Here is a 72,089-nt window from a genome sequence, read left to right on the forward strand (position 1 = left end):
TCATTTTGTGTGTATGGGTATATTTTCTGCATGTATGTCTGTTCAGCTTGTCTGTACCTGGCGCCCATGGTATTCAGAAAAGATTGTCAAATATCCTGGTACTGTATTTACAGAAAGTTGTGAGCCACCATGTGGGTACTAGAAATTGAATTTGGGTCTTCTTCAAGAGCAACAAGTGCACTTAACTGCTGTATCCACCCAGCCCCTCCATCTTACTTTTTCAGACAGGGTCTCTCACTCTATGTGAAGCTCACCTCTTCAGTGTCCAAATGCTAACAAGAAGCAATCTGAAAGAGGAAGAGTTTATTTTATCCCACAGTTCAAGAGGATTCAATCCATTATGATAAAAAAAGACATCATGGCAGAAGTGTGAGGTGGTTTGTTATAATGCACCTACAAGCCAGACAATAAAACTTTAAATTCTGCTCACAGGGACTCAGTTCTTCTAACAAGTCTCTAGTTGTAGAACAATCAATAAAATCTCAGAGTCAGAAACTGCAGTCTAGATGTCTTTCAACAGAAGGGTGGATAAAGAAAATCTGGTACATTTACACAATGGAGTATTACTCAGCTGTTAAAAAAAATGGTACCAGGTAATTTGAGGGAAAAGGTTAGACCTAGAAAAAAAAAATCCCATCCCTCAAGAAAGAAAGATAAATATGGCATGAATTTGCTTTTATTTGGATATTATGTATTAAATAAATTATGAACAAAGTACAATCCATAGACTCTTGGAGGTTATGTATAGAGGAAATGAATGATTGGTGTGTAGGTCTCCTTTTGAGGGGGAAATAGAATGTATTTATGGGTGGACTGAAGAAGGGTCTTCAGGAGTTGGGGCATAAGGCTTAGGGGAAGAGAGGATGGGCTTGAACGGGAGAGACAGCTAGAATTGAGGGGCAATTGAGGAGTGGTATAGAAACATAGTGCAATAGAAAATTCTGAAAATATATGAAGGCAATTGCAATGAAGTTTCCAAATAATGAAGAAGAGGAACTCCTAATCGGCCATCTCTTGGTACCAAATAAAGATTTCTATAATGGGACTGAATCACATACAATTGCATTGTTGGACAAAGAGGTGTCATGGACATCTCCAAACAACTCAAGCTGTGGCCAAGTCCATAGGTTGCCATCCACAAAGGGACAGCAAGGTCCATTGTTGAAGACAACACCAACACAACTCATTGAATATGGAGAAGGAAAGCTTATACCTACCTAGAAACTTCACTCATAGTTTTTAGTATATTTGGTATGGGAAAGTAATCTACAGGCTACTAAAAGAAAACTTAAATACCAACTCAGCTACAAAACCCTTTGATCTATAATTTGCCTTACCTGAAAAATATGCCAGGGGAATGGTGGCACAAAGCTTGTGGGAATAACCAACTAATGTCTGATTTGACATAAGGCTGACTTTGTGAATTGGTAGTCGTACTCAAGAACTCGGGATTAGATGTCTCAGAGGCCTAGGGTAAAGCCAAAAACATGAAGTAAAATAAAAATAAAATGAGTAAAATAAAAATTAAATAAGGTAACTTAATGGTATTCTATCATCAAAAAGTCTTCTTGCTGCAACAGATAGGAACAAATATAGAGACAAGCAGTCACTCATTACTCAGAGTATGAGACCTTGGTAAAACCTTGGTACAATTCTAAATGTGATGTCTCCATCAAATTTCTCCATTTGGAGCTCAGGGTATGCCATGGAAGAGTGTAAGAGTCAGAAATGATGATGGATGACAGAACAAAGCCTCTAAATCTATTAAACAAAGCTCATATGACCTCACAGAGACTGAAGCACCAAGAACAGGGCCAGTACAGGTCTGCATGAGCTTTCTGCATACATGCTCTGGCTGTCAGATAAATTTTTCAGACTTCTGGATGTGTGAAAGAATGGCTATCTGTTTCTCATGACTATTTTGAGGTATTTTTTATTTCTCTTGGATGGATTATCCAACTTCGATGTGAGGTTTTCTTTTTTGTCATATTATATCTTCTTTTGTTATGTTTAGTTGTGTTTTCTTAGATGTGTGTTCTTTTCTAATGAAAGATAGAAAAACAATGGAGGTTGGAAGGAACTGGGAGAAAGCTGAGGGAAGGGTAACTATAATTTGGATATATATATTTAAAAAGGAAAAAGGAAAGTTACTCTGTACACTCAAAAGATCTACAGAATATTAAGTATATCAGGACTTGGAGTGCAGTTCAGTGTGTAAGAGCACTTGCTATATAAGTATGAGGTCCAGGGTTTTGATCCCAAGTACCCAAGTAAAAAGTGAATGTAATATTCATATAAAACAAGGTATATACAAAATTATTTGTGTCATAATTTCATTTATAGAAAGTATAAAATATCTTCTGTTGGTTGTGAATTAAGGTTGTGTAGAAGAAACTTTATCATATCAACAGCAAAAATAGATAATGTTTAATTGATCAAAATGCAAGTAGAAAGATAGACTGGGAACCACCCAAATTATCTAGACACAGTGGATTAATCTTTTGATTTTCAGTGTTTCTGTTTCAATTTGACACATTAAGTTTATGCTGCATGGGTAACAAAACAGAAACAGATATTGGGGTTCAAACTGAAGATCATAAAAAAACAAAGCAGCCAAGCCACTCAACAGTTTTTATCTCAACCAAGGCTTAAAGGGGGATCCTGTCTCCACAGATCCTCAGCGTGACTGCAAAGCTCTCCACCAAACCCTCAGTCTACTCTATATGAGACTGAACTGAGCTCTTGCCTTTATTCTCTCTAGTACTGAGTGATGGGACCAAAGTGCTCTGATTCTCTTTTAGACTGATTTCCTCCAAATAGCCAAGGGTAGCCTTGAACTCAAGAGATCCATCTGCCTCTGTCTTAGAATTTCTGGGATTAAAGATGTGGGGTCATCCCTGACTGTCCTCCATGGCTAACTCGTGGCTTAGGTGTTTGGCTAGTTATAGTGGCTTAGATTTTAACTAGGAGTGTGGTTAACTAGTGACTTATTTCTGCATTTTGATTTTCAGACAAGCTAATTTGTTAGATTACAGACAATAAATCACTATAAATTTATTCAGGAAAAAACAGATTGGTAAAGTTTTGCAAAATTTGATTTTATGTATATTAATTTCAAAGCACTCATCCTAATGCTGTACAATGCTTTGGCAACTAATTTTCTTAGTCTAACTAGTACCCATAGAATATTTTAAAATAGATACAGAAATACATTTGGTGACAACTGGTGTATGTGATCATTGGGAGGAGATATTAACAGGAAGGGGCTGGCGTCTAAGATTCTGTTTCTGTTTCACTCCGTGGTGTACAGCACCACAAAATGATCTCTATTTCAATTGCCAATAGTGCCAAAACTGAGAAAGTTAATTTATATGAATAAGAGTATGGAATAAAGGGTAGCTAAAACTTATCAGCCCTTTTTCATATAACCAGTAGAATTCTAACATATTTTATAAATCATTTCTTTGAATCCCACAGTGTGATAACTGTTTATTTTAAAATATTACTCTACAGTTTTTATAGACTAAAATTGAACCACCAATTTACAAATTCTACAGAAGAATTCTACACTGATATAAAACCAAATCAATTTTTAGAAATTTATTTTACAATTATATATAAATGTCAGATAATTCTATATTTTGCAGTTACAAAGTGGGAAATCTGTATTAAAATTTATATTGACCCGAAAACCTCCTTGTACAAAATTCTTGTACAACGTTGCTCATTGGTCTAATGTTTACTACTTTACAAATGGCAAGTCAGCATGTCCCTGGACATTCCTCTTTCAGAGTTGTGCAAAGTATAATGAGGAGAATGAGAAAAGGGACCAGTCAGAACTTTGCCCTGAGGATCAGGTACTCCTGTTGGGAAATGATATTGTCTCTAAGCATCCAACACTAGTTATAACACTGCATACAGACATAAGCTCAGCTACATCTACCCTCAAGAGCTCATTCAATGTAGGAAGAAATCCCATAACAAAGAGAATAATTTCCTGGATTTCTAATGAATTTCTAAGAAATCTTAGTCTTAAGATGCATATTCTTATTTAAATCAAGTGATGTTTTAGAGATTCATAGAGGATAATGATTTTCTTTTCTATTTGTTAAAATAAATTTCTGGTGAAGTTCTCAAATGCAGATTATGCTATTTCTACCTATACTATCCCTAGAGAAGCACAGGCATGTCTTACTGATGAGTGTAACCTACATCTATATTGTTAACTGCAGCCATCTCAAGATAGTAAAGAGAAAGACATCATGAGTTCTGGTAGCAGGGAAGGCTCCAGAAAACAAAGGTGAGCAGTAAGTAATCTTTGCCTTGACAAATCCCTATGGGTTACATAAATGTTACACTTTTCTGCCCTAATTCCTGGAAAAGTCTAAGAAAGCCAGGGGAAAGAATGTTCAGAGACATTGATGTTCTGCATGCATTTCCTCTGGATACATGGATACAAAATGGATCTGAGGACAGAGGAAATGGGCCTTTTGAAGGACAAACAAGAGCAGTAGTGTTATTTGTATGTCTTGCTGTGTGTTCACTAAAGCCCAAGTTAGTAAGCAGTAACTCCAGTTCTTCCTTATATGTTAATGTCATTTTCTATTCCTATTATTACAGATGCAACCAATGAAGCAAATGGCCACAGAGAGTAACTCTTCATCAGTGACTGAGTTCATTCTTATGGGATTAACAGTTCAACCAGAGCTCCAGTTGCCCCTCTTTGTCCTCTTCTTGTTCAACTACACAGCCACTGTGTTGGGAAACCTGAGCTTAATGAATCTCATTTGCCTAAATACACATCTTCACACTCCGATGTACTTTTTCATCTTTAATCTGTCCTGCATTGATTTTTGTTATTCATTTGTTTGTACCCCAAAAATGCTGATGAATTTTGTTTTAGAGAAGAACACCATCTCCTTTAGAGGATGCATGAGTCAGCTGTTTTTCTTCTGCTTTTTTGTCAACTCTGAGTGTTACGTGTTGACAGCCATGGCCTATGATCGCTATGTGGCCATCTGTCAGCCCCTCCAGTACACAACTGTCATGTCTCCTATGATGTGCTATCTGCTGATGTTTGGTTCTTACTTGATGGGTTTTGCTGGGGCCATGGTTCACACAGGGTTTATGATCAGGCTCAACTTTTGTGATTCTAACATCATCAACCACTACATGTGTGACATCTTCCCTCTCCTTCAGCTCTCCTGCAGCAGCACCTATGTCAATGAACTTGTGAGCTCTGCTGTGGTTGGAACAATTATCATTTTGTCTAGCCTCATTATCTTAGTCTCATATGCTATGATCCTTTTCAATATCATTCATATGTCATCAGGTAAGGGTTGGTCTAAAGCCTTGGGCACTTGTGGGTCTCATATCATAACTGTTAGTCTCTTCTATGGATCTGGGCTGCTTGCTTATGTCAAGCCATCATCAGCTAAGACTGTGGGGCAAGGGAAATTGTTCTCAGTGTTTTACACTCTTGTGGTCCCCATGCTGAATCCTCTCATTTACAGTCTCAGGAATAAAGATGTTAAAGTTGCTGTGAAGAAAACTATGAAGAGAATCATAAGATGAGTGAAGGGTGATGCTTCCTTAACCCTGCCTCCCTGCATTTCCTGTCCTTTTCTCTTCATTATCTTTCTCATTACATTTCTTCTCATCTCTCTAGAGTCTGGAGAAGATTTCTACTGTAATTCCTTATCCTGCCACTATGAGATGTTACTCTGGTGTCTATTCTCCCCAGTTGAGTTATTTTCAGCTTCATTACGGCTCTAAGATATTTGTTATTGCCTATTCAGATCAAGATCCTCTTATATCTTTCTGTTCCTAAAGATAACAATACCTGCCTTCTGTCCGTTATCTTCAAGAAAATTCATGGAATGTGTTCTTTATGTCCTACTTCATTCTTTCTTCCATTTCTGAAACAATTTTGGTTTTCTTTGCTTGCTTCCTGACACAACAGGGATTTTATTAACTAAATTAGATTAGATAAGAGAGGACAAATATGTAAATATAGCATAGTTGTCAAAATTTCAAGATTATTTGAGGTCTTTCAAAGATGTTTTCTTATTCTAGACTTCTAGGTTCACATCTATAATGAAATGTACTGTATTTAAATAACATGTGATTCTTACAAGTCTCTGATGATGTTGCCAGCCTTGGTCTCTAATACACTCCCACAGTACACAGACAATATGGTATTTTGTTTTGAATAAAACTGAAATTGTCACTGTCTATCTCTGTTATATGGATTGGTCTGTGACTGTTTTTAAAATGACAGACTCACTTTCAGCCTACACAACACAGGACTACTTATTCCCTCTGCTGTGTATATATGATGGATGCAGTTTTGTAAAGATAGTCTATTCACTTTCTCTAAAAACCAAACCAAAGCTGGGCTTAAGGTTTAGGAATAAAGTATATCCATGCTTTTTTTGTGGTTGATTCTCAGGGCCAAAAATAAATTGTACAGGTATATTGTTATTTTTATATGTATCTGTTAACCTGTATAAGGAAAGTGTTATGTGACTTTTTAAGGCAACATAACTTCTGAATTAGACTGGATTCACACCGATTGTGCATTTGATGAAGAAAAATAAGTAGAGATAATTGTGAAAAAAGAGACAACACTTTCTACAGAGTTGTTTCACAGTGATTTCAGAAGTTGGTATTATGTTAGGAAATAGACTCTGCTGTGATGCATATTATAGAGACAATGCAAAGTTTGGAGACCCAGTTAGAAAAATACACAGGTTCCTACAGAAACCTCACATTAAAGTGGCACAGCCACGAGAGACAGACTAATAAATGATTTCTTCTTTTATGGATAGTGATCATTTTCATAAGATGACAAGACTGAGGAGATTGAGTAAGTTTTTCTGATGAGTCATGTTTACTTAGTTAAATATATATTTAAGGAGACTTCTGTATGTCCCATATTCATTTGTGGCAGAAAAAAATGACTTAGCCAGAACACAGATAGACTAGTTAATTGTACTGCATGCCATTTTCCTTTGTGTGTGTCTACAGGATCTGAATCAGGTCAGAACAAGTGGTCCTCCATGTACTTTTTCTGGGGACACAGGATAAACTTCCAGTTATTCTAATTAGGGTACCAACAACAGACCCAAGAAACAACTGACCACATGTCAAACCTGGAGAAACAATGAGTTTGTTGGAGTTACTCACAGGGTCTGACAAGAATATGGGTACTCAGATGTAGCTGCATCACAGATAAGCCCTACCCATCATGCTAAATGACTCACTGAAGTCCCATCACCAAGAAGCACTTGGTTGTACCCAGTCTGCTTTTTTTCAGGAACCATTTACTTGTAACATTTAGTAATTGCAACTTACTAAATATCAGCAGCCTCACTCTTCTGAGGTAATAGTTTATAAAAGAGTGGTTATTTCCTACTTGGAGTAAAATAGACCTTTAGCTGTGCTTCTTTTACTTATGCAGATCATGATACTTGAAAATTTATAAAAGATTTGTTTGGATATACAGGCTGAAAAATTATCATATCAGTTAAATCTTTCAATCAATCTGTATAAATCTATTGGTATTATAGTTAAGCATTTTTATTTATTATAGCATTATATGATTATCAAATATGTTTAAAGTTTACTTCTCACAGTTATTCTATATTTTTGTATTATTTTCTTCTTTCTTTGCTGCATATGGATAATCAGATTTATGAAAAGTTGTTTGAAATCTACTCATCTACACATATTTCAGTACGCCTTCAATATTTCTTAAAGACCACAGTTTTGGGTGTGTAAAACCCAAACCTTAACTTAACCAAAGAGTAAGTGTTGAGTCATAAATTCAAGATACAAAGAGTCCTCCTTCTTTTCCAGTCATCAGCTTAGCCTGGTCAAGAACACGTCAGAACATAGCCTGGCTCAGTTTGCAAGAGAAAATAGATACTATTTATTTATTTATTTATTTATTTATTCATTCATTCATTCATTCATTCAGTTGATTGAAAAGCTCACCAACATCACTAGTGTAGATAGCCAGCTTGCTCCAAGGATACCATGTCTCTTCCTTGTGAGTGCTGCAGTCATAGGCAGATCAAGGTACCCACCTATGGACATTGTTATGTGGATTCTCAGGTTGATCTCCAGTCCTCAATCTGACATGGTAAGTGCTTTAGTGCTTTCTTCATTGAGATGTCATCTCAGAATAATAGGCTTACCTTAAAAATTTAATTGCATTTGTAGATGCAGAAACATGAAATGATTAATAGAGTAGAGGCTGTCAGAACAGATCTCCCCCTTTTATTGGATTAGTGACTACCCTAATTGTCATCATAGAACCTACATCCAGTAACTGATAGAAGCCGATGCAGTGACCCACAACCAAGCACTGAGCTGAGTTCCTGGATTTCAGTTGAACGGGGGGGGGGGGGATCATATGAGCAAGGGGAGGTTCAAGATGGTGATTGGGAAAACCACACAGTCAGCTGACCCAAGCTACCAAGAGCTTATGAACTCTGGATTGATAGTGGCACCAGGACCTATCCCGGGTGCATGAACTGGCTTTTTGGATCCCATTCCTTATGGTGGAATACCTTGCTAGGCATTGATACAGGGGGGAGGGGCTTGTTCCTGTCTCAACTTGATAGCCAGACTTTGTTGACTCCCTAAGGAAGGTCTTGTACTCTCTGGGGATTAGGCAGGGTTGGATAAAGTAGAGGAGGTGGGGGGCAGGAAAAGGAGAGGGAGGACTGGAGTTGGTATGTAAAATGAAACATATTTTTAAATAAAACAAAATACCACAAAAATCAACATAATAAGTCAATAGAGGTAAAATAATGTTAAAGCATATTTGACAATTACTGACAGGTTGTGGTACATAAGTGTTGGTTAAAAATTTGTATAGAATCTGCATATTTTTCTTATCTATGTATCTATTCTTGTATCACAGTTTCTTTATACTTATTTCTTGAATTTCTACACATATATATTGGAAAACTCTGTACTAAAAGCTGGTATTACTTATTAACTAATATTAAGTCACTTTTGGGATAAAAAGCTTAGTTACTTTGGATAACAAAGAGTAAGTACTGGGATAAAAAGCTTAGTTACTTTGGATAACAAAGAGTAAGTACTGTCAACATAAACAGCAATATCTCTGGGTTGAACTATCAAAGAAAACATGAAGAAGATTAACATATTGGAGCTCATGTAATAGTATCTGTTTACCCACCTCATTCACCGAATCACTCAAATGATATTAAATGTTGCTGGATTCTTTGATTGATGTTCACTCAGCATTGACTCATCTGTGAAAAGTTTGGGGTACTTCTCTCTAAAGTTGTCACCTCTTCTTTTTCAGGATTAGACATCAGCACAGAATTTCAAAACTATCACATGCTTCTAAGTTGAAGGAGTTGATCCCAGGGCAGTCAGATATGATGGCATAGTTGGAATTTCAAGCTAATTACCCTGGCAGATGGCGGCCTAGAAAGGGCCCTGGTGAGGTCAAAACTAAGGGGATCTGGCTTACAAGAAAGTCATGGCTTTGTCAGGAGCAAGAATGAAATATAATGGCACTCCTTGCTTCAGTATAACAGTGGAGGCAGAGTCCTTCCACAGCTTGACAGCAGTCATAGATAGAGGGGGACAAAACAAAGGCAGGTTGCTGGTGGAATCTGTTCTTCCAGTGGCTGAGCAGGTGCTCAGCATCAAGCACTGCCTCTGTGCTAGAGAAAGGCCAGGCTAAGAAATGAGTTTAGGGTAGATGTGCTACAGTGGAGTTGTAGTTGTAGATGAACTTCAGTGGAGTTCAACTACATGACTTTTTTCTTTTTTCTTTTTAACATGGCTCAACATCTGCTTACCCTAAGGGGTTCACCCAAAAGAGACAAATGAAGGAAAATATTCCACCCAACTACAACTTGATGAAACAATAGACTGATTTGGGTTACATAAAGATCATTGGAAAATCAGAGGCATCTATGTCACATTAAACCTACCCCAGCATGAACAGTGATTCACCAAAGTGGCTTCCTTAGTGTGCCTTGTCCAACTTGCAGGCAAGTCTTAAAAAAGAGTTTCTCTTCTTGAGAAACTATTTTTGACTTACATCCTCTTGTGAGGATATAAGAACTGTGAGTTCTGTGATCTCTGCTGAGTTTTAGGAAACTCTATCCCTTCTTGAGGAAAGAATGTTTCAATTCAGAAGAAATAGGTACAGAAAAATGGAAATATCCATCTTAGCATACAGATACAACATGCATGCTCTAAGTGTGACCTTGGTGATGATGAGGTCTTCTTTCCCGTCATTGAGAAAAAAACGCTTCTGTAGACTCACTGCCTGATACTAGTGGTCCCACCAGGTAACAGTTGAGCCAACGCTCTGTGAAACTTAACCTATTGCCATGACTGCACCCATTTTTGGATAACATCTGAATCTTCTAAGCTGGAGTAAAGGCAGAGTTTTTTTTTAAATTAACATATAATGAATTAAACCATTGCTCTATTTTCCCCTTTCTCCAGCTTCTCTCTGATTCCTAATTCTTTCTCAAATTTATGATCATTTTCATTTTACATACGAGTACTTTCTTTTTCTCTCTTTCTTTCTTTCTTTCTTTCTTTCTTTCTTTCTTTCTTTCTTTCTTTCTTTCTCTCTCTCTCTCTCTCTCTCTCTCTCTCTATATATATATATATATATATATATATATATATACATGTATATACATATGTGTATGTGTGTGTTGTATCCACACACATGTATATATCCTGCTGTATCTGTTTAATGTTGCTGGATTCTTTGATTGATGTTCACTCAGCATTGACTCATCTGTGAAAAGTTTGGGGTACTTCTCTCTATATATGAATGGTATTTAATAACCAGTTAGGCAGTTCATCCCTAGTGAAGACTAACTCTTTCACTGTCAACATTTCTTTGTCTCAGTGTGTGGCCTTCTGAGATTCCACCTCACTTTGTCATTAGTATGCCTATTTATGTGGGGTCTTTTTTTGGTTCAGGTCTTATTTAGGGATAAATATCATTGGAGTATAATGGGTGTGTCATTTCTAGAAAACACCATCTCCCAGGAGATTTACTGGTGTTCTCCATCTCCTCTGGCTTTTACACTCTTTCTGCCTCCTCTTCCATTGGGTTCCCTAAGTTCTGAGGGGAGGGATTTGATGGTGACATCCCATTTAGAGCTGAGTGTTCCAAGGTCTCTTACTTTCTTTGTTGAAGGTCTGACTGTGGATCTCTTTGTTCCCATCTGCTACAGCAGAAAGCTTCTCTGATAATGACTGAATAAGGCACTGATCTATGAGTATGGCAGAATAGCATAATAGAGTCATTTGTCATTTTTTGCTACTTTTCCCCAATAGTATTTGGGTTTTCTTATGTCTCTGACTATTTAGTCTCTGGTTCTTGATCAGCAAGCAGTGCTGGGTATAGGTTGCATCTTAGTGAATGGTCCTTATGTAAATCAGACAATAAGTTGGTTACTTCCATAAGCTTTGTGCCAATGCTGCCATAGCATATTTTGCAGGCAGGATAGCATTGCAGATCTAAGTTTTGTGGCAGGGTTGGTATATTTGTTTCTTTTTTGGGAGGCTTCAAAGTAACTCTGGTACCAAAAACTACTAGAACATATGAGCACAGGTTTTATATAAGCACCAGCTCGGCCACTCCATGTGCAATGAGTTGTTTGGTTGTTCTCTTCAGCAATGGGGTTTTGATGACAGTTGTGAAGAGCGACCAATTGTTTTGACAGTATCCTGGGTTGTTTGCGGATTTCCATTGGACCCCTTTGGCCAGTAACTCAATTTGATATAACCCTGACCCAGTACTTTTTCTGAGGAGAAAACTTCCTAAAAGGAACACCATTAGAGCAGGCACTAAGACCACTAGTAAGTAGGACCTTGTGAAACTGAAAAGCTCTGTAAGGCAAAGGAAAATCATTCAGATAAGGCAACAGCTCACAGGATGGAAAAATATTTTTACCAACCCTACATGTGACAGAGGGCTGATACCCAAAATATATAAAGAATTCAATAAATTAGATATCAAAATGTCAAATAATTCAATTGAAAGTGAAGCAAGAATGTGAGCAAGAATGTGCAATAAAGGGAACACTTATCCATTGCTGGTGGGAGTGCAAAATTATACAGCCACTACAGAAATCAGTATGGCGGTTTCTTACAAATTTAGCAATCAATCTACCACAAGATCCGGCTATATCACTCTTGGGCATATACCCAAAATATCCTATCACAAGGATGCTTGCTCATCTATGTTTATTGCTACTGTCTCCACAGCAGATGTCCCTCAACAGAAGAATGCATAAAGAAAATGTGGTACATTTATACAAAGGGATATTATTTGGCTGTTTTAAAAAATGGCATCATGAAATTTCCAGATGAATGGATGAAAATTAATCCTAGGTGAGGTAAACTAGCCCCAGAAAGACAAATATGGAATACATTCACTTATATGTGTGTATTAATCCTTGAGTAAATGGTAACCAAGATGCAATAAGCAGAGTGAAAAAGGTTATGTATACAATAAGGGACTGTCGGGGTACCACATGGATCTCCCTGGGAGGTGGAAATATTCTTTATAGGTGGGGAACAGAGGAGCTGCAACAAGATAATTAGGTGGATGGGGAAAGGGATGTGGGGAGAGACAACTAGAATTGAGGAACATTTGAGGGGTTGTGTGGAAACCTAGTGCAGTGGGAACTTCCTAAGATATATGACAGCAATCCTCATGAATTCTGCAATTGATAGGGGAGATGGAGTCCAAAATTGCCATTTCTTGTCAGCAAATAAAAGTTTCAGTACCTATTCTTTCAATATGAGAAAGTTTAGACTCTCTTGACTTGCAAATGCTAATGAAAATAGAGACAACTGTGATATCCCAGCACCAGTTTTTGAAATATTACCCCCATACAAACAAAGCCTTATGATGATACAAGGACCAAGTCCTTTTAAGTTTCTCACACAAGAATGGAAAACTTGGATTGTCATAAACAGAATATTTTTCAGCTATTAATAGGCATAGACAGTCATAAAAAATGTAAATCTTGGGGCTGGAGAGATGGCTCAAAGGTTAAGAGCACTGCTTTCCAGAAGTCTTGAGTTCAATTCCCAGCAACCACATGGTGGCTCACAACCATCTATAATGAGATTTGGTGTCTTCTTCTGGCATGCAGGCAGAATGGAGGCAGAATGTTGTACACATAATAAATCTTTTTTTTAAAGTAAATCATTTTTAAATAATAAAAAAGAATAAGCCATTCAGAGATGGGAAATACACATGAAGTCTGGATCCTGTATGGTGTTGTATTGACTTTATAATTTTTTTTGCTGATGAGCAAACAGTAGCTGATGAGAGACATTGGATTATGGAAACTGCTAAATTAAGCCAACCTATATACATTTTAAAAAAAGTCTTAACTTCAAAATGTATTATGTTGAGTGAAAAACTATATTTTAATTTCCAAAGGAAATGAGATGCTATAAATTCATTCTAGACTTATATGGATCAAGTTTGATCATGGAAGATCCCCTGAAATCCTGACTACAGACATAAAGAAATAAACCTAGAAGAACTACAAGACATGCAATTTATATTTTACCTGCTCAAACATAAAGCAAAAAGTCATTTTTGGCTGACTTGTATATAATGCATAGTCTATATTTTTATTAATGTAGATGTATATGCCACCTTAAAAAGTTTATGTATTTTCCAAGCAAGGGGACGAGCCACCAATAAAAATTGATGGCCCAGGTGATCCAATACCTAAAACAGCTTGAACGATCTTGGCTGAGATGGTACAGTCTCACAAAATACTCCAGTCAAGACCTAACAATTATCCTGATTTTCTCAAGGTTCCCCCAAAGATACCAGATAACAAACAATAGGAAGTAGTCTAGAGAATGATGCACACACCCCCTAGAGCTGGGAATTGAGTGGGTTTTGGTTTTTCAATGGATGATGAATGTTATTCATTGTGTAGGGTGATTGGTTATAAGTTGTATTGGACATTAGCATAAAGAAAGCTGAACAAAAATGTTAAATTAAAAATTCTCTTTTTAAAGGATAATAATTTAATTTTTCTTTATGTGTAGATTAATATTAAAACCCTCACTGGAATTTACTAGTAAATACCTTTGAACATTAATTCTAGTAATGTTTTCAGGCAAGTTTAAGTTATAAGTGTTTACATTAAAATATATTGAACATATCAATTTTTGGCTAGAAATGAATCAAGATACATAAACTTTCATAAGTATATATCTCCATGTATGAGTGGAAATTATGAAGTCATGTTTCCTTAAAATTTTTTCTATGTGCATAAATATTTGTCTGAACAATAGAAGATAATTAAACTGTAATGAAATAAAGCTTCATTCCAACTTTATATATTTTTAAAGTAGAAATGTCTAAGCACAAATTACCAGATTTCCTGCATCATATATGTATAACTCAGCACTGAGATGCCCATCAGTTGATGCCTGTATAAAGGTCATGAGACATCATATATTATGTAAGTTTAATTACTTAAGTCATAAACAGTATTGCAATTATTTTACTTGTGTGAAGATGGATGGAACTGGAAATCATCATGCTAAGCAAAATATGCCAATCATGTAAGATAGGTGTTATATGTTTTCTTTTGTATGTGAGATCTTCAGAGAAATATAAGGGGATATAGATGTGACATGGGTACTATTATGGTTGTAGAAGAGGAGAAGGAGTGGAAAGATGTGACATAGAAAGATTAGTATGAGCAGAATATGTTCTTAGTTTATTAGATGCCACCCTTACTTTGTGCAATTCATATATAATCAAGTTACTAAAAATGAGCACAACAAATAAAATTTGCTTCCACTATATACAGATTTTTACAATAACTAATTTACTCCATAGAGTCATGATTAGTGAAAAATTTAATGGTATAAATTATATTTACATCTTTTTAAATCTATGTCAGGGACTAGAAAGTCCCTGGTGAAAAGTTTATGTCTACTATGGCAAACTGGGATTAAACATAGACTTTGTTTTTTTTCCTTTCTAGTTGATCACCATGGAGTGTTCCTTAGGGGATACCTATTCCTGGATTTCTAATCAGGTCCAAAAAAATTATAAGCAGGCCACATTCTCTATTGACTTGTGGCTCTGGAGTGACATCTGTAGCTTTTCATTATTATGTTTGGGAAAAGGACTAGTTAAAAGTATTATTCACATTTCAGAGTGACTCCTGTAATCTTTAGATTGTGAGACCTGTTTTATGACCCTTTTGTCATGCAAGATTTTGTGATGACATCTGGCTACTTTTGTTACATTTGATGCCAATTCTACCTCCTGGATAATGGTGGTGTGACATATATAGAGGGCTTTTCAGAAAGGAGAAAAGGTGAGTTCATTCATTCTTTATTCATGCCTCCAATTCCTCTTGTGGGGAAAAAGGAGAATAATTATTACATTGGATAACAACAAAAACAACAACAAATCAGTAGTACACAGCTCAGAATCTACCATCTGCCTGCCTGTGTTTCTTGTTCATTATGTTGGCTTCCTCTTCCATCTGATGGCAAGACAGGCATCATAGGTACAGGTAACACGTGAAATAGATAACTACCTTAGTGTGTGTGGATATTTATTCCATTTTAAACAAAATACTAATGTACCATGTGCATAAATAGTTTATACAACACAAGAATACAATTTGGGCATTAAAAATCTTTATCACTAATGAAACCCATACCCACATTAATTTCTATTTTCTCTTTTGTACCTTTATATATTTTGAAAGCAAAAACTTCCTCCATACTGTATGAAGCTAGCATAGAGTAGAAGAAAATGTGAAGGAACATGGAAGAATATAATTAGTGGTAAATATTAAGATACAGTGGATATGCTTCTTACTTTCTACAAATTGCTAGCTTCATAGAACCTATAGTAAGCTCTATGGAAAGCTTCCAGACTGTGAGGATTGTCAGTTTATAAGGAGTATCTGCATGGTTGATGCCCTACAGGAATTCTCTTGGTTATCCCAGAAACACTAGGGTGTCTAATGGAACTAAGGAATGGGACTAGAAGGACCAAATGAAAGAGAATGAATTTTGTACAACACCTCCAACCACATAATTTTATTAATGGGTAGGTGTTCAGGACAGACTTTTTTCTCCATATGATGAGTCAAGGATGGAATATCATTGTAGTATTCACGACATGAAGATAAAACAGGCAAGAGTGACTCAAAGTTGCCACAACTGGAGAGTGTGATAATATATTCAGATGACAAAGGAGAACTTTTGTGAATTGTTCCAAACTCTGCTGATCCTGAAGTCTTAAAAACAGAGCTGGTTTGTCCACTGATAAAATTTTCTTCTGTCCTAGATTTTCAGTGATAAGCATGCTGGCTGAAAATGGCTCCTTGGTGACTGAATTTGTTCTTGCCGGGTTGACAGATCATCCAGAGCTCCAGCTGCCCCTCTTTTTTCTGTTTCTAATGATCTATATTGTCACAGTGGTGGGAAACTTTGGCTTGGTCACCCTGATTGGCCTCAATCCTCACCTGCACACCCCCATGTACTATTTTCTCTTCAACCTCTCCTTCATTGATCTCTGCTACTCTTCTGTCTTCAGTCCGAAAATGCTGATGAACTTCATCTGTGAGAAGAATACCATCTCTTATGTAGGTTGCATGACTCAGCTATTTCTCTTTCTCTTTTTTGTCATCTCTGAATGCTACATGTTGACCTCAATGGCCTATGATCGCTATGTGGCCATCTGTAATCCACTGCTATATAAGGTCACCATGTCCCCTCAGGTCTGTTCAGTGATATCTTTTGCTGCCTATGGGATGGGATTTGCTGGAGCCTCTGCCCACACAGGATGTATGCTCAGACTGACCTTCTGCAATGCCAATGTCATCAACCATTACTTATGCGACATTCTTCCCCTTCTCCAACTTTCTTGCACCAGCACCTATGTCAATGAGGTCGTAGTTCTCATAGTTGTGGGTATTAACATCACAGTCCCCAGCTTTACCATCCTCATTTCCTATGTTTTCATCCTTGCCAACATTCTCAACATCAAATCCACACAAGGAAGAGCAAAAGCCTTCAGTACCTGTAGCTCTCACATCATGGCCATTTCCCTTTTCTTTGGATCAGCTGCATTCATGTATCTTAAATATTCTTCTGGATCTATGGAACAAGGAAAAATATCTTCAGTTTTTTATACTAATATTGGGCCCATGCTTAACCCCCTGATTTACAGTTTGAGGAACAAGGATGTCAAGGTGGCATTAAGGAAATCATTGATTAAGTTTCAGAGGAAAGACAGATTTTAATTAGAAATAATAATTCTGTAAGAAATTGGAGGACTGAAATATTTTTTGGTATTGCTGGTTTGTCAATGTGACTTTACCTCAGTTATATGTGTAGTCTGGTAGACTTGTTTTTTACAGTATCTTATATGGATAATTTCATTTTTCATTCTGTAACTTTGGCACATCTAACAGGTACTATAAGAAATATATAATATTTTCATGAAGCAACAAATACACAGGTATTTTTCATTACTATTTAATTCTCTCTCCTAGACTATTGGCTATTTCTCACCTTGAAAAGCACAGAAAATTTTGTTACTAAACATTGAAACCTTTCACATCTAAAAGCAAAAATGACAAATAATGGGTGCTTTCTCGCTTTGTAGTAGAACTGTGGTGATCATTAAGTTTGGGAACCTGGGTAAAAGATGACAAGAGGGCTGGTGATGTGTATGGTTTCAATCGGTAATATTGCATTTGAATCCATTTCACCTCATTGAGACTCTGTTTAATCATTTTTATATTTTAAGGTAATAAATATTTTACATGTTCATGGTACAGAGAAGTTACAATTATGTCAGATGATGCATATTTTACTCAAATTAATCCCCACACAGTAGAGATCTACATAATAGCATTGTTACTAATAAATAAAATATATAGAATTTTTCAATTACAAATAAAATCAGAAAAACTCATTATTTGTGTACATGATTTCTAATTAATGTAGACTGTAAGAGAAATTAGGACACAGTCATTAACAAGTAAGCACAAAGACTGATGGATTATGTATCAGAAAAATTGTATATTTTCACTAGTAGCTTTAAATATATGTCATTTGAAGACACTCTTAATAAAAATAAAAATGATTTGTATTTTCTGGAATATTTTAAAATTTGAATGCATCTTATAAATATTTAAAATGTTTAAGTGTGTTTGAAGACTAGATGTCCACCTTGAGGTGTTACTATTGTCTTCCCTAGTTGTTCAAAACAAGCTACCTTCCATGTAGGGTAAGTCAGGCTAGATGGGATGGGAGCTTCTAGGGATTCTCCTGTGTCCACCTACCACACCGTGTACTAGGATTACAGATGCTTGAACACTAAGTCCAATTTTGTGTGGATTCTGAAGATATAACCTAGGCCATTAGGCTCAGGTGGCAAGCACTTTGACATACTAAGTCATCTCCCTGTCCCCAAACTTGAATACTTTTATTAATATGCTATATACTGAATATATCTTATTCTCTGAGTTTTGCCGTAAAATGTAATATAATCCTTAAAAGTTTATAAGACATAAGTTATCAAGTCAGTGAATAATTTAAAAAATACGTAATGACAATTGTAGTTGTCTTAAAGGGAGAATTGCAGAACATTTTATTCAGTAGAGTTAGCTGCATTTATTGGCGATTAGGTCTCAATAATCTAGCAACAGTATTTCAGATACAATAGTGGATTTGAAACTCTTTAGTCAACTTGCTATCAAACACTACTAAGAGCCTAGGGTTGTCTGGTGGTTATAGTACATGCCTTTAATTCCAGCACTGATGAGGCAGAGGCAGGAATACCTCAAGGTCAGCCTCGTCTACAGAGTAAGTTTCAGGACAGCCATGGCTACACAGAAAAGTCCTGTCTCTAAAAACCAAAATCAACCAACCTACCAAACAAAAAATCTGAGCAAACAACAGCAACATAATGAATCCAGGGTCTTATAATGTGGTTAAGTAGCTTCTAATGTTAGGTGTATAGTTTCAGCTATAGTTTTAGGTTTGTTTCTCTTCCACTTCATCCCTTGTGGGTGCTAAATAAACATTTAGTAATCAGTAGGTTGACTTCAGATGACTAATGTATTATCACCAGAGCTCTACTATTTTCAAATATTTTTCCTGCATTTAATTTTGAATATTTTATTGAATTTTCAATTTTATTCAAAATTTTATTCTTGTGTTTAATCTTCTAATCCCATTTAACTTCTTATGAATTTTTCAAGATGATGTTTATTAGAGTTGATTTAGAGTCATAGAAAAGTGTTGATGTAGTAGAAGAGAGGCAGACATATTCCACATGCATTTCCACTACTATTATCATGCATTAGTGTATACATTTGTGATAGTTAATGAAGCAGCATTAATATATTGGTATTAAATTAGATGCAATATTCAGTTATTTGTGTTTCTTATTTTGTTTTTGCTTAGTTAGTTAGTTAGTTAGTTTTGATGATAACTTTCTCTGCTGCCCATTCTAATCTGTACTTATGATCTTCCTCCCCAGTGCTGGATTACAGGCATACAAGCAGGCATACATTTCCACCACGTTTGGGATATTTTTGTTTGCTTTTACCTGTTTCCTTATCTGTTTCAGGCTCACAGGTAGAATACCACATTTAACTCACTTTGGTGGATTTTCATCAGGCTTCCTGTTGTTGTTGTTGGTTGGTTTGGGGCTCTCTTCTAGGTAGTCAGGCTGTGATTGAGCTCAGGTTTCTGAGTGCTGGCAGTACAGACCTATTTGTACCTGACTGTCATGATGTTCTTCTTTGTCAGTTTCTGAATTTTTCATATTAAGGATGAACTGGAAAGATTTGAGGAGTGCCCTGAACGCTGTGTTCTGTGAAATGCTACAATTTTGGTTGATGTTTTATTGGAGGAACAACATCTATTTTAATTAATTTTCAGTTAACATACAAAATGTATTTCACTGTAACATGTCACAGTATCTTGCTTATATTCACAATCATTCACTCTCCCCATCCACCATTCTCTACTCTCTCTGGTCCTTTTCCCCATCCTCTAAATATCTTCTTAAGTTTTCATTATATATATATATATATAGCATATATGCACATAGTTATAATTAATTATTGATTGTTGTATGAAAGATAATGTGACATTTTTAATTATTCTCCCTACTTCCCTGTTGTTACCTACTATTTATTTGTAAAGTCCTTTCTCTCCTGCACTATTTCCTTTTGTAGCTTCATGTTTTATTATACATAATATATTAAATATCATTATAACTAAATCAATAAAATGTTAATTATTTAATTAATATTTAGTATGATATATAATATTAAATGTAGTACATATTTAAAACATAGATTCTTTATATAAGAGGAAAAAATACAGCATTTTTTCTGATTCTGGCTTGGATTATTTAAAACACTTACCTGCAATTCCATTCATTCTTCTTTAGATAATGTAATTTAGTTTTTCTTTATGACTGAATAAAACACCACAGTATATATGTCACATTTTAATTTTTTATAAGTATGTATCTGAACAAGTTTTATTCATTTTTTGTTATTTAAAATTTTGAAGGTGTCATACAAGATAATGTGTTTTGTTATGATACTCTGATAAGTGTGCATAGTTGAATTTTGGTTTTCATCACTGCTCGTTACTGTCTCTGGACATGTCTCGCAAACCCACTGCTTTACTTCGTGTCCAAAGAGTCTCTCTACTTAGCTTTGCTTTTATTAATCTGCATTCTTCATATTGATTTTACTCCTCAGACTTGCGGCTTTTTCTTTTATTCTTTTCTTGGCAAATATTGATTATACATAGTGATAAGATTCACATATACATTTTCATTCATAAATGTAATAATTCTGTCACTTGCATTTCATGATCCTTCCTTTTTTCCCTCCAATTTTTCTTAGGTAGCTTACTTCTTCTTTCAAGTTATATGTATATATTATATTATCTATAATCTAAAACTGAGCATATACATGGATACGTTTCTTTCCAGGCTTTGCATATTTTGCTTGCTGTGATGATCTCCAGTATATTCACTGTCAATAGAACAACTTCATTCTACTTTATGGTTGAATACACACACACACACACACACACACACACAACACACACACACACATATATATATATATATATATATATATATATATAATTTATGATAAATCATCATATATGTGATCACCACCTATGATTTCATATATATGTGTATGTCATCATAACTTACAGATAAGAGATTGGATGTTCAATTTATTCTTACCATCCTGCATATATCTGACTGATTCCAGTCTTTGAGAATCCAGTAGTAGAAAACCCCTCCAGATTGAGTTTGATTACTTAGCACACACACAAAAACAGATGAAGTTTTTGAAGCAGCTTCTTCAAAATTTGACATCTGAAAGATGAATGCAACATTGTAGGACTCAGTGGAGCTCATGTTCTCCTGTCCTGATCACTTTGTAGATGTCTGCAGAGCCATCTTCACTTTTCTTACATCCTATATTTTCATTCCCAGACTCTTTCCTGGCCACACTTAGCTTTAAAGTACGTGGGCTGAGCAGACTCTTTTGCCTTCTTACAGTTCCCACTTCTTACACCCAAGTTGACTAATGTTCTGTATTGGGAGAGTTTACCAAGAGAACTGAAGTTTGGGGAAACAAATACAGGATTGGTATCTGTATAAATGAACCTTTCTTCATACTTTCAAAACAACACAGTAGGAGGAAAAGGGTCCCAAGAGCAGGTGAAAGATTCAGAGATACCTCCCACTCCCACTATTAGAAGTTCTACAACACCACCAAACTAGCAACCGTAACAGGAAATACTTTCCCAGACAAGGCTTTGCTCTGTAACCTACACTACCATGAGTCTTTTTGTCTTCTGTCTCAGCCTCCTGGGTACAGTGAAAATTAGACCTATGTTACCATCCCTCTCTATTACAATATTTTCTTTTTGGATTTTATACATGTAGAATATATTTACTCATTTTATACTGTCTTTATAAGAAAATAATAATGCATGACAGAATTTGTGTGGCAAAAACTGACATGAGAATAGATGAATGTTCTCAAGTTTATCTAATTGTTTCTAATTTGTGTTTATGTCAACTTCAAGGAAGTTTTTCTTCTCTAGAAATTGACTGCCTGTAATCTAGAATATACTTTTGAAAATGGATCTGTTCTTGTAAATCCCACTGCCTCCTAAATATTCATCCTTATGCTTGTAAGTTTGACTATGAATTTTGAAGTAAATGAAGATTATAAAGGAGAGTCCTGGGCCTGTATAAATACAAAGAAAAGGTGACCATGCAGTTCCTAGACCAAAATAAGACATAATAACACAAACCTTATACCTAAGGCTCAAGGATTGTCATGGAAGAGAGTCCAGAAAGATTTTTTTTATTTTTAATTTCATTTTTAATTATTCATATTTACATATCTATTCCCCCCCATTCCCTTACCCTCCCATCCTCCCATGTTCCCCACCCATCCCACCCCAACCCACCCCCTACTCCTCCCCAGGGATAGTGAGGCTCTCTACCAAGGACCTTCAAAGTCTGTCATATTGTTTTGGGGAAGGTCTAGACCCTCCTTGCTGTATCTTGGCTGCAGTAGTATCCCTCCTTAGGGATTGGGCTCCCAATGTCCATTTGTGCTCTAGTGTCTTCAAGAAAGGATAGGGATATTGTTCCCTTGTACTCTAGACTACATGGATACCACACAAACCCCACAGAGATTACGACAGCCAACATGTCAAAATGGATGAAGGAAATTTTAACAAGGTCTCACTTATAGATGAAGAGTGTTAGGCAGCCAATGGGGAACAACCTTTTTTTTTTCCAGGAATGAGACTCAAATCCTAAGAGTCAGCCCTAAATAAATACAAGTAAAGTCAACAGTAATTATTAGACAAAACAGGATTTATATAATATAATATAATATATAATATAATATATATATATATATATATATATATATATATATATACATATATTAGAAGAAAAGGTCTCAAACTTAAGAGGTGACAAGGGATGACAAGGGAGGATCTGGAAGTGACAGAGGGGAGTATAAAGGAGGTAAATAGATAGTATCTATGAACAAAGTACAAAATTCTCAAATAAAAATTTAAAAAATAACAGTGTTGAATTGTTATTACCTAACCTAAAGACTGTACTAGAATAGTCCCCATAGTGTATAATTTTTGAAATGATAAATATAAATTAAATAAATAGATTCACTAGATGATCAACTGGCATTTGATAAAGATCCATTATATTCAGTGCATATGTAAAAGTCTTTTAAAGGAACTAAGTTGTAAAAATTTGAAGTCCATATGTATCACCAGCAGCACACACATGATCAGACCTATACACTCCCCTTCTCACTTGAATTTTTGTGTCTTTCTGTCTTCAACACATTTCTTTCCCTCACTTTATTTTTTTTTTTTTTTGCATTTTTCAAGACAGGGTTTCACTGTATAGCTCTTGTAGACCAGGCTGGTCTCAAACTCACAGAGATCTGCCTGCCTCTGCCTCCCAAGAACAAGGATTAAAGGCATGCACCACCATGCCATGGATCTTCCTGTATCTACCTGACCATGCTTTGACTTCCTTGAAGTTTTATTTATGTATTTTTCCTTCAAACTATACTTTCCTGTCTATTTCTTCAAAGTTGAATGTATACATTAATCCTTATAACTTTACCTGGCTTTTCTCTATTAGAAACATCAACATTTATATAAATACCTAGAGAAATTATGTTGTCAGTATCTATACCTTTTGTGAGATGTGTGCTGAATGATCCTTACAGGTTTTAATTTTTTGTACATATTATTTCCTGGAACTACTTAGCAGTAAACCTAAAACTGCTATAGGAAAAAGTGTGGAATACAATTCAACTGATGGGCACTACAAGTGATTTTTTTTTAACTTGAGCTATGGTAATTGGGAAATAAGATCTCATGAAACTAACAAGGTTCTGTACAGCAAATAAAACTATCTAGTGAATAAGATAGCCAATATAATAGAAAAAAATTCTTTGCCAGTTATACATCTTGCAGATGATTAGTGACTAAAATATACAAAGAATTATGGAGTGAGCCTTAGATTCAAATTTAAAAAATGATTGGCTATTCCATTAACATCTGTGCTACTAGGCATTATACACAGAGAGAGCCCTTGGAACACACAGCTCTAAATGTGATGTCTCCATCAAATCTCTCCCCTCAGAGTGCACAGAAACCTAAGAAAGAGGAGACTGGAGAGGGGGAGATGGAGAGAATTGGGACCCTGGGAGAAAAAGGCCATCTGAAAACAATTGGGCAAAGCTCTTATGAACTCAGAGAGACTAAAATCGCAAGCATAGAGCTGAAATAGGTCAGCATCAGGTCCTCTGCATGTATGCTATAGCTTTCAGTTTAGTACTTCTAGGGGACTCCTGAATGTGTAAATGGGTGGGTCTCTGGTCCTTGTGCCTTCTCTTGGGATTTTCTAAATTTTCTGTTGACTCGTCTAACTTTAATATGATTGTTTTTGTTTGATATTATTATATTTTATTTTGTTATGTTTGGTTATTATATACTGGAATCCAGTTCTTTTCTAATGAGAGACAGAATCAAGGTACATCTCGATAGGAAAGGAGGTGAGGAGGAACTGGGAGGAGTAGAGAGAAAAGAAACTGCATTCAGATAAAAGGAAAAAAATATTAAAAAATAAAAACAAAACCTTGAGTCTTTCTTGAATTTAACATTTTTTAAATGCTATTAACATTAGACTGTGACTCATGCTCAAATTAACACAAAAATTTGTACTACTTATAGGCAGGTCACTGTTGTAGGTTATAGGGTTTGAGGGTGGGGGATGTTGACTTTTCTTCTCTGGTAGTGGTATGCAAAGTACCTTCCAGCATAAAGACACTACTCAGCAGGGGCTGAGCTTCTATTTGGGCAGTAGCTCAATATTCCCAGTTTCAAAGGCAGAATCAGGGGCGTACTTTCAACAATAGGGCCTTCCTGGCAGCTTGTGAAAAATAAGTAGTATCTTTCTTCTCATCTCTCCTCAAGGCAGACCAAGTTCTCCTCTCAAGGCTCAGGGATTTATGTGGAAGAGGAAGAAGAAAGATGGTAAGAGGCAGAGGTGGTGGATGAATCCAAGGAAAGAGTGCCTTCCAGACACAAGAGGGCTGATGTGCATCTGAATTTACAGAGACTGTAGCCTCAAGCACAAGAACAGGACTTGTTTAAGTTCAGACCACACAAAACCCCAGTACTGAGAAGGGAAAATGGATATAAAGTCCTACCCTGAACCAAGAAGCTATTTGCACCTGTGCCTTTTGGGACATGGAAAACCAGTTTTCTCCAAGGGGTTAACACTGGATATATCAACTGCATTCCAGGACAGGCCCCATTCCCAGGAGTAGCTGGCGAACACAAAACAAACTTCATGGTTTTTCTCTATGATTTTTGACTTGGTTTAGTACTTTTGGTCTTCTTGTTTTTGTTTTGATTTTCATTTCTTTGTGACTTGTTGAGAGAGACAGAGAGTAGAGTGGATGTGACAGGACCACGCCACCTCAAACCAACCTTCAGTAACATACTTTCTACAGTGAGCCTTTCCCTTTAAAGGTTCAATATTTCCAGGAAGGCTCTGCTTTTCTAAAGTGAAATGGAGAAGAAGGAGTGGATCTTGGAGAGAAAAGAGATGGGCAGGGGGGGGACTAAGAGGAGTGGAGAGAGGGGAAACTGTAGTCAGATGTATTGATAACAAAAAAATAAAAAGTAAAATGAAATTTAATAAAGGTCCCATAATTCCCTAAAAAGCACCACTGATTGGGACCAAGTGTTCAAATACATGAGCATATTTGAGACATTTTTCATTCAAACCACCAAAGTGGTGATTATATATATTTACACACACACACACACACACACACACACACACACACACACACACACACACACAAACAAACAAACTTCCAGGTAGTGCCAGCAGATACGATGACTCCTCTGTCAACATAGACTATGTTTTCTTTAATTTCCTATTTTCTGAAATGCCCTGTCTGATAAATTAAAATGGATATACAATGGTGTATTTCCAGGCAGCCAATTTCAGTGCTGTGAATAGGTATGTAAATACGGGGCAGCTAATTCTCCAGTGTTTTGCCAGAGAAAACGCTGGAGAAGCATAGGTCTTTTTAATTTTAATCAGGTCTCTAGGATTTACAAGGTCATAAAAATCTCTTGGGCCATACTGTTAGGTGGCTCTCTTGGCATTAGTAGATGCTATTTATCTCCCCAAGGTTAGCGAAGACCCTCTGGGCAAAACCTCTCCATCAGTTACGATCTGTAGCTAATGATTTCTCAGAACCTTGGAGAGCAAACAGTGTGTTCTGAATCTGGAAGCTCAGAATTCATTCCAACCTAAAAGATATGCTTTATGTTTTCCTGTATCATATACCCCTAAATCTACCAGATGATCAGAGCTATTGGAATTCCCTATCACTGCTGTGAAAGTGAAGTTAAGAAGGTCCATTCCTGAAGTCTCCATGCAAAAAGGTGATTTTTTGTTTTGTTTTGTTTTTAGAAACCTCCTCTAAGAGGGCCTAGGGGTCGAATGTGCCTTATGTTCTCATCTGAGACCACCATGGAGTCTGATGTAGGAGTTAGGCTACCCAGGGAGAAGTGAAGCAGGGTAGCTGAAGAAGTCTGACCCATATCCTCACAGAAATATATAATACACATTTAAATTTAATATTAAGTTATCAGGCTTGGAGGCAAGTGTTCTTACCGTCTTCCCAGCCCACTATGCGTCTTTATACATTCCCTAGTATTATAAGGGAATATATGGAGATGGAAATGGAAAAGGAAAAGTGCATAGAAGGGTGTGCTAGAGAGTAATTTTCCATTCTGGGTATTGATATTATTATAGTGTGTGTACTGGAAAAGCTAAGATAGTATCATATTCCCATTTCTTCTGCTTTCACAGGTATGACCTGAGGAGGAATGGCCTTAGGCAATGGTTCTATCACAGTGAAAGAGTTCATCCTGCTGGGCTTGACACAGCAGCCAGAGCTCCAGTTGCCCTTCTTCTTCCTCTTCTTGGCAATCTATGTGGTCTCCATGGTGGGGAACCTGGGCTTGATCGTTCTGATTGTTCTGAACCCTCATCTGCACACCCCCATGTACTACTTTCTCTTCAACCTTTCCTTCATTGATTTCTGCTACTCCTCTGTCATAACCCCCAAAATGCTGGTGAGTTTTCTGAAGCAGAACATCATCTCCCATGCTGAGTGCATGACTCAGCTCTTCTTCTTTGCCTTTTTTGTTATTGATGAATGCTGTATTTTAACAGCAATGGCCTATGACAGATATGTGGCCATATGTAAGCCACTGCTTTATAAGGTTACCATGTCCCATCAGGTTTGCTTCATGATGACAATGAGTGTTTACACAATGGGGTTAGTGGGTGCCATGGCCCACACTGTGTGTATGCTGAGACTCACCTTCTGTAACAGCAACATCATCAATCACTACATGTGTGACATACCCCCTCTCCTGAAGCTCTCCTGCACAAGTACTGCCATTAATGAGCTGGTGGTTTTTATTGTTGTGGGTGTCAATGTAATAGGACCTAGTTTGATCATCTTCACTTCTTATACTTTGATCATTTCCAACATTTCCCACATACGTTCCACAGAGGGCAGGTCCAAGGCTTTTAGTACCTGCAGCTCTCACATAATAGCTGTTTCTATTTTCTTTGGAGCCTCAGCATTCATGTATCTTAAACCTTCTCCTATTGGATCTGAGGGAGAAGATAAAGTGTCCACTGTTTTCTACACCATCGTGGGCCCAATGTTGAACCCTTTCATCTACAGTTTGAGGAACAAGGATGTCCACATTGCACTGAGTAAGACTTTGAAGAGGAGCATGCTTGTATAGATAGACACTGTTTGTCTTATAGATACAGATCTTACTTGCTGTAGGCAATGTATCAATCTATGGAGTGAATCCTAAGAAGTTGAAATGAAATTCCAATTATTTGATATCTATAAAATTAATTGTGCTAATTAGTTCACAGAACAAGGCATGTGAGGAAGAAGGTGAGGCATTCATTCTTTCAGAAATAGTAAAGGGAATACTTCAGTTGTTGATTCTCTAGCTTAGTTTTAGGTTTTCTAATTTTTACTTTCTGTTGTTGTCTCACTGTATGGCCTAGGGTTATCTCAAACTCATGCTTGTTTTTGTCTCAGCCTCCTGAATGCTAGAAATATAGGTAGGCATATGCAACTGTATATGGCTTATATAGATTTAAGTAGAAATTCTGCGTTAATCCAGAAATGACAAGATTGTGGAGTTTTCGTTGTTGCTTTTTTTTTAATACAAACATCTATGATCCTGTAGAGCTGTGATGGACACCCAGTGATTCAAAGGTCTTTCCTAATTTAGAAAACCTCTATTCAGTGTCCATCAAGCTTCTGTTGAGATAAATTTCTTTCTTTCTCCAATAGAAGAGGAGCAGTGTGAATGTCCCTGTCACTCTGATTTCTTTTCTCACTTTAAGTTCAAGGGAATTTGGAAAAGTGAGGTCAAATTTTCTTATTCTAATTCGTAAGGATAGGAAATGGAATAACAATTTTCAGTGGCCAAAATGAATGCAACCTAACTCTGTCTGCACATGTCTGACTTCAAGAACATAGTAGATACGTGGACAGGCTGTGTTTTCACTGACACAAAGTCTAGCTACACATTCTAACTCTGAAGTGAAAGCATGTTCTTATCATAAATTAAGTTTGTAATATTAATTAGTAGGTGAATCCTTGAATGGCATTATTTGTGTTTCAGAGTCTTTATGGAGGAGATGGTACGGAGAACACTTGTTGCTTTTTCAGAGTGAGTGATCAGGGTGGGCTTGGCTAAGGAGGTGGTTTGTGAGCTCTGTCAATGGAACAGAGGGAGACAGCCATAGAGAGGATGTTTCCAGCAAAATGGGGAGCTGGCACAAAGTCTGACAGACAATGAAAACATTGATACATATAGAAATAGAAAAGACATTAATTCAGCTTCCATATAGTGTGGAAAGACACAAATTTGGAGATTTGTTTGATCCATGAATATAAATTTAGAAATAAAGCTGATGTCGTAAGAGTCTGTAAGGGAATGGATGTGTGCTGCTAAAAGCAAATAAAATTTCCTGGGATTTTAACCACACAAAGGACTGTTTTATGTTATATTATTTACTATTTTGAAGTCTTATCTATGTTTATTTTCTATACACCCTCCAAATAGGTTAAGCATTTCATTGCTAGTTTGTAGTGAAGTTAATTACATAATCTACCTCTAATAATACCAAGTTGCCATTCTCTGCATTCTGAGTCAATTACTTCCCTAATATTTGACTCCAGATAAGTCACAGCTGTAGGATCTGAACTGCATGGTCAGGTGTGAAATTGAAAGCTTTTTTGATGTCATTATTTTACCCATGTGGTACTAATGTCCCAATGTGGAACGATAATTGAAATTGACCTGCTTTTGAATATAAATTCTATGAGCCTTGTGCTCTGTGTCCTCTTGGACTTAGTTTCTAAACAAAAAATTGCTGTACAATTTAAAATAAATAATGTGTCACATATTTACACAGCACTGTCTGTTTCGTCTTTTACAAGTTTTATTGTAGCGTTTCTCAGATGCAGATTTTTGCTGTGTAGCATCCCTGAAATGAGCAACTATCTCATACTCCATCACTTATCCCCATTGCTTTTGTCTTATTGAGAGGCCTGATATAACTGTCATTGGGCAAGCATTATCATAGCTACTGAAGTTGTCACTGTAATTGAGTCATAAAAATTGATGATAATAAATGGTGTTTATAAGTTCATTGCCATTGGAGATTCTTTGTGCATGTGTATGTGTATTATTTAGTGGATAATAATTAATAATCCACTAAATTTGGATTATTAATAAATAACTTAATTAAAAATTATTATGTGGGGTGAACAAAGACAACAGCCATGGTCATGCCAAAGTGGATGTGGAAGGGGAAAAGAACCCATGAGGGTTTTAATTCTATACAAAGAATTATAGGCAACTGAGGAAATCTGGGACACGGAAAGGTGGTCTTCCCCAGGGAAGAAAATACCAAGCAGTTGTCCAGTGCCAAATTGTCAACCCTGAAAATTTAAACGCAAATAGTATTGTAGAGACATAGAAGGTTAAGGAGTATATATGCATATACATATCTATGCAAGAAATAACAATTAGTGAAAAAAGAGGCCAGGATTTGAAGGAGATGGGGGTAATATAGAAGGGTTTGGAGGGAGGAAATAGAAGGGAGAAATGTTATAATTATATTATGAACTCAAAAAGATATCAGGGGCTGAAGCAATGGTTCATTAGTTAAGAGCTCTTGCTGCTTTTACAGAGGACCTGGATTGGTCAATTCACAACCATGTGTAAATCTAGTCCCAGTGGATGCTATGCAATCTTCTGTTCTTACTGTTTACCAGGCATATGTGTGTGTTATGCATACCTGTATTCAAGCAAAATATTCATACACATAAAATAAAGTCTTTAACAATTCAATTAAAATATAGCAATGACATTCAGAGTAGGACAGAAAAATAGCAGTGGTTGTAAATTTTCAAGTAATGTAGGAAATTTATTTTATTGGTAGGAAAAGTATTTATTTATTTAGATACTTGTTATAGAATAGCAATGAAGTTATTTTGGAGCTTTTAGAAAGCAAGATAAACACCAATGATGAAGTTCTGTCCTATTTTGTGACTGAGATACATGTGAAATGGTTATTTGCACTGATGGCTGCTAATGCAAGGATGGTCACTGTCTTTTGGGGACATAGTCATTGGTATGTTGCTTGTGCCCTGGTGGATAGCAGCATACCCATGTACTTATAGGTAGAACTAATTAGACATGGGGTTATTAATAACAATAAAAAAGAAGACATGAAGTTGGGAGGAGAATGGAGCAGGGTCACTGGGAACATTTAGAGAAAGGTAATACTGGCTGGATTGATCAATAAATGTCTTATGACTGTATATGAATGTATAAAACTTTCAAAGGAGAAAAATACTATTTTAAAAATAAAATAAAGAGTGGACAGCCTTGCCTTTTCCTAATTTCAATGGAATCACTTTCAGTTTTCTCCATTTAGTTTGATGTTGGATGTTGGCTGCTATATATTGCTGTTACTATATTTAGGTATGTTTCTTATATCCCTGATCTCTCCAAAAACTTTATTATGAAGGAGTGTTGGATTTTGTCAAAGGCTTTCATGATTCCTCATGGGAGGCCTCACCTTCTCTGAGGAGTGGATAGGGGTGGGGTGGACAGATGGTTGGAGGAGTGGGAAGACCGGAGGGAGAGGGAACTAGGATTGGTATGTAAAATAAGATTGTTTGAAAAATAAAAAAATAAAAAGATAAAATAAAATAGTGTCTTCTACATTCAAATTCATGTACCTGGTGGCTTTGTTTAATTCTTTGTTATATAGTAGTATCTATATGCTTACAATAATTTTTGGCTAACTCTACTAAATTAAATAGAAGTAGATACAATTTAAGTATATAGTTGGCAACTTTATTTTCTTTTAATAATACAAAATAGGATGTTATCTCATACATAAATGACATTGATGTTTCAAAAAATTAAGTGTTACTTTTGTTTTGCTTTATTAATCATGGCTAATATTAATGCAGACCCAGGTAGGCTAGTACTTTTTAGTAAATTGACATCAGCAAATAGACACAGGTTCTTTAATGTAGGGGTTATTTTAAAAGAAGGCTTATAGTGTAGGCTCTAATATAATTTATAAGTGGAGGAAGTATGAATTCAGACAAGTACATTCATGTACAGAGTTAAGGTCCTGGTGAGGATACAATGAAAGCCTAGTCATTGCTAAAGCACGTAGAGAAGAATTCAATAATGAAAACATGTGCACAATTGACCCATAAAGAAAACAATTCCAATGTGTTTCAGGCATCTAACCTGCTGTATTCTGATCTGGTGTTTTCAGTAGCAGCACTGAATTGTACACACACACACACACACACACACACACACACACACACACACACACAAACACCTTCACAGACACACTGAAAAAAACAAGACAGCTAAAACCAGAGCCAAAGTTCAAACTTTGGAAGAATTGGCTATTAAGTAGATAACTTCCATTCCTTTTAAAACCTGACAGTATTTTTTACAGGAGGGATGGATGGGATGGGGATTGGAAGCAACTGGCAAGAGTAGAGGGAAGGGAGACTTTGATTGGGATGTAAGAACAAAACAACAACAAAAATATACTGATCCTTGAACTTCCATTCACCTATAACACTATAATACTGAGCAAATCATAACTTCTATAAGTCTAAGACACCCCAGATGTAACACATGTACTAATAATATTTATTATAAGTATATGCCTTTTGAGATGCAAAGAAAATGAACGCACACTTGTCCTGTTCTAACAATCAAAGATCCCAAATCAAGAAGATTGCCTTCATTTGTGTTTCTCTCAAAAGTTTTTGGAGTTCTTAAGGGTGTACTTCTGCTTTCCCCCTTTACAGGCTATTGTAAATGTTGATTCCTTAAGTACCTGTTAAGGGGAACACATTTATTTTAGTTACAGTGAAGGGACCAGCTTCCCTTTGGGCAGCCGTAATGGCCGAACATGTGCTCTATGACCTTGTCTTTAGTCACTAGAGGTTAGGTGCCTGCCTCGTGATGAGGAACCAATCAGAAGTTAGCTGGTGGCACTATGCTTTACGACCCTGGGTGTACTTTACAGACAAGCACACAGCAATGACACAGAGCATAGCAACCACCCTGGGAAGCCCTATGGGCCATAACAACCAGCTGGCCAATCAACACAGGGCAAACCCTCCAAGGCTGGAGGCACACCAATAGTGAGCCTGTACGTACCCCTAAACACTCCCCTTATTCTGCCCTATAAGATCTCGGTCCTGTGGCTTCTCAGAGTCTTTACTAGCCATCAGCCATGGCGGGTGGGTGAAAGACCCGAGCTAACATGGGGGTTAGCTCGTTAAATTTAAAAAAAGCCTCATGCAGTTTGCATCAAGCTCTCGAATCCGCCTGGTGATTGGGTTGACCGCAGTCATGGCCTGGGACCCAGGATACCTCAGTTTTCCGGGGTCTAACAACACCAATCACATGAATTCATTGCTTTCTCTCGGTTTTCTTAATTAAGGTAAAGCTGGCTTAAAGATAGCTGCACATGATTAAAGTGGACATATTAAATGAGAGATTAGACCAATTGAGAGCATGTTAGTAGATGCCTGATTATGTGTCCTGGTTTGGGTGATGGTACATAAATGCAGACATAGGCTTGGATTACATAAATTATGCATACATTTTCAAACATATTCCTGTTAAGCTTCTGGAAGCAGTATAAGCTCTGTAGTATCATTACCATTGTTGTTCCAATGTAATTTTCTAGTTATGTTTTATCATGCAGCTTTTGAAGATGTCATTATTGAAGAAAGTTGGTGGAAAGATAAGAGGATGAATTTATGATCTCTTTTATACCTTCTTGTATGATTTTAACTTCTATGCTAAATAGCTATTGCCTTCTCCTAAGCCAAAGTGCATGTTTATATACACAAAATTTTGTTTTATTTCTTTAACTTGTGTGTGTATGGGTGAAGATGTGTGTTTATGTATATGGTTGTGTTCGTGTATGTATGCATATACATGTGTATGTGTGTATACATATGTATGTGTGTATTCGAGTATATGTGTACATATATATTTAAATGTATGTGTATATGCATACATGTGGGTTTATGTTTATGCATGCATGTGTGTATGTATATATGCATGTATATGCTTGTGTATAAAGTTTTATACATGAGTATATATGTTTATGTGTGTATGTATGCATACAAATATTTGTGTATGTATGTATGTAATGTGTGTGTGTGCAGGTATATAAGCACATGTATGTTTGTATATACATATGTGTTTTTATGTTTATGTATTTGTGTGTGTTTGTGTGTATGCATTTATGTGTGCATGTGTACATGTGTACAAGCATGTGTATATGTCTTTATATATATGTATACACACACACACATATATATATGGGTTATGTGTGCACAAATATATGTATGTGAATGCATGTATACATGTGTGTGTATATATTCCTGTATGTTTGTGTATATGTTTGTATATATGTGTATGGTTGTTAAGCACATGTGTTGCATGTGCTTACATGTGTGTATGTTTGTGTATATGTGTTTGTGGTTGTTTGTGTATTTATGTAAGGCTCACATGACACAGTGGAGATAAAATGATTACTTGCTGCATTGAGTTCTTTCCTTTCACCCAGTGAGTTCAGGTTATTGAATTCATGTTTCCAGATTCAGCAACAAATGTCCCTTTTTACTGAAATATCTTGCTGCTTCTATCTAGAAACCATAGCCTATATTCACGATCCTTTCCTAATATACCTGACAATCCTTTAAGATCAAAGATATATTGAGCTAGCAAAACCTATGATAATTAAATTTTTAAGAGTCAAATGACAGCCTATAGATTAGAAGATGTTTGACATTATTAATCCAATAAGGAACTACTATCAAGAGTATAAAAAACACTCAAAGATTATACACTAAGAATCCCTAAGTAACCAAATCAGTAAATAAGCAAATGATATGAACAGAAAGTTCACAAAAGATCATATACAAATAGTCAATAAAATCATGAAAAAAATAGTATTCTCAGGCATAAGGAAATAGAGTCGCAATGAATAAAAAAAAAAAGTGAACTTAGAAATGAACTAGAAATATCTCTGCAGAGGCTGTGTTCTCCAAAGTCAAAGTCACTTCTGTATGACCTAGATCATATTGTAAGACAATTCATAAAGCCATGATATGGAATCAGTCTCTATGCCAATCTGTGGATCAGAAGTGAGCTACATATGGCTGTAGATTCTTGTCACCTCAGTACTTTGTAGGATCAGGTGAGCAGATTGTGAGTTCAGTGCAAGATTGCACTAAATAACAAGTTTCAGGCCAGCCTCAGCTACACAGAGAGATGATGTCTCAAATATTGTGGTATTGCACAACAAAAGTTTTATTCAATTATAAAGTACAATAAAATGTCCTTTGTAAGAAAATGGATGGAATAAATGGTCAACATATTAAGTGAAATAAGTCACTTTCACAATGGGAAGTATCATATTTTTTCAGTTCAAATGGAGAATACAGACAGAGGGTACATGAAAGGGGGAACAATTAGGGGAAAATAGGGAGGGAGGTAAGGAAGTATGACTGAAGAGCTGAATGAGATGAAAGTACAATATATGTATATGTAAAAATGTCATACCAAGTCCACTACTTTGTACATTATTTATGTTTGTTATTAAATATAGCTAAATAAAAAATTTTGTGCCTATAAAATAATTGGTACTTAAGATACAAAAATTATATAAAAGATTATTAAATGTTGCTTTATTCATGAAGAGTGATAGAGTAGAATTATAATTAGTGAATATTGATGACAAGACTAGGTATAGATTTATGGATGACTTTAGAGATGCCATATTTGTGTACCCTGGGGATTGTTTAATCCCTGGGGAGTAGTTCACCTCTATTATCATGAACCGGGGTATAAACACAAACATCATTATTTCTTTTCTTCCTATTTGATCACCTTAGAGATGACATTAGGGACATGCATTTCTGGATTTCTAATGAGGTCTGAAAGACTGAAAAGCCGGAAGCAAATTCAGTGTGCTCTAGGATGTGGTGGCTCTGAGGTCTGGTATTTTACTTTTCGCCACATCCTCTTGGCAGATTCATGACTACAGATTTGAGCTGCATCTGATAGCGATTCCTGGACATCCTGGTTGTGAGGAATTCACAGATTAAGGAAAAGGAGATTCTTTAGCTGTGTCAGTTTAGCTGTGACAATTTCAAAGAAAGTTCTTCTTCCAGATTAGCAGAGGTGAGGCTCATGAAGAATCAGCACTGAGTTGTTTGAGAGGAAAGAGGGTAAGTTCCCCTCTCTCTATTTATCACACTCACACATACGGGTTAACAATAGGAGCTAACATATTCAACAACAAGAAATTGCAGCAGGGCTGCTATTCTACTGTCTAATTTTATCTCCTTTGAACATCACTTTATCCTTTCTCTAGTAGCATGGCAAGTTTAACAGCTGCAGGTGACACATAAGAATATAGCATCACCCAAGAAGGGAAGATTGTCTCTTTTATAAAATGTTGATGTATGCTACACACAGAGAAACATTTCACAAGAATACATTTTGAAAACTGAATTTTTTATTTACAAACACTGAGCACATGCTTTTTTAAAATATCTTTTTCTGTCATATATCTTTGGGAGCATGTTTATAACTGCATTCACTATTTGATTTAAGCTATTGTGGAAAGGAATGTGTAGGAACAGAATATGTGGTTGCATGTGACTAAGGTAACACAGATTTTCCCCATACATATAACCAATGACTGACAACTTAGATATTTGAAGCTCTTAAGAGATCTGGAAGCCCAATAGAGTAGTAACGGATTTTTTTTTTCTTTCTGGGAATCGGTAAAAGAGAAAGGCTAATCTACACCAATGTTCTCTTCCTGGTCACTTCTGGAGAATTAAGGTGTTTAGGAAGTTATTTAAGAAGGAATAGGAACTGGGAAGTGAAAGGTTAGTGAAATGACTTCAAAGATAATCTTATTAAGTTTGCCAGCAGGCTCTATCTTGCCATTCTGTCTCTTTGTCTTCTAGTAAGAAGAGAAATACTTCATGTAGATAAAAGTGATACTGATTCAAAAGGTGGAGGGGTGTGATAGTACATTTGGATGCTGCAAAACAAAAGAGAACTTCAATTATCCACTTCTTTTTGATTAATTAAAGCTTAGAAACAGAAGAGAAGGATGTCTGCCAATGATCTTTTTCCCTGTCTCTCCAGATTTGCAGTGATAAGCATGCTGGCTGGAAATGGCTCCTTGGTGACTGAGTTTGTTCTTGCTGGGTTGACAGATCTTCCAGAGCTCCAGCTGCCTCTCTTTTATCTGTTTCTAATGATCTACATTGTCACAGTGGTGGGAAACTTTGGGTTGGTCACCCTGATTAGCCTCAATCCTCACCTGCACACACCTATGTATTATTTCCTCTTCAACCTATCTTTCATTGATCTCTGCTACTCTTCTGTCTTCAGTCCGAAAATGCTGATGAACTTTGTCTCTGAGAAGAATACCATCTCTTATGTTGGGTGCATGACTCAGCTGTTTTTCTTTCTCTTTTTTGTCATCTCTGAATGCTACATGTTGACCTCAATGGCCTATGATCGATATTTGGCCATATGTAATCCATTGCTGTATAATGTTACCATGTCCCCTCAGGTCTGTTCTATGCTGTCTTTTGCTTCTTATGGGATGGCATTTGTTGGAGCCTCTGCCCACACAGGATGTATGCTCAGACTGACCTTCTGCAATGCCAATGTCATCAACCATTACTTGTGTGACATTCTGCCCCTCCTCCAACTTTCTTGCACCAGCACCTATGTCAATGATGTCGTAGTTCTCATAGTTGTGGGTATTAACATCACAGTCCCCAGCTTTACCATTCTCATTTCCTATGTTTTCATTCTCACCAACATTCTCAATATCAAATCCACACAAGGAAGATCAAAGGCTTTCAGTACCTGTAGCTCTCACGTCATGGCCATTTCTTTGTTTTTTGGATCAGGCGCATTCATGTACCTCAATCGTTCTGAATCTATGGAGCAGGGAAAAGTTTCTTCGGTTTTCTACACTAATGTGGTTCCCATGCTCAACCCTCTGATCTACAGCTTGAGGAACAAGGATGTCAAAATAGCATTGAAGAAAATTGTGGTTAAAGTTCATAGCAGATTCATTCCCTAATTAGAAATAAAATAATATAATAAAGAATTACAATTTAAAGAAACTTACATTTTTACTGTTGTTTTCATGAAGATATGTGTTTATACAATTGTGGTTTTTGCATGTATTGGTCTGGTATTTAAAATTATTATTGATAATCTTATGGCTTGGTTCCACAACAGTCACATTTAATACAGAGGCTATACCATTTCATTACTCCATTATTCCAATAATTTTCTCAACTCTTTTTTAGGATCTTATGCATGTGAGATAAGGAAGTACCAGTAGAAATGCCATGTCTTGCTTGGATAACATAGCAAACATTTACTAGTAGATGTAATAATAAAATATAATAAATAATTTAACTATGGATATAAACTACTGGGCTTATAGAATCTATCAGCTCCCCATCAAGGGAGGCAACTGTGAGAAACACAGCTGACTGTAAATCTGTAGCCAATTCTCCTTCACATCCACTCCAGTGCTCTCTTTGTTATGTATGAAAAACATCACAGTCCACACATTCTTACTCAAATGTATCAGTTCATTTTCTGGTATGTATTAAAGCTGACCTACATCTCCACACCGTGAACCTCTTCTAACAGAAAATGTTTCTTTGGAGACTTCCTACAGTCCTTCCACTATAATCCTGTGATCCTTTTCTAGCTTCAGTCTTTATTTTCCTCACCTAATCCTTCCACATGTCTTTCAGAGGTAAGTTTTTTCCCTCTGGTCTGAGGTTTTCCACAGTGATTCCACCCCACAATTGCTGTAGTAAATGGCTTGCAAATGTGATCACATTTTGGATCCTACTTCTAAGAAGAACTAAATGATAACATTTATATGAAAATTTCTAAAGTTGTTGTAATATGATAGTAACAACAGATTATTTTCATTGTAAAAATACACAAACCCATAGGATAGAAGACTCAAATACAGATTTTTCATGTAGGTATTGCATTTGTTTACAACAAATCAACATACTCATTTCATAGGAAAATATTTAAAATAATATCTTCTGAAATCAGAACTATTCACAATGAAAACAATGTACAAAAATTGATTCCTCTAAAATGTACCAAAATCATACACAAAAACTTAAACTATAAATATTTAGAAAATACATTTGGGCAAGGTAAGATTCATCTTTTAGAAAACATTAAACCCAGAAGGGAAAAAAGATAAACAAATAAAATCACTATATGTGAGTACTTTGTATCAGTAAAATATTTTAGGTATATCAGACTAGAAGAATATTCGCAGGGTAAGCACGAAATAAAAGTATATCCAGATTATATAAATGATAAGATTAGGTGTCAACAAATAAAGACCATTTAGTAAGTAGACAAATATCTTAAAATATATACTATGGAAGACATGCAAATGGCCAGTTCACACATATAAATGTGGTATTTTGGGAGACAGGGCAGTGTAGTATCCAGCTGTGTACCCACTGGTGAGCTCAATGGTGTGGTTTCCACGCAGGATGAATCCCTTAATCAATAGTTTGAGGAACAAACATGTTAAAGTTGCCCTGAGAAAATGCTGACCTGGGCAAAGATTTGTCTGAACACATGTGTCAGGTGCCTGTTGTTTGGGTACAGAGATAGTTTGTATTAAATTACAGTAAGTCATTAGTGACAGTTTACTCTATTGTTCTTAAACAATACTTATTGTAGTTTTAAATTTCCAACATCTCTAAGGTATGGAATTAGTAGAACTATTAGGGACATTTAAAATATAAAATACGGTATTTTGATATACATATTCATGATGTAATGAAAACTAGCTTTATGTCTTCGGCGTTACAATATAGGAAATATGAGTCTTGTAAACACTCTTCATGATCCTTCTGGAGTATGGCTGTTTTCTTCTTGACAATTTATACAATACTCTATGCCTATTTGAGAATAATTCTAAAGAAATTATTCTATTGTAATTATGAGCTTACATTTCTCCAGTAATGAAAATTCCTGTGAATGGCTGGAAAGCAACACTAGTGGGGCATTTGCTATTGTCAGTGCGGTTTCCCATTTTCTTTGTAATGTATTTGTACAGCATCATTCAGAACTGATGCTACTCCATTCTCCACACCTTCTATGTGTTTCCATTGCCACACATATGAAGATGTTTTCTTAAAATTATTTAAAAAATTTTTTAGATTATATTATTATTTTATCACTTCTCTTTCCTTTTCTTTTCTCTAAAACCTCCCATATACTGCTCCTTGGTCTCTTTCAAATTCATGGCCTCTTTTTGCCATTAATTGTTGTTACATATGTATAGACTAATTCCTAAATACATAATACAACATGCTTAATGTGTATAATTTTACTTGTATATATGTTTTCGATGCTGATCATGTGCTATTGGATGGCCAATTGTGTCATTTGCTGGGGAAAAATGTTTCTCCCATTCTTATTGATCTTTAGTTGCCTATTTATAATGTAATTAGGGATTATGCTGGTTTAGTAAAGTAATAGCTGCAGGTTCTCCTATTTGATCTATGACTTTACTACTTCAGGACAGTTGACTCAGTTTCTAGTACCAGGCATGATTTCTGTCCTGTTGAGTGGGTCTTAAATGAGTCTTAGAGAGATGTTGGTTACCACCAAGTTATGCATTCCACTACTGTATTCATAATATTATCTTTTCTCCTTTACCCATACAGCTTTCTTGGCAAGTGTTATTACAGAGCCATTGATCTGGTTTTAAGCTTCTTGTTTCTGCTACACTATCAATTCTGGGCCCTCATTGGGATTCCTCTTGGATATCCTGTTGTTGACCTGTGTTTTTGAAATTGTGTAGCTTTGGGTCTGCAGGACCAGCCCCTTCACTTGTTCCACTTGTCCCATCACAGATGGGGTGGATGTTGGGGAAGCCCAACTCATAATCTTATTTTGGGCCTGAGTAGTTGCAGGGTTTGTCAGCTTACCAGCTGACCCAGTCTTCACCACCAGAGTGAGCTCTCCAACATTGCACTGGCCATTTCACCCCTTGGAGCAATGACCAAGGGGTGGGGCCAGTTCCCTTGTTTTAATGCCCTCAGAGTTGGCTATTCCCACACCTGTTCCTTCAGGGCCAGTTCTGCTGTGTTGCCCAGGTGAGGTATAGGGGCCATTCTCTTGAGTGCTGCAGCTATTGAATCACAGGGACAGCTCTTCTGCTCTGATGATCTCAGGACCTGCTCTCTCACCTGCCTCAGATGGCAAGTGGGAAGGGAGGTATCTCTCCCTAACCCACACAATCACTATGGCAGATGACGAAGAGGCCAGATCACAAAGAGGCCAGATCACCCATGCTCACATTCTCAGGTCCAGTTCACCCATACTCCCATTAATAAGTTCAGTTCTATTATGCTGCCCAGGCAAGGTACAGGGCTCACTTTCCTGAGTGCTGCAGCCAGTAAGAGGGAGAGTCAGCTCTCTTGCCTACCACAAGTGGCAGGGCTAAGTGGAGAGGCCATCTTACCCTTGTCCTTAGTAACACATGGCAGATGAGGTGGTGAAGCCAGCTATTCTACTCTCAGAGCCCCCAGGGCCAGCTCACCTGAACCTCTACCAACAGGGTCAGCTGCTTAGGTGAGGAGCAGGGTCCACTTTCCAGAGTGCTGCTGATGGTAAAGGGGAGGGTCAGCTCCCTAGTCCAACATAGGTGATAAGAGGTGAGGAATAATGGGGTGAGCATCTCTCCCCTGCCCACCCTGCTGCATGACACATGAGTACTAGGGACAGCTCTCCCACAGTCAAGGCTGTCTCTCCCACACCTCCATCAACAAGGCCAGCTCTATTTTGCTGCCCAGGTCAGGTGCAGGTCCTGCTGCCCATGTCGCTGCAGGTGAGGGATAGGAGGAACTCTCATGCTTTTATTACCTCAGGGTCAGCTCTTCCACCTGCCTCAGGCATAGACAGGTGGGAGAGAGGAGATGCCAATGCTGCCATATAGCAGATGAGGAGTGGGAGCAAATCTTCTGTACTCATGTTCTTGGGCCTGGCTTGCCTGTGCCACTGTCAACAGGGTCAGCTCTGCTGTGCTGCCCAGATAAGGTTCTGGGCCCACTCTCCTGAGTATTGCAGCTGGTAAAGAAGAGGGTCAGCTTCCTTGCCAGCTGAAGGGTCAGGGCAAGGGGGTAGGGCATCTTTCCCTCACCCCCATCACCACACTGAAGACAAGGGAGTTGGTACCAGCTATGCCCCTCTCACGCCCTAAGGGCTGGTTCACCAAGCCCCTATCTACAGGGTCATCCCTACTGTGCTTCCCCGGTGAGGTGCAGGAACCATTCTCCAGAGTGCTGCATCTGGTGACAGGTTGGGTCAGGTCCACAACCTGCTGCAGATGTCAAAGGGTAAGAGGAGGAGACTATCTTTCCTGTAACCATGCCACCATATGGCAGATGAGAGGGGCACGACCAGCTTTCCCATTCTCACCCTCAATGCCAGCTCACCCATGACCTCATGAACAGTGTCATCTCTATTGTGTTGACCAGATGAGGGGTGGGTGTAGGACCCTCTTTCCTGAGTGTTTCGGCAGGTGAGTGGCAGGACCAATTCTCCCTAGAGTTGCACCCAGTAAGGGGTGTGATCAACTTTGTACAGCCCTACCCTCTAGGCCTTCATGGTATCAGGAGCCATGAACATGGACACAGATTGTGGCTGCATCAGTGTCATTAACTCACACATGGGCATTGACAGCAGCCCATGCCCAGACATCAGTCCTGGGTAGCAATTAAGTCACTCATCCCACACTCCTTACCACTTTCACTTCTTCAGAAATGCCTGTGTACTGGAAATGAACCTCTCTCTCTCTCTCTCTCTCTCTCTCTCCTCTCTCTCTCTCTCTCTCTCTCTCTCTCTCTCTCTCTCTCTCTCACTCTCTCTCTCTCTCTGTCCCATACCACACCACACCATTTGTTCACCATAATAACACCTGTCTGTCCATCCCCTTATGGAGCCAGGCTGGCCCCTGTTTTCTCCTTGGAGCCTGAGGTGATTTGCCCAAGGTCTATGTGGGTCTTTTAGTCCCACTCATGCAATCATAGCCTACTCTTAGAGTATAGAATAGCACACAGAATCCCCTGAATTTGGAGTTATAACCATCTGTGTGTAACTTGACTTGGGTACCAGAAACCAAACCCTGGTTCTCTACAAGAGCTGTAAGTGCTCTCTCTGCCTCTCCATTTTTGCTCATTTTATTCAACACAGTATGTGTTGTTCTAGATGGGGCTACTAAGCAAGAAAAGTAAAGGAATTATACCAAATTAGAAAGTATGAAGTATTAAGATATTTCTTTACAGGGAATATGGTATTACATAGAAATTCTTAATGATTTATCAAAAGTGCATGTAATTAGAAAGGAAATTCCATAAAATGAGTCAATGCTAAAAAAAATGAATTCCCATGTATTAACAATGAACAATTTAAAAGGAAATTAATAAAATAACTCTAGATACCATAATATTTAAAAGAATAAAATACTGGGGCCAGAGAGATAACTTTCAGTAAGTGGTTGGTTTCCAAGAATGAGGACCTGAGAAGGTACACTCTAAAGATTGCTAACTCCATGCCATGGCTTGGTTCTTGAAGTGAATAAAGAACTCCAAAACTGAGGAAATTCCTATCTGTGTTTCTTGGATATGGATTCTTTGTGATGTGACCTGATGTAACAGCTTCCCTACCATGATGGGATATACCTTCAGGCAACGAACCCAAATAAACCATTTCTTAACCTGCTTTTGTTAGGCATTTATCACAGCAACAAGAAAGTAACCAGCACAGTATTTAAAAGTGAAAAAAATTTTTTCTTCAGAATGACAGTATTTAAAAAATGAAAAAAATAAGATTCATTGGCTAAGTAGGGTAATCAAGTACAAATTTCTAGTAGGCATTTGTACGTAACAATTTCTCAAGCTATGTAAGTCATTAAAAAAGCACCCATTGTTTTTTATGAGACACACCACTGAAGGTGATGTGCTACAGTACTCTACACCTACCAGACACAGAATTTGGTAAGCTAAGAGTACTGTCTGTGTGGAATTCTCACTTAACTGCAGAAAGGAACATAATTAACAGATTCTCTATAGAGCCTCAGTTTACTGGGGAGATGAGATTCTGTCTTTCTATGTCCACTGGGGGATGACTTGCCACAGAGTGAAGAGAAAATACAAGACTAATTTTCAATCCCTCAAGATCCAAAGACAGATTATCATTCAGAGTGTAACACAATCCCCAAGTTCCTTATTCTAACTAAATGCTATTCTCTGGGGAAAAGGCAGGCACAATGATGCTACATGTTTATAAGTAAATGTGTTCTGCACGTAAACTCCCATGAAATGTTCAGAGCCTTGTCAACTGTCAGTGTGAGGATATTATTGCAGATCATTTTTTCTTCTTCCAGTAAAGACTCAAAGTATTAGTCTCAAGTAATTTCTAAAATTCAGAAATTATTTCAGGCATTAATTCTTGACTGTTATCTTTTTAGAATGATAAGATATGAACCCTCGGAATCTGAAATATTTCTATCAGATAAACAGGGATAAATAGGCACTTAAGAGATCTTTAAGGTTTGGACTGGAACTCCTAACAATGGAAATGGGTGTGTTTCTGACTCTTTTGCCTGCTCTTGGGATTCTTTTCCTCCTTTTGGGATATCTTGTCTAGACTCAGTATGAGAGCTTTTGTCTTGTCTTTATTGTACACTGTTTTGTCATCTTTAGTTTTTGTCTCTGGGAAGCCTGCTCCTTTCTGAAGGGAAACAGAAGGGGAGTGGATCAGGTGAAAAGGGAGATGTTGGGGAGCTGATAGGAGTGGAAGAGGGAGGGGAGCTGTGGTTGGGATGGACTGTATAAGAATAAGAGAGAGAGAGAGAGAGAGAGAGAGAGAGAGAGAGAGAGAGTCCAGGCATAGTAACAGATTTACTAATATAGGATGGTTTTTAACAATGCTATTTCTTCCCTATCCTATACAACTTGAGACTAGGAGAAAGTAGCAAAGAAAGCATTCGGGGGGGGATCAGAGATCAGAGAGTGTTAAGAGATATTGATGGTTATTGGAATTGCAGCATCTCTATTATGGTTCTTACGCATGACCAGGACTTAATTCTTCAGTATTCATGATTCTGTGACATTAGTAGCTGATACATCAATCTTGTTCTTATAGTTTTATCCATATATTATATATATATATATATATATATATATATATATATATATCCTTCATGCCATAGAAAGGGACAAACTGTAGCAGCAGAAGCCAGCTTTGGCTTGCCAAGGCATCTACTTCAGACTTCATTGATGTAAAGAGTACTCTAGTAAAGAACAAATTAGGTGGGAGAAGGTTGAATCATTCTCATTGACTTTTCTTCTTCATCCCTTGCAGGTATTTTCTTATCCAAAAATAATACTAAAATTTTGTACTGCTGGCCCATGGACTGTAAGATAATTTGCTTCTGACCGTAACATCTAATTAGCCTGAACCTTTCAATGTATACATAGTTGGGGCCAGGAAAGCATTCCAAGAATATATCACAGGTGGGAAGGATCTGTAACTAGTGGATCATCCTCTAATGCAACTCTTTTTCTTGAGTCCACAAACTGCCTTAGAGAACAATGGACACAGTAAATGTCTCTTTGGTGACTGAATTCATTCTGGTAGGATTAACAGAGCAGCCTGATCTCCAAATGCCCTTGTTCTTTGTCTTTCTTGCAATGTATGTGGTCACTACATTGGGAAATTTGGGTTTGATGATTCTAGTTTTGCTGAATTCACATCTTCACACACCTATGTACTTTTTCCTCTTTAATTTATCCTTTATAGACTTTTGTTATTCTTCTGTATTCACTCCAAAAATGTTGATGAACTTCATATTAAGGAAGAATATCATTTCCTATATGCAATGTATGACTCAGCTCTATTTCTTCTGTTTTTTTTGTTGTTTCTGAATGCTATGTACTGACTTCAATGGCCTATGATCGCTATGTGGCTATCTGTAATCCACTTTTGTATAATGTTGTCATGTCCCATGAAGTGTGTTTAAGTCTAATGCTTGGTTCATATTTGATGGCGTTTTCTGATGCTGTAGCTCACACTGCATGCATGCTGAGGTTGACCTTCTGTGATGCAAACACCATCAACCACTATTTCTGTGACATCCTCCCATTGCTCCAGCTTTCCTGCACCAGCACCTATGTTAATAAGCTTGTAGCTTATGTTGTAGTCATCATCAACATCATTATTCCCACTCCTACCATTTTTATCTCCTATGGTTTCATCCTTTCCAGCATCTTCCGCATCAGTTCCTCTAAGGGCAGGTCCAAAGCCTTCAGCACTTGCAGCTCCCACATCATTGCCGTTTCTCTGTTTTTTGGTTCGGGTGCACTTGTGTATTTCAAACCCTCCTCTGCTGTGTCTATGGATGGGGCAAAAATCTCTTCTGTTTTTTATACTAATGTAGTTCCTATGATGAATCCCTTAATCTACAGCTTGAGAAATAAAGATGTTAAAGTTGCCCTGAGAAAAACCTTGACAAGGTGGAAGGTTTGACTGGATACAGGTATCTTTATGCCTATACATTTGGGTACATTTAGTCTGTATTTAGTCAACAAATTGATTGACAGCTCTATGTTTCACTTTTTCTTTTAAGAAAATGCTATAGTTCTTAATTTATTTTTGATTTATTGAACTGAAAGAAAATATTACCAGACAAACTTAAGATTCATCATGATGTGTATGTATGTGTATATAATCATTAAACCAATTTTATGACTTTTTCATCATGAGACTAAAATTAATGAATGGAAACCACAGAGGTGAACTCTTTCTTGGTCTTAAGTAATTAAAGGATGCTTCTCCATTTCTGTGACAAAATTCTGGACAAGTGCAACTTGGATCAGGGGAATGGTTATTTTGGTTTACAGCTTACAGTCTATCACTAAGGGAAGGGTAAACAAGAATATGGAGATGGAACTGTAGAGGAGAACTGCTTCTCACTGTCTTGTTTTTAGAGGTTTGCTTTACTTACTTCTTCCCAGGAGTATTACTCCCTACAGTGGGCTGGACCCTGTCTTGTAAATCATGTAGCAAAAAATTGCCTCTCAATCTACATTCACAAGCAAATCTGATGAAAGCAATCTCTCAATTGAGGTTCTTTCTTCCCAGGTGACTTAGTGTGTGTCAAGTTGGCAAAAAATTAATCAACATATAAGAATTACTTGACTACAGACTCTACTCACCCATCCATGTACTATATCAGGGATTCTTAAACTTTTTCCTTTTGCAATAGCATTTTAACTGAAGAACATTTTGCAAAACCATAGACATGCTGGTATATAAGACATATAATAAAAAGAATTGCAATGGAATTACTGATAACTTAAATAAATTTATTTTACTACAATTTGTGTTTGGGTTGAGAGAGAGAGACAGAGGGGTGTGTGTGTGTGTGTGTGTGTGTGTGTGTGTGTGTGTGTGTGTATGTGTATCTGTGCCACAAAGTACATATGGAGATCTGAGGAAGGCTTCGATGTCAGTCTTCCTTTTCTGTCTTGTTTTGGGGATACAGTTTCTTGTTGTTCACAGATAGGTTTCCCATATTCAGTTCCAAAAGTTCACCTCTCCTTGCACATTAGAAACATTGATTTGACAGATTTGAGCTACACACCAAGTTTTATATGGAGCCTGGTGATCTGAACTCAGGTCCCTATATTTAAGCAGTCATTAGCTCAGCCCTGAAGCTGTTTTATCAAAAACCTATCAATTTCTCAGTTTTAAAAGGGCAAATTCATATGTTTATAAAGAAGGTGTGCTTATTTTTATTCACATAATGAATTATATATTGAATAAATTGTCAGAGGCTGTCTTGGCAGGGCTGCAGTCAGAGCCAGCCAAGTAGCCCGAGGTTCGTACCTGAGAGGGGGTGTGTGGATAAAGGAAAGACTAGCTAAAGGGGTTAAGAATACAGACAGAGACACAGAATAACTGTCAGGAGGGCCATTTAATCTGTACTGAATGTTCACCTAGTATATTCTTTCAACCTAAAGTGGGGACAGAATGGCTGAAGACTTCTATTATAATGTATAAGGAGCAAAGAGACTTACTTCCCTTAATCCTCCAGGTATTTGGTAGTCATACCTGCCATCTGGCCTTCAGGGTGGAGAGTAAACACACCTGGGCCAAAGTTCATTGTTATTTAGATAAGAGACATCCACTACCAAGGCCAAAGCATCCTGTAGCCACCAAGCTATAGACTTAAGGACATGATGACACTTAAAAACTCCATGACCATTAGTCAAAATGAAATGGACTACTTTTCATGTGTCCTGACAGTGAATGATGAATATTTCAGGACAAGGCCATTTTCAACACTTCAGAGTTTATAAATATTGTCTTTTATAATTACCTCTTAGTTTATATTACCCAACTTTGCCAAAGTTTGTTTAAGGAAGCTTCAGAAATTATTCAAAATTCTGCCCCATATCCAAGCTAATATTAAATTTTTTTGCATAAGCATGTATTTGGAATGGTTGCTCTTGGATTTTCAGTATCTATTAAAATTTGAAATGCAATTTTGTTGCAGATTTCACTGAATTGGTGTGATTTCCATTTCTACACTATTAAAACTATTAATCCATGAAACTGGAATACTTTACATCATTTGGTATCTTCATTTATTTTTCCATGCCTTAAATTTCTCATCACGCTGTTGTCCTGCACATACTGCAAAATGTTAAAAGTGAAATTTATGCTGGCTTATTTGCATCTAGATATGAAAATCCTGACCAACAGAAACATAATACATTGCATAAAGGTGCAAAGTGAGATATTTGTCTTAGTTTTTAAGGAGTCTGACATACCTGTCAAATGGGCAAATAAAGGGGATATTTTTCTCACCAGTGCAGGAGAGAATAGATGCACCATATCATGCTTTCAAAGACACAAAATAAGAAACTTCATGAACAATGGGAAAATGCAATTGTAGTGTGGATTTGAAGATCATTTGCAGAATGTTTTTCTATTATTTTTCAAAAAGAAAAACCATAGTATATTGCCTTTATTATGTTTAGGTATGTTCCTTTCATACCTGATCTCTCTCTCTCTAAGACCTTTATCATGAAGGGGTGTTGGATTTTGTCGAAGACTTTTTCAGCATCTAGTGAGATGATCATGTGTTTTTTCTTTTCAGTTTGTTTATATGGTGGATTACAATGACAGATTTTTATATGTTGAACCATCCCTGAATCTCTGGAATGAAGCCTATTTGATCATGGTGGATGATTTTTCTGATGTGTTCCTGGATTCTATTTGTCTGTATTTTATTGAGGACTTTTGCATCACTGTTCATGAGGGAGTTTGGGCTGTAGCTGTCTTTGTGAGGTTTGGGTACCAAGGTGATGGGAGCCTCATAAAAATCGTTTGGCAATTACCCTTCTGCCAATTTGAGAAGTATTGCTAATAGCTTTTCTTTGAAGTTCTGGTAGAATTCTTTACAGTTGTATATTAAGGTATGTAGCAGAACTGTACTGATAAAAGCCTGAAGAGATTTTACCTTTATCCACTGACATGGCAGCTGATGGTTTGAGGCACATAAATGCACCTGATCCAAAAAAAGAGAAACAGCAATTACATGGGAACTGCAGGTGTGGAAAGCCTTGGACCTACCCTCATCAGAGGTAATGTGGAAAATATTGGAGAGGGTGAAACCATAAAATAAGATGGTGATGCTGGGCACAATGATGTTGATTCCCATAACAACAAAAACTTCCAGCTCATTGACATAGGTGCTCCTACTGAAGAGCAGAAGCAAAGGGAGTATGTCACAGAAGTAATGATTTATGGTGGGTTTCCTACTACACCATGTAAGAAAGATAAGGTTTGGTGGACTCCTGAGTAAAGTGGGAGCATGGGTGATGGGGGAGTTGGTAGGAGAAAAAGGAGGGCAGAACGGAGGGGGGAGGAGAACATAAGGGATCAGGAAAGTGAGTTGGGGGATGAACAGAGGAGAGTAAGGAAAGAGATATTTCAATAAAGGGAGCCATTATAGGCTTAACGAGAAATTATAGAGAAATCTGGCACTAGGGAAGTGTCCAGAGATCCAGAACTATGACCCCTACTAAGAATCTAAGCAAAAGTTGAGAGGCTACCTTAAATGCCCTTCCCCTATAATGAGATTGATGACTACCTTTTATGCCATCCTAGAGTCTTCGTCCAGTAGCTGATGGAAGCAGAAGTAGAGATTAATAGCTAAATACTGAGCCAAACTCCTAGAATCCATTTGTAGAGAGAGAGAAGTGATGAGCAATGGGGCTAAGACCATGTTGGAGAAACCCACAGAAACAGTTGACCTGAGCAAGTGGGAGCTCATGGACCCCAGTCTGACAGCTGGGGAACCAGCATATGACTGAACCAGGGCCCCTGAACATTGGTGTTAGTTGGGGGGCCTGTGCAGTCTATGGCACCTCTGGCAGTGGAACCAGTATTTATTCCTAGTGCACGAATGGGCTTTGGGAGCCCAATCCCTATTGAGGCATATTCTCTCAGCCTAGAAACATAGGGGAGGGCCTATGTCCTGCCCAAAATGAGGTGACAGACTTTGGTGATCCCCCATGGGAGGCCTCACCCTCCCTGAGGAGTGGATGTTGGTGGTATGGGTGAGTTAGGGGTGGGATGGGAGAAAGAGGGAACTAGGATTGGTATGTAGAATAAGATTGTTTCTAATTTCAGTAAAATTAATTAAAAAATAAAGCAGATGATGTTGCAATATGAAAAATATACATGTATATTCTTAATGGAAATGAATGAAAACAGCCAAGGATTTTGTTAACAGTATTCTTAAGTAGTATTTATGTCCCATAGGATGTGAAATTATGGAAATGGTAAAGTTCTGTTGTAACTTTGTGCATCTGTACAACAGATTCTGTTTATGCAGATTTGTCAATGTGAATAAAGTTCTAACTAAAGTTGATTCTCTTGAAACCCTTTAAAGCGAATGGGCCTTTGTAATTTATACTGACAAAATCTGATTGTATTTATTATACATAACAAAGAAATCAAAGTAAAAAATGTATCATTATCACATTCATTCTTTAAGTTAATGTGCAAGACTATGGAACCAAGGAAGATTTTACAGAATTTTTCAGTTTAATTTGGGCAGACACATGCTCGTTGAGAATGGTGGAAGGTGTTGACTGAGAATTCTGTGGAGTCCATCAAACTTTATCATTCTTACATGGTGTAGTAGGAGACCCACTAATATTAACGAGTCCCCAAAGGTGACTATACTGGCTTAGCTTTATTTGAAATGTTGAGTGTTTTGATATTCATGGAACAAATGAATGTTGACTCTGATGTTCATCAGACATTAATAAACTGACATAATAATATCTTCATGTCCACCTGTCTGTCTGTTTATTTTTTGTTTATGTATCTGGCTATCAATCCATCTTTCTATCTATATTGAGTGAAATGTCTGGGATTGCCAGTTAGTGAGAAAAATTCATAAGCTTCTATGTTTTAATGTTAGGTTTCTTAAAGTTTCTTTCTTTCTTTGAGACAGGGTTTCTCTGTGTAACAGTTCTGGCTGTCCCTACTTTGTTGGCTTTGAACTCACAGACATCTACATGCCTCTGCCTCCCAAGCGCTGGTATTAAAGATGCTTACCACTAATGCCTAGCTGGTTTCATGAAATTTATGATGGTGTTATCTTGACTGGACAACAAAATTTTATTTTTCTTTAAACATTAAAATAAGTTATGGAGATTAAAATAAATACTGAGATTCCTAAGTATTAAAAAGGAATTCATTCACTTCAAATTGAACAAATCAATTTAAGTTAAGAAATTATTAATGTTTCTACATGGAATAGCTGTAAAGCTTCTTAAGACTCTAGAAGAGTCTTATGCAGGATTTCAAATGAGTGCAAGAGTCACCTTTGAAGGTTAGTGGTGTACAATCTATAAACAGCAGCATTCACTGGGGTGCAGTTATGGTAGGGCCAGAAGGAACTTTTATTTTATTTTTTAAAGATAATGCTTTTAAAGTAGTAACACAATTTTCTGAGAATATCTAAATAAACCACAAACTGTCAAGTGTTTGTTTAAAATGCTTCATCTAAATGGTGTATACCACAGGGGGACATATATAGATACTCTTTAGAATGAGTGTAGTTCAATGTATTTTGAATCCACTCAAATTTAATCGTCTCATTGGATGAACTGAAATGGAACCGTCCAGCAAATATCCAGGATGCAAGCTTTATCCAAAAGATAAATGAGAATATGATAAGTAGTTTGTCAAGGAAGTATAGAATGATTTATAATAAGCAAGTGATCTCTCAATCTGTTTCATCATTGTGTATGATTTACTTCCCAGAAAAAAGACCACTTTTAAGTGTAACAGTTTTATTTTTTCTTCATAGACAAAATAAAATGTTCTTCAGCTTAGAACATACAAACTCTTGTGGATCTTGATTAATTGATTTATATGCTTTTTAAAATTGTGTGAGTTATATGAATTTAAAATACATACTGCTTGCATTTTTTTTCCTGGTGTGTAATGTTTGTCTACAGTCATCCTGATAGAATACACAGATTTTTATAAATCTTTACTTTTTCAAATATTGACAGGCTTATTTTTGAATACTTGACATATTTTACATTAGATAAAAATTCTTAAAGTTTTTATATATGAATATTACATGTAAATCTGTTAAATATACAACTTCAAATCAAAATTATTAATCTTTAATGTTGGCACTATATACAACATGTGACATAGAAGATTTTCATATACAACCTGTGACTCATTGAGAATATTTCCTCCATACCTGCTTATCAGACCATTTTTCATCTCTGTATTTATTAGATCTCTTTGTTGCCCTACATTCCTGTCATATGTATTTATATAATTGTATGTATCCACATAAAATATTACAGCAGAGGAGAGATAACATGGTATTTGTCTTCTTGAGACTGGATTAATTCACACTTGTATAATTTATATTATATCATATAATTAACAACATATTAATAAAATATATATTATTTACATATTGATCAATATTATTAATACACGAACAATATATTATATAATTTATGTTTATATTATAATATTAGTTCTATACAATTAATATAATAAGGAAAAAAAGGCAAGGAGAAAAGTCATTAATTTGAGAGGGAGTTCAAGGATGAGCATGGGAGTACTTGGAGAAGGGGACGGGAACTGGGTGCTTGATGCAGTTATATTTTATTTTATTTTCCTAAAATATTCTAGAGTTTTAAAAATAGCATTCCATATTTCCCTTTTGTGCTTCCAATCTTTCCCTTGAACAATTTTTTGCTCTCTGTAAAATTCAGGACCCCTATATCTTTAATCATTACATATATCCATATATTTCCCTAAAGAAGTAAATACAACCTCTCAGTTCATATAATGTCACTTCTTTGTAAAAGAGTTCATAGCGGTCACCTGATATTGATATTGGATTACTAATTGGAGTAGGTTTCTCTGTGAAAAAAAAGCCAATTTGTTCCAATCCCAGCATTAATTTGTTTTCAGTTTTTCATGGGTTGAGGCCCCATGAGCTTTTTTGTCCTTCCATGTTAATGTGACTCGTGGTGTAAATCTTTTTCAGAAATATATTTATAAAAATGGCATCTATGATGTTTCTAGAAGTTCAGCACTGGAGGTTCCTTGCTACAATACTCTACAACTTTCACACCCATAATTTAATAAGGAGCAGGGCCTGTGGGTAATTCTCACTTAACTGCAGGAAGCAGGAGAGGAAGAACCCAAACTCAGATTTTCCATCAGATCTCAAGATAATTGGAGAGGCAAGAGTCTATCTCTCAATCTACACTGGGGGCTGTACATTCTCTAGGGTCAATGGAAAGGATGAGTGTAATTGTGGGTCCCTCAGGAAATTAGGATCCTGATCCAGGGTTTAATAAAATACTCTCAGATCCTACTTTTATTTAAATGCTCTCCTCTAAGAAAGAGCCTGGACATTCTTCTACCATGCTTATAAGCCCACACACCTTGCAGTTAAAGGGCCTTTACTCTGCTTCCAGAAGACTCAAAGTCTTAATAAAAAATAATGTTCTGCAATTCAGAAACTGGTCCAGGAAAGTTAAGTAAGCAAGCTCTCATGTTTGGACGGAAAATTGTGAGTTCCTGAATTTCAGGTATATTAACACCTTCTTTTTAAATGAGCATTTGTTTTTATTTTACTGATAAGAGATAATTTTCATATAATATATTCTGATTACAGTTTCCTCACCTTCAACTCATCTGATGTCCTTCCTGACTCTCCTCCCATTCAATTGAATTCCCTTTCTATCTCTTACTATATAATGGTCTTTAGAAATTTCTTTCCTGTGCTGTTCAAAATGAGACCCAAGTGAAACAAGCAGAAGAATCTGTTCAGAGGGATCAGAGAGAGGTGTTGGTGACCACTGGAGTTGCAGCATCTTTGTTAGGATTCTCCTATATGGTTAGGTTTCAAGTCTTCCAGATTCATGACTCTGTGACGTGGGTGGGGTGCAGAAAATTTTCTTGCAATGCCTCTTTCTTTTTCTTTAATTTTATATTAGGCACATGATTTTCATTCATACCACAGCAAAGGTAAATCTGTAGCAGCAGCCAGCACTGCACTGTCCAGGCATCCCCTTCCAATTTTGTTGTAGAGAGGGCTCTAGTGAAGGAAAACAGGAAATGGGAGAGTACTGAACCCTTTTCAGTGTATTCTTCTCCTTTATCTTGTAATATTTTTTCAGTAATCATAATGGAATTTGTTATGCATTTCTTTCTGATTCAAGATAATATGTTTGAGAATGTACTAGTTGATTCTATATGCATAATTGTGGCATTTCCAGTATACATATCATAGATGGGAAGGACCCATGACTAGTGTGGATCATTATTTCATGAAGCTCTCTTTTCTGTGTCCACAGGTTCCCTTAGAGAAGAATGGACTCAGAAAATGTCTCATTGGTGACTGAATTCATCCTGGTAGGATTAACAGACCAGCCTGATCTCCAGATACCCTTGTTCTTTGTGTTTCTAGCAATGTATCTGGTCACTGCATTGGGAAATTTGTGTTTGATCATTCTGACTTTGCTGAATTCTCACCTCCACACGCCTATGTACTTTTTTCTCTTTAACTTGTCCTTTATAGACCTCTGCTATTCTTCTGTATTCACTCCCCAAATGCTGATGAACTTTGTGTTAAGGAAAAATGTAATACCTTACACTGAATGTATGACCCAAGTCTACTTCTTTTGTTTTTTTGTTATTTCTGATTGTTATGTGTTGACTTCAATGGCCTATGATCGCTATGTGGCCATTTGTAATCCATTGTTGTATAATGTTGTTATGTCTCCTAAATTATGTTTGATCCTTATGCTTGGTTCCTACTTTATTGCATTTTCTGATGCTATGGCTCACACTGTATGCATGCTGAGACTGACCTTCTGTGATGCCAATGTCATCAACCACTACTTCTGTGATATTCCTGCTTTGCTCCAGCTCTCCTGTACGAGCACCTATGCCAACAAGCTTGTAATTTTTATTGTTGGGTGCATCAACATCATTGTGCCTACTTCAACTATTTTCATCTCCTATGGTTTCATCCTTTCCAGCATATTCCACATCAGTTCCTCTGAGGGCAGGTCCAAAGCCTTCAGTACCTGCAGCCCCCACATCATTGCTGTTTTTCTGTTCTTTGGTGCAAGTGCACTTGCATATTTCAAACCCTCCTCAGCTGGGTCTAGGAATGAAGGAAAAATCTTTTCTGTCTTTTATACCAACGTGGTTCCCATGATGAATCCCTTAATCTACAGTTTGAGGAACAAAGATATTAAAGTTGCCCTTAGGAAAACACTGAGCGTTAGGAACTTTTGACTGGATGGGGTTGTCTTTATGCCTCTTATTTTTGCACAGAGTTTCAGTTGGTGGGCTATATTTCATTAGGATACTTCTGTCTTTTTCCCCTTCAAAATATTCTACTTTTTATTTTGCTTTTTGTCCAGTTTCAACAAACAGAAACTATTGGTGTAATCCTGAAACCTTATCTGTTTTTTCTTTCTCCATAAAAGGAAGTCTGAGTCATTTAGATTTGGTTTCAATATTTCCAGAGTTTCCCATTTCTTTTTTTGTCATTTTTACCATTTTCCATGCTCTGTATTATTTAAAAATAGTCACTGAAACAACTTTCCCTTTCCCCATTCATTAAAAATGTACTTTGTCCCCCTCTAACAATCTAAAAGAGGTCTTCATCAAATGGTCAAGTGAATTAATACTAGGATGGCAGTTTCAACTGTGTGTGGTTTCTCGTTTTGAATGTATTCCTTTGAATGTGTAATTCAAACATCTGATTCTGTTTTTTCTTTACATCTTCCACTGAAAAACAGCAACAACTTATCCCTTTCAACTGCCAATGTAACAGGTATGACTCATTGGTAACTAATAGCTCAATGAAAATTCTAGAATATCTTAATTTTTCTATGTTTCAAGCAAACTATTAACTCATGTGTTCTTTTAAACATTTTTATTTTGGAAATATGAGCATGAGAATATATTTCATCCTTGGAACTGGATTATGGCTTGTCTGTGGGGATACCTGTATGTAGGGTTGCAGCAGTATTCACTTTATTTTGAATTATTCCTTTGGTTAGAAGAGTCCAGAGTCCAGGGTTGGTTTCTTTTTTGTTTTTTTGTTTTTTTTCAGTAGGTAGTTAAGTTCATCTACAAATTGGAAAATGAAATATTTTTAATGATTCAAGTGTCTAGAATTCACGAAAAGCAGACCTGGGACAGAAAATGTGCCTACAAAGTTGTTAAACTAGGAGCCAAGAAGACAGACAGAGCTTTTCCCTGAAAAGACTCACCGAGACATTCTGACAATCATATTACCATCTGAATCCTAACTTTCTTCTGTAGAACATTGCAAATATTTCTTTGCTTTATTAATTTCACATTATTCTTCACACCCACAATGACTTTGGGTTAATAGTGTTTATAATAATGAAGATTGCTTTGTTGGGAAATGAAGACAGGCTACATATTTGTGTTCAATTTTGGGAGGACAGCCAAGTCAAGGAATAAAGAGCAGAGTGGTCATTGAGACACTAATAGGAAGAAGGCTTCAGACAGTGCAGGGTAGAAAATTGAAGCTTCTTTTTAAGGCTTCTTTTACCTATTCTGTAAGAGCCTGGAAATATGAGGACTAAAACATCTTTCTTGATAGGTTAAAAAGCTTGAGTTAATTGACAATAAAGAAAACTTTAACCCAATGGAAGATTTGGAGACAAGTTAATTGTCTCCCATCATAGTTGAATTTCATATGGGTTTCCCATATGGAATTTCACTGCAAAATGAACAAAATATTTCCAAAATGGACTGTGTTTATATAATCAAGGTATCCTGAACAAAAATATTCCACATAATTATATTCTACATAAACCATGAAGATCTGGATTTTCTCTTCTGTGAATCAATGTGAGTAGATAAAATGTTTATAGTCAAGAGTCATTTTAAAATAGTCACATGAAACATTAAAAGTTGCAATAACTGTGGCAAGCCTCTTCATTCCATAGAGAGGCTGTCCTCCACAGTGTGTGGAGAGACAGTGGAGCCCTGTGCATCATGTTCTCTCTCTTTTTACTTTTTTCAAATCTCTCTTAGTGAGGGAAATTAACACATTTTCACATATGAATGTAACAGCAATTATGAACAGAAGTAAAACATAACCATCAGAGAGGGCAACCCTTTGAAGTCAATACAGGACACACCCAGACACCAAGTTCTCAGCATAAAGGAGGGACAAGTTGGACTTGGACTTGGAAGGGGAGAGGTGCTGCCTCTGGATCTGCACACTGCAAGAGCAAATAGAAGCAGAAACAGAAGGTTTAGTTGTTTGTTTGTTTGTTTTACAGTAGTGGGTCTTTAAAGAGAAAATGGAGGAATTTGTGCTAGGGTAAGTTGGGAAGTCCTAATTGGATAGGTTAGCCAAATAATGGATTTTGATTGTTGGACCTTAGTGTTTTGTCTCCAGAATCAGTGGCCTGATAAGGGAATGGACCTCGGGAGATAATTTTAGGAATCCAATATAATGACTTTAGTAAGGCAGAACTAAAGGAGGAAAGGGATAAAAAACCTGTCTGCACCATGTTTGCCAAGCTTCAGCATGATAAAGAGCCCTTCAATATCTATGGCCCAGATGCCTGTGGCATTGGGATGAGACGATTGCAAAGATGACTGTGTTCACTTCTGCTACAGAATAGACATTTGCTAATTTTTATTGCAGTGAACATTCTCAGGACTGGTCCAGACAGTACAGACATGATGCTAATAATGATTATGCTTTTTCTCCTTTTCCTTTGTCCTCACATGGGCAATATTTAGATAATGAGGCCTCCCTTAGGTCCTCCAACTATGAAGGAAGCCAGCAATTTATTTTCACATAAGATAAAATATTGATGAATAGAATAATCATCTATGTATTCATGCTAGATTGAAGCAGGCACTTAGTTGATCAAGGCCAGCACTGATAATTTTGCAAAACCTCCCTTGATAAAAAAGCTGAGGAGTTATGAGTGCTTGTTTAGTATGTGTTAATAATGGGAGTAAAACCCAAGTAGCACAAACAACAACAGTAACAACAACAAAATTATCTTACTGTCTGAATGTTGTCCAGTTGTGAATGTCTGTGTTTGTTCCTATCTATGGCAGGAGGAAGCTTCACTGGTGAAGGCTGAGTAAGACACTCATCTATAAGTATTACACAATGTAAATTAGAAGACAAGGAATTAGAAACAGTACATTTGCAGAGGTGAGGCATATAGCGAGCATGGACAGAAGAATATAAGTGAAATGATTGAAGAGAGAGGGAATGCTAAGACAGAGGGGATGAAGCATGTAGTTGATAGATGAAGATAGAGAAACTATGAAATAGGTAAGGCTTGATCAAAATAAACTGCATGAAGCATCTGTTTAGTTTAAGGAGGAACCATACTGAAGCCATTTTGGATAGAACTTCCATTTTGTATAAGGGCCAAATAACGTTCAAGTTCTCAAGGCATCCCCAGACCTCCCTGGGTAACTAACATCACTGACATCTTGGTTGGCAAGTTGAGACATGAATGCTGGGCAAGTCACCTAACCACAGTTGGGCAAGGCCACCAATTAAAACAAGATAAGTACACCACAGGCAAAGGTTCCTAGGAAAGTCCCTAATATTTGAATTCTGATTGGTGAAAAATGTAACTTTAACTTGGCACAGACATTTGTGATTTTCAGGCTTAAAAGCTCTGTAACAATCTGTCTTGGGTAGCAGTTCAGCTCCCGAGTCTGTTTTGCTCTCCTGATCAATCAGTAGCGGCTTGATTACACTGAATATTTGTTTTCTGCGTTGATTTTGTATGTGAGTTGTGTTGGACTTACCCAGACCCTATAACATTTAGGAACCAATGATCTTGCTCTCTAACTAAAAAAATATAATAAGAGAAAATAGAACAATGATATAAACATACAGGAATGGAAATACTGGGAGATTAGGGTATAAAAAATAGAAATTGAGCATGAAAGAAAAGAGATATAAAGATGTTTTAACTAAGAGTATGTATGTATGAAGAAGCCTTATGCAATATCACTAGTTTGTAAGCTAATTGAAAATAAAATTTTGAGCAACAGCAATATAAATTGTTTAGGGAATCCATGAGAGACCCCACTGGTCAACAACTCAAAAAGAGGTAACACATACCTAGTACTGGGATTGTGTTTGATTGTCTATGGTGTCTCAGTGGGGCATGATTCCCCAATTAAAGTCCCCATAGTGACTTCTATGTATGTAGATCTTTATGCTCTGTGAAGTTTCTGCAGTAGTAGGTTTCCATGTACTCAGTCTATAAGTCCTCATGTTAGTCATCCCTTCCCCCACACCCATTCTTCCATTGTTCTCTTATTCCAGCATGACTTAGTCCTTTATTTCCACCATTTATATTTCCTCCTTTGCCAAGGTCTTACCACAGCTCAGGTTCAGGTTCTGAGACACAGAAAGGGAGTTGGTGGAAGAGGAATTGTACTGCCACCAAATAAGTTTCACAGAAGTGGCTGGCTCCAAATAACTTGAGTCATCTTTATTTATACTTTAAAACAATTGTGAGTTAACAGCATTAATCTCTGGCAAAAACAAATATGTTTTACCCCACAACTTTTTACAGCAAAAATCCTTTAAGATAAAAACAAAGCTTAACATTGTGCTAGCTTGGCTAAATATCCAGGCAAGCACATCCTGTCCTTACAAAGCTAAAAGGTGATAAACATAGGCACACTTTCCCAAGAACAACAATATTGTTCAAAACTTAACAAAGCATATTTATAGAAACAAGTTATTTGTCGTAGGTTGCCTAGGTCCTGCATGCATAAGCCTCCCTATAACAAACCTAACAAGCCTCAGTTCCCAGGGAATTTTAGGGGAAAATCTTTGAGAAAAAAAAATGGGGTTTCCCAGAATAATCACATCTGTAATATGCATGACTAACAAGATGACACTAAAAACTGCCCAAGGAATCATCAGCATTATGGGAAAGAAGAGAGTGTGTAGTCAGCATCATTCAGAACTGTCCTGAAGTCCACTGGTTCTTGCTGATTGAGAGACTATCTCCACAGGCCTTGCCTCATGAAGACCCACTGGACAAGTGCTCATGTCTTCTGAAACGAGGCTGCACAGCTGCCAAAACTCTTTAATATCACCAGTTTTCTATGCCCCCAATCTTAAAGCCAATCCCATGGACCCTGACTAGTTTTCTGACATTTATATGCATTCTGACTTAAATGCATACACATCTGAAGACTGAAATATAACATTATTTTATGGAAGATAATATAAGTTGTTTGTTTGTTTCTGTGATACTCCATTCAGAATGACTATTTCTGGCTTCATTAATTTATTCATAATTACATTTTTTACACTGAATAAGATTCATTTGTGTGTATGTTTATTATCAATTTATCAGCTGATAGAGAGCTGTTGCGCTTGATTTTCATCTGGAATCTGATAATAAATTTTGATTGTTGAAGAAGTTTATTTTGCCTGAGAACATACTTGATCCATAGGAAATGGAGGAGTGAAGCTGGTAGTGACCTAAAAGCCTCATCCCCACTGGCCAGATTTCATAGTGCAGGATGGTTCTAAGCATAATCTAGGAAAGAAAAATAATTAACAGTTTTATCTAGCTTTAAACCTCATAACTACAGTAATGACTAGTCTTGGTAGACATACTCACTGATACAATGATGACACAAATGTTATGAGAGTATTCTGCCTTATGATTAGATTTAAAGCTCATAGTACAACATAGAAACTCATACTTGGTAAAGTTAACTGAACCTCAAATCTATGACTATATATGTAATAGCTATAGGGGAGAATTTAATACTATTATTCTACTAAATATACACAGAAACAAATTGTCATATATATATATATATATATATATATATATATATATTATATATATATATATATAATGTCTTTTCACCCCCATCAGGGTAATTTATTATAAAAACAAATTGTGATTAATACAAAGACTCATAACTGATAAATTTACACAGAATAAGAGAATAAGGAGTGCTCCACTGTAAATGGGGGAACTATTCTAAAGATAATCAGTTCAAGATCTATTTTGCTGTGTCGTCCATTCCAAGTTAGTGGTGTCTTCAGCAACAGGGTATTGTCATTTAAATATGGTGGGAAACCAACAGCAATAGAATAAACTGTATTTTTAGTTATACTCCTGAAGCCTTCATGACCAATAGGAAAGTGTCCCATGTCTGACCCAGATTTTCATTTGATAACCCATGTCACTTGAGAGATGCATTATTCACTATTGCAGGGTAGCTCTTTTTAACCACTTTTTCTCAAGGACTGTGCTGTTAAGAGGGGGTGGAAATGTTGTCAGAGCCAGAGGGAGTGGACCTCTACATCAAAATATTATTCTCTGTCCATGGCAGTATAATTGTTGTTATGTCAGAGGGAGAGATGGGGAAGAATTGGAAGGGAGAGGAAGGCTGGTGGGCTTTATCAGAATGCATTAAATGATTATAGGAAATTCTCAAACAATAAGAAACTTAAAAATATAACATTACATAGGAAAGTTTTTCCCTCTGGGCTAGCATTTATTGTGCTTAGGCATTTAATGTACTTTATAGGCTCCTGGGGAAAATAAACAATGATGGTCTTACATAGCATTCGGCTCTGCATTCACTAATACCAACCTGATATCAGCATGTACCTATTGGTGCAATAGTGGCATGATAATTGTGGGATAACTAACTGGCTACAGATTGGATCTGAGGCATGCAGTTCCATATCTGATACTGTAATCCTGGTCCAAAACCCTAATTTTGGGGTTAAGTACTTAAGTAGTCAAATTGCATTCCAAATTTTTATGTTTATATGATAGAAGTAGAATGCTGTCAACCAGATCATAGAAATTTCTTTTTGTTGTGTGCTGGAGTCAATGTAGAGAAACATAACTGGCCAAATAGCTGAGAAGAGACTGAATGATCAACCTTAAATGGAACATCTTTATTAACTCAACCTTGCTACCGCCAAGCCTCAGTGTAGGGAGAGATCTTACTAGGTACCTGTAGCGCTGACCAGGCCCTTTTGGGCATGTTCACAGGTGCATATGGGGCATGTGGGGTATAGGTCTGGGGAGGGGAAGCAGGGGTCTCTCTGGGGGTTCTGGTCGGGTCTTGGAAAGCTGCTGAGACTGGATGCTCAGAGCAATGACCTGGGTTATCGGTTTCTCGTGTAAATGATTTCCCCTCAATAAAATTAACAACGACATTCCTATCCTGTGTACGGTCATCTTCTTATAGCTCAGGGAATACAAAAGGAGAGGAGGTAGAAAAAATATAAAAGAGTTGAAACATAGTGATGAGTGATGAGAAATGCTATTTTCTGAACATAATGTGGCTATTACATTTATAAGCTGACAACAGTTGTGGTTACCAGCATAAGATTTATATAAGACAAGGTCAACCAAAATTGCTACATAGATGGGGTAGATGATCTCTAGGCCCTATTACTTATTGAAGACCTATGGACAAATGACAGATATTAATAATGGAAGAATACTGTTCTTTGTTTTTCAGGTTCTAGTGAACGGTCCTATAACAATGTACATATGGGCATCAGTAGTGTGCGTTGTAGGGGAAAGACATGAAATTAGGAGATGGGGATGTTAAGAAGATACAAGGGAAGTTGGAGGAGGAAATGGGGAATATGTGGTTGTTTCGATGCCTCCCTGGGGAGAAGAAAGTGTATGGGATAGGTAGGGTGTTAGTTAGGGGGAGCAGGGGAAGAGGAAGGGAGAACTAGGATTGACATGTAAAACAATCTTGTTTCTATTTCAAATAAAAAATGGAGAAAAAATAAAATAAATATAGTGAAATTCTCAAAGAATAAAAGGGTTACCAAGATAGTTATTAACATTCCTTATCTAAACTGATCTCTTGAAATATTTGTAGAAGATATTATCTCTGGCTGAAACTATTCATAATCTTTTCTGTATTCTTCATATGTTTTGGAATGTAGCCATGATCATAATGATTTCATTCCAATAAATTATTTCAGTCATTAACCATATGTGCTCAGAAATATTTTATGTTCAGTGTCAAAATGAGTATAGCTATTTACAGATAATAACATTGCTCACTTCCTGGAATGTATTTTTGTTATTGTTGTTACTTTAGTTTTTTTGTGACTGGGTTTCTCTGCATAAACCCAGCTGTCCTGGAATTTGCTCTGTAGACCAGGCTGGCATCCAACTCACAAATATCTGTCTGCCTTTGTTTTCAGAGTGCTGGGATTAAAGGCTTGGCTATTATCAAACGCTGCTGACTATTTCAACTGAACTGTGATAACTAACCATCATAGTAAAAGATTAGGCTAATTGAGTTTGAAAATTATGCATAAATTTAATGTTGGATAACATTTTCAAATAAGGAGAATGGAATAAATATACAGAATAAATATACAGCCTCATGAAAAACTGAAAGAAAATAGATATGAATACCTTTCTCACAGTGTAACAAAATTTTCACACAGTGAGTTTTCTAAATGTAAATATTGAAAATTAAGACTTATTGAAGACAATAAAAGAGAAAAGATTTGTGATTTAGGGTTAGGCAAAAATAAGGTAGATATTAAAGAAAAATGTATGGGAAAGTACATAAATTGGACTTCATCAAATAATATTTTTGTCTAAAGTATAGTATTGAGACAATGAAATTATAAGCCCAACTACAGACTGAGCAAAATTCTCATATAGAAGTGTCCAGAGGTTGTTTAGAAGTAACTAAAATGGCTGAAAGACACATAAGAAAGTGTTCAACATCCATAGCCATCAGGGAAATACAAATCAAAACAACTCTGAGATACCATCTTACTCCTGTCAGAATGGCTAAAATCAAAAACACCAATGACAGTTTATGCTGGAGAGGATGCAGCGATAGAGGAATACTACTCCACTGTTGCTGGGTGTGCCAACTTGTACAGCCACTTTGGACATCAGTATGGCGTCTCAGGAAAATGGGAATCAGTCTACCACAAGATCCAGCAATTCCACTCTTAGGCATATAACCAAAAGAAGCACATTCGTACAACAAGGACATCTGTTCAATAATGTTCATAGCAGCACTATTTGTAATAGCCAGAACCTGGAAACATCCTAGATGCCCCTCAACTGAAGAATGGATAGAGAAAATGTGATACATTTACACAGTGGAGTACTACTCAGCAGGAAAAAAGCAATGGAATCTTGAAATGTGCAAGCAAATAGATGGAACTAGAAGAAACCATTCTGAGTGAGGTAACCCAGTCACAAAAAGACAAACATGGCATGTATTCACTCATATGTGGATTTTAAACATAGAATAAAGGATTACCAGCCTACAATCCACACTTCCAGATAAGTTAGTAAACAAGGAGGACCCTAAGAGAGACATACATGGTCCCCTAGAGAAGGGCAAAGGGTCAAGATCTCCTGAGCAAATTGGGAGCATGGGGGGAGGGGAAGGGAGCTAGGAGAATGAGAAGGGGAGAAGAGGAGGGGTGAGGAGAACATGAGAGAGCAGAAAGATTGAGTCTGGGAAGAATAAAAGAAAACAAGAAAGGAGACACCATAATAGAGGAACACATTTTAGGTTTACAGAGAAATCAGGCACTAGGGAAATATCTGGAGATCTACAAAGATGACACCAACTAACAAACTAAGCAACAGAGGGAGGCTACCTTAAATGCCCTCCTCTGATAATGAGATTGATGACTGACTTATATGCCATCCTATAGCCTTCATCCAGCAGCTGGTGGATGTAGAAGCAGATACCCACAACTAATCACTGAACTGAAGTGAAATCCAGTTGCAGAGAAGGATGAGTGAAGAGCAAAGGGGTCCAGAGCAGGTTGGTGAAACCCACAGAAGCAGGTGACCTGATGGGGAGCTCTTGGTCTCCAGAATGATAGCTGGGAAACCAGCAAGGGACTGATCCAGACCCCCTGAATATGGGTGTCAGTGAGGAGACCTTAGAAATCTATGTTGGCCTCCAGTACTAGATCAGTACTTATCCCTAGCATAGGTGTGGACTTTGGGAGCCCATTCCACATAGAGAAATACTCCCTGAGCCTAGACACATGGGGGTGGGCCTAGGCCCTATCCCAAAGGATATGACAGATTCTGATGGCTCCCTATGGAAGGCTCACCCTCCCTGGGGAGCAGAAAGGGTATATGATAGGTAGTGTTTGGTTTGGGGGGCAAAGGTGGGGGGCAGGAGGGAGACGGACCTGGGATTGACATGTGAACCAATCTTGTTTCTAATTCAAATAAAAAATATTACATATAACAAAAAAAGAAGTAACAAGTAGACAAAGAATTTGATTCTTTAAATTCCTTTAAAATATGCATCATTGTCATTCTTTAGGTTACAAGACTTAAAGTCATTTACTCCAATCCTTAAACATTTTCAGAGAAAATAATTAAGGATCTTGGAGTATATTCAGCTGCAAATACTTCATGAAGATGAAGAGATAAGGAATCCAACAACAGATCCCTCCATAGAGATCAAGATAATTGGGTAAATTGAGGGTTTACATTTCCATATCCACAAGAGGGAGGATTTTCCCTAAAGAGAAACTTGTATAAAATTTTGAGTCTCAAGGAAACCAGAGGCATATCATGATCCAAGTTGTAAAACAGCTAAATACTCCAATTCATTTTTATATTTAAATGCTATCCTTGGGAAGGGAGTAACTTTGCTTATACCCCATTTATAAGCTAGTTGGCTAAACCATGTCATTCCCATTAAAACCATTGCTTTTCTAGTGTCAGTGTGAGAATCATAATAAAGTCATTTCTTCTGCTGTTGGAGAACACTGAAAGATCTGACCACAAAATAACTTCTGTAGTTAAGAAGTCTATTTCTAGAGCATATCAGGTAATAAGTGTTCATTGCATTCTCTTATTAGAAACAAAGATCCAATACCTTAGAATCTGAAACTACTCTTCTGTATACCCTGAAGACCAAAGGTAAGAAGTTTCTGAAAATTTCCTAATATATTAATTTTTTGAATATATGAACACCCTCCTTAATATGAGATGGACTGCAACATGCATTTCTTCCTTACCTTGTGTGATCCAGTGACTTGTAACTGTCCAAGAAAATGTTTATGGAGAATGTTAAGAGCTGTAGTGGCCATCCAAGTTGCAGGTTACCTCTTCACGGACATGACTTACACATTTTTATGTTCATGATTTTTTGTGACTTTGAGCAGTTAAAAGAAGAAAACCTCCTAGCTGGATCTCTAGCTGTATGAGAGATAAACCTGTATCTGTGTTCAGCATTAAGAGGCCAGGGCCTTGACCTCCAGATTTATTTGTGTGGGGAGGACTCTAGAGTAGGAATAAACTACATGAGAGAGAATTGTTCTATTGGATCCATTTTCATTTATCATTTTTCTATAAATTATATTCACATTTTTTCACCACTGTCCTTTCCTGTGTAAGATAACTTTGCTATACTCCTTACAATTTATGTGTTCAGCTGTGGCCAGTATTAGAGATTTCCAAGCCACTCATCAAGGACCCATGGTAGGAAGAAGGGATCATTTTCTAATAATATAATTTTCCTGTGTCTGCAGATTCTTTTATAGAAACATGGCTTCTGCAAATGTCTCTCTGGTGACAGAATTCATTCTGGCAGGACTAACAGACCAGCCTGATCTCCAAATACCCTTGTTCTTTGTGTTTCTAGCAATGTATGTCATTACTGCATTGGGGAATTTGTGTTTGATAATTCTAATTGTACTAAATTCACACCTTCACACCCCAATGTACTTTTTCCTCTTTAACTTGTCCTTCATAGACCTCTGCTATTCTTCTGTATTCACACCCAAAATGCTGATGAACTTTATATTAAGTAAGAATGTCATTTCTTATATGGGATGTTTGACCCAACTCTATTTCTTTTGTTTCTTTGTCATTTCCGAATGTTATGTCCTGACATCAATGGCCTATGATCGCTATGTGGCTATCTGTAATCCACTATTGTACACTGTTGCCATGTCCCCTAAACTGTGTTTGAACCTTATGCTTGGTACATATGCAATGGCATTTTCTGGTGCCATGGCTCACACAGGATGCATGCTGAGACTGACCTTCTGTGATGCAAACACCATCAACCACTACTTCTGTGACATCCTCCCTGTGATGCAGCTCTCCTGCACCAGCACTTACGTTAATCAGCTTGTAGTTTTTATTGTGGTGGGCATCAACATCATTGTGCCCAGCTTCACCATAGTTATCTCTTATGGTTTCATTCTCTCCAGCATCTTCCACATCAACTCCACTGAGGGCAGGTCCAAGGCATTCAGGACCTGCAGTTCCCACATGATTGCCGTTTCTCTGTTCTTTGGATCAGGTGCATTCATGTATCTCAAACCATTATCTTCTTCATCTATGGACCAAGGAAAAACCTCTTCTGTCTTTTACACCAATGTGGTTCCCATGATGAATCCCTTAATCTACAGTTTAAGGAACAAAGATGTGAAAATGGCCTTGAGAAAAACTCTGACCAGATGGAAATTTTGAATGGAGACAACTTGTATCTGCTTGTGGCTTACAGAATGCAGATACTTTATAGTTACTTAAAATGTTCCATGGGATAATATTTAACACATTTTATATCTAGGCATTATTCTGTTTTTAAATTTAATGTTTAAATTTACCACATGATATCTTGGAGTACAGATGCATTGTATATTAATTAATGCAACTCATTTCTTTCACATACTAATAAAGGAAATTTGAATCATTTTAAGTTTTTTAAAATATTATTAGTCTTTTTCTTTTCCTTACCATTACCAAGAATAGTCATGAGTTTTGTCTTGTGTAAATTAAGCCCCATATTAAGAAAGATATTTTTATTTCCCCTTTTCATTATGAAACTCTAGTTTTATTTTATTTTTTTTTTCAGGAAAAGAGAATGGTTTGCCAATTGATCAAGTGAAGTGACACAAGTCTGATCTTTTGTCAGTGGTTGTGCATTTTTCATTTTTGCTCCTAATGTGTCTTTGGGAATATAAGTCAGAATAGTGTCTTGGCTCCTTTCTGTAGATTCTCCTTTGTAGTGTAGATAAAATCGTAAACCATCCCTGAAAAGTTCAGGCATTATGCTGGCCTGCCCCTGTTACCTGGTGCAGAGGACCCCTTTAAAAAGACAGATCCCTGCCCATTTACTCTCTCTGTTTCCTCTCAGCTTCCTCGCTGTTTCCTCTCTACTCTCTCTCTCACCTATGTGCTCTGCCTCTCTGCGCCCACCAGCCATGGCGGTCAGGCATTTACTGCCTGTTCCTCTTCTTAGTCTCCCTACTCTGCCGGGCCTTATAATAAACTTATAGTCAACATGTCTCATGCCTCAGCATTTCTCTTTTCTTCTTTTTAAACAAAAGAATAACAATCCCTGTCCCATAAAAACTGTCAGATACATCACAGGTTGCATATACAGTTTTCTACTTGTATTGGGAAACAACTCTATCAGTTTATCCTAGGTGCTACATTCACTTACTGTGTGTAATAGATACTGATGTTTAGAGAGGACCACAGTTTACTGATAACCCAATAGATTAAAGTGTAAAGTTTCCGATTTTATTTTCTGATTTCAAGTCAGCCTTCGGGGCTCCGGTAATTCGTGAGGTCTAGGTGGATCAAGCCTGAAAATAGTGGGTGAAAAAGGGAAGCAAGACCAAGCAGAGTTTTTCTTTGTCAAGGTCTGAAATTTATTGAAACCAAGGGGCTTTTAAAGAAAAAGGGGAGGTGAGAAAGAGGAGGTGGGGGGAGGAATGAATGTTAATTGCTCTCAGGCCAGAGCAGGTATCCAGAATCTCCTGTGTTTATCTCAAGCACTAACCGAAGGAGGTGGGGAGAGGAATAGGTGTTAATTGCTTCTCAGGCCAGGTCCTGGAACCTAAGGGTGGGATGCTATATTAACTGGCGGCTAGCTGAGCATGGGGGAGGGGGTCAGGCTTGTGTAAAAAGGACTTTGGATGTAACCAAGGCTGGCTCCTGACAAGTACAAACATGTATTCTGAATTCATGTTATTATTTTTTTTTATTTGAGGAATTACAACCATGTGGCAATAGTTCCATTTTTAAATGTGATTATGGTTTGCTTCTGTGTGGTATGTGCATTTTTCATTTTGTTGAAGATTATTGTTTTGTAGGAGTAGACAAAACCTTTTGGAATAGGGAGTTGAGTTTATCCATAATATTCTAAATATAAGTATCCAACTGTTTTCTTTGTTTTGTAATAGAGGAAAACGAGGTAGAGCATAGGAAAAACACCCCTGCCCCCTGGAAAAACCAATATGTGTTAAAATGAGAGTGAAAGAAACTAGTCATTGAGAATCTGTGATTGCAGAGAATTTTTAAGGAGAATTTGAAAATCATCCCCCTTCTGATTTTGAGTGACATATAACAATAACTATCCCCAACGCCAGCACATCAACAGAGCTTTGTGTAATGGTGATTCTTACACTGGGAGATGGATATTGGCTGCATTTGTATGAAATCATACAGAGAATAAAGACAGCCCATGAGAGCAAGTTGCCCTGGAGACTCTAGGTAGGCAAATAGATTTTAGTCGATGAAAGTTAGGAAAATAGCTCTTCCATGGCTCTAAAATTGTTTGGAAAATTTCTAGAAAAATTTTAATGATTATATTTCTCTTGAAGGGATAAAGGCTCAAGTTACTAAATAGCAAAATTAAACTCAAAGGGGGCCTGAAGACAAATCCTGAATTTGTTGGCTTTCATGTACAGTTTTCATATGGAATGTAAATTGCCGAATGATCAAGGTACAACTAGCAGATCAGGATTTTTTTTAAGTTTACACTTTTGGTGAACAAATTAATGTCCTTTTGAAATAATAGCTGGATGTATTTTTAAGTTGGCAAGATGATAACCATTTTTATAATCTTTAATTTGAAGCACAAAATATTCATAGTAGCTTCAAAAAATAAGTTGAGATAAAATTTGTCATTTCCATCCTTAAATTAAATATTTGGGTGTTTGGTTTTTGTTTTTTGTTTTTGTTTTTGTTTTTGTTTTTGTTTTGCTTGTAACCTTGTAAGTGATGTGTTGTCCATTTCTGTATTGGGCATTTCTCCATCCATGAATTTTACTTTCCATTTACACTGACCTGTTATTTGCTCCTGCATTAAGATTTTTGGTTTTAACTTGGAAATACTTCTTGAAAACAGTACTGTTCTTTGGTAGGCTTTTATTTATTTATTTTTAAACTTGGTAATACTCTAAAAATTGGCTTACTGATTTTGTCTTTCACTGATGGTCCTTAGTAATAATATGAGTGGTCCAAATGACTGGAAGAATTGAGTGGGTTCACCTCTTCCTCTTCCTTCACTCTTCAATGCATTGGTGTGCTCCAGGATAATTCCAGATGTTACATATACCATCCCAGGACATATGTAACATGTGTGAATTACTCATTTTGATCATCAGTAGGACACACAAAAACATAGTACATTAAAGGATCAGGCATATTGGAAATACTCTGTTTATAACAACACATCACCATTATACATTTATTTTATGAAAATGTGCTACATTGGAGTCTTTATATAATCATATTAATGCCAAATTTCACAGTAAAATGGTAGAACACTTTAATTAGCTTTTCATGTGTGTGATGTGGTTTAATAAATGATTAATTGATCTAAATCATCTTAAAAGTGACTAGTAAAATGGGCTGTAGACAATAGTGAAAATTCTGAAAATGATAAAAACCTTAAGATAGAATGAGGAAATTAAGTAAAATAAAGACCAATGAAATGAGATCATTCAACAATATTTCTCTCTGGATTTTTATTATTCATGCTGCAAAACCCTTTTGAAATTTTTATTCAGTGTAGCACTGCAAGTTGTAGACAGCGGTATTGGGCAAGAAAAACCAACAAGTGCTATCAAATTAGATATCTTCAAGAATAATGATTACTCTTTATGAAGGATGTGGCTCTCTGTGTCCAAAGTTCTAATGAACAAAACAAAAAACTTATAATGTATATAAACATTAAATAAAATATAAATATCAGATGTCAATTGCATTTTAATATATTAATAATGAGTAATATGAAGTGGACATTAAGAAAATAGACATATTTACCAAAGCATCACATCAAAGAGTAGAATGTTTAGTACAACAAAATCTATCAAACTTGAAAAGTAATTAATAAGACATAAGTATAAGGAAACACATCCTCATTCAAAAGTTGGAAAACAATAGTTTTTAAACAATGTTCAAATTAACTTATACATGCTTAGCTGATTTAAACAAACAAAAAACAAAAAGCCACTTAAAAGATCTCCATGGGATGATTATTTTATTTGACTTTAGTAACATTGGACTTAACATTAATTTTGATGTTTTCATTTCTCTTCAACTTTTGGGAAAACTTCAAAAAATATTGGTATTAACTATTCTTGATAGGTTTGAATATAGCACTCACTCTTGTTATGATTTGTCCCAGGTGGCTCTCAGTTGTTCATGATATGACAGACACAGTCA

At 36.8% G+C, this 72,089-nt stretch overlaps 7 protein-coding genes across 7 annotated transcripts; all 7 read left to right on the plus strand.

Moving 5' to 3' along the window:
- The first annotated feature begins 4,614 nt into the window (after positions 1 to 4,614).
- LOC100761408 (olfactory receptor 143) lies at positions 4,615 to 5,574 on the plus strand. Its single transcript, XM_027412235.1, has one exon. It carries the CDS (start codon positions 4,621 to 4,623, stop codon positions 5,572 to 5,574), a length of 954 nt encoding a protein of 317 aa, XP_027268036.1. The 5' UTR covers positions 4,615 to 4,620.
- Positions 5,575 to 16,382: 10,808 nt separating this feature from the next.
- Positions 16,383 to 17,339, plus strand: LOC100761696 (olfactory receptor 147). Its single transcript, XM_027412236.1, has one exon. The coding sequence runs from the start codon at positions 16,398 to 16,400 to the stop codon at positions 17,337 to 17,339; it is 942 nt and encodes a 313-aa protein (XP_027268037.1). The 5' UTR covers positions 16,383 to 16,397.
- Positions 17,340 to 22,318: 4,979 nt separating this feature from the next.
- Positions 22,319 to 28,002, plus strand: LOC100759481 (olfactory receptor 145). The gene is made up of 2 exons (XM_027412237.1): positions 22,319 to 22,337; positions 27,065 to 28,002. Exons 1-2 carry the CDS (start codon positions 22,319 to 22,321, stop codon positions 28,000 to 28,002), a joined length of 957 nt encoding a protein of 318 aa, XP_027268038.1.
- A 9,019-nt stretch (positions 28,003 to 37,021) lies between these two features.
- LOC100761987 (olfactory receptor 147) lies at positions 37,022 to 37,981 on the plus strand. The gene has a single exon (XM_027412190.1). It carries the CDS (start codon positions 37,043 to 37,045, stop codon positions 37,979 to 37,981), a length of 939 nt encoding a protein of 312 aa, XP_027267991.1. The 5' UTR covers positions 37,022 to 37,042.
- Positions 37,982 to 45,563: 7,582 nt separating this feature from the next.
- Positions 45,564 to 46,497, plus strand: LOC100760061 (olfactory receptor 8B3-like). Its single transcript, XM_027412238.1, is given in 2 exon segments — positions 45,564 to 45,875; positions 45,877 to 46,497. Coding segments are annotated over 2 exon segments (933 nt in total).
- An 8,418-nt stretch (positions 46,498 to 54,915) lies between these two features.
- Positions 54,916 to 55,848, plus strand: LOC100759772 (olfactory receptor 8B3). The gene has a single exon (XM_027412239.1). It carries the CDS (start codon positions 54,916 to 54,918, stop codon positions 55,846 to 55,848), a length of 933 nt encoding a protein of 310 aa, XP_027268040.1.
- An 11,318-nt stretch (positions 55,849 to 67,166) lies between these two features.
- On the plus strand, positions 67,167 to 68,099 carry LOC100760355 (olfactory receptor 8B3). Its single transcript, XM_027412240.1, has one exon. The coding sequence runs from the start codon at positions 67,167 to 67,169 to the stop codon at positions 68,097 to 68,099; it is 933 nt and encodes a 310-aa protein (XP_027268041.1).
- The last annotated feature ends 3,990 nt before the right edge of the window (positions 68,100 to 72,089 follow it).

Source organism: Cricetulus griseus, chromosome 4 (assembly GCF_003668045.3).
Source record: "Cricetulus griseus strain 17A/GY chromosome 4, alternate assembly CriGri-PICRH-1.0, whole genome shotgun sequence".
Taxonomy (NCBI): Eukaryota; Metazoa; Chordata; class Mammalia; order Rodentia; family Cricetidae; genus Cricetulus; species Cricetulus griseus.

What these genes read in the sequence shown, in the direction of transcription:
- LOC100761408 (XM_027412235.1), top strand. Translation starts at nt 4,621, where the DNA reads ATGCAACCAATGAAGCAAATGGCCACAGAGAGTAACTCTTCATCAGTG.
- LOC100761696 (XM_027412236.1), top strand. Translation starts at nt 16,398, where the DNA reads ATGCTGGCTGAAAATGGCTCCTTGGTGACTGAATTTGTTCTTGCCGGG.
- LOC100761987 (XM_027412190.1), top strand. Translation starts at nt 37,043, where the DNA reads ATGCTGGCTGGAAATGGCTCCTTGGTGACTGAGTTTGTTCTTGCTGGG.
- LOC100759772 (XM_027412239.1), top strand. Translation starts at nt 54,916, where the DNA reads ATGGACTCAGAAAATGTCTCATTGGTGACTGAATTCATCCTGGTAGGA.
- LOC100760355 (XM_027412240.1), top strand. Translation starts at nt 67,167, where the DNA reads ATGGCTTCTGCAAATGTCTCTCTGGTGACAGAATTCATTCTGGCAGGA.